The following is a 72,089-nucleotide window of genomic DNA, read 5'->3' on the forward strand; positions in this document are numbered from 1 at the left end:
CCAAGACTGCAGCGATCTTTGGTCATGTGATGGGTGTCATGGCCAAGATCGCCATATAGCCCCAGCCTTAATCTCATAAAATACACTGACATTCCAGCACCAGCAATAAATGAGAATGGGGTATTTAATACTCCATTCACATGCTTTGGAAAATGACTGTGTAGAGTAATGAATAGTGCATCATGTGCACTATTGCCACAAATTCTGAATCAAATTCTGCATATTAGCTGGTCAACCTGCAGCAAAAATCTGAGTTTCAGCTTCATATTTCTAATGTGGATTTTTAGAAAAATCCACAATACATTTATCCATGGCTGTGTCATATCTCTGCTGTATGAACATGGTCTTCTTATTGTTGAGAGTCATACCAGACAGGCGATATAGTCAAATATAATTAGATTACTATAGACAATTAAGTGAAAATAGCTAAATATACAAAATCTATGGACTGGATCTTTCCTTTTTTACTGTGAAGGGAAATTACTGTATAAGTCATTATTTATAGTATGATCCAGACTGTGTTTTTGGCTTCAGAATGTTTAGGAAGGAAACCATTGAATACTCCTTTGTGACACAGGCTGGCAGAAATGATGCAATGCAATTAAACAAGAATGTGGTCATTTTATATGGACAGAACTGCCCTTTTAGAAACTAAAGTGATTCCTTCCTTTTAATAAAATGCGTTATTCATAAGCAATAAACATGCAGTCGGACGCACAATCCAAAGTTTAACACCAGTATACTGAGATTTGTGTGTTATTATTATGTGCCGAGGAATCAGTCTGAATTTAAAATGGGGAAAATTATATTTATTTGTGTATTTAACTGTTAGCATGGATATTTATCAGTATAATAGAATCCAAAACATATAAAACGAGAATACAGGTATAATTGTAAGATCACAAGTAGTATCTGCTGCAGCCAAAAAACACTACCACACTTGGTTTTGACTCAGATCTGCATGGTTTACAGCTGTCACAAAAACCTGCCATCCTCATCCCATTTGTTTGTACCTTATAGGTTCTCCGATCAGCACTGGGGTCTCAAAGGGCAGGGTTGGGTTTTCTCTGATCAGGACCATTGCAGCAGCAGTTAGGGCTGGTAGTCACAGTCGTGCTCCTGCAGGGGATCTTATAGGCACAACTGCTGAGCTTGATGAAAAAAAAGTAGGTCTATATCAATGTTTCAAGTATCCATGGATGAATGCAAGCAAACCATCCTACTCTCCTTTCTTTAAGGGGGAATCCATCCGATTTTGGTCTGTCATAGATATATGTCAAATCAGTGAAGTCTAAGGGGGAGGGGGTTATTAATCCTTGTACACCAAAAAAGTGGCTTCAGAAAGTCACACATTTTTTCATTAGTGCAGTAGCCCCCCTAGTGTTAGCTAGGACTGTGAGGAGTGAGGAAGCATGCCCTATTGCTCCTGCTTCTTGGGTCTTAGGGACCAGAGAACTAACTCTGTGCGACCACTACTCCAGAGAGACTTCAAAGGCAAAAACTACAGATATTCTGAAAGGCTACAGCTTTAGGGCTCGTGCACACGGCCATTGCCCGGCCGTGGCCGTATTGCAGCCCGCATACAGGGGGTCTGCAATACACAGGCATTGGCCATGTGCACCCCGCACCACCACGGATCACGGACCCATTGACTTGAATGGGTCCGCAATCACGGAGATGCGGAACGGAGGCACAGATTGGAACCCCACGGAAGCACTACGGAGTGCTTCCGTGGTGTTTCTGGGCGTGCCTCCGCACCGCAAAAAAGTACTGCATGCACTACTTTTTTGCGGTGTGGACCGTTGGATGCGGATCGCGGACCCCATTCAATTGAATGGGTCCGCGATCTATATGCGGCTGCCCCAATTTGCGGTCCGCAGCATGGGCCCGGCCAGCACACGGCCGTGGGCATGAGCCCTTACAGTCAAAAAAAAGTGACCAGCAACCATAGCTATCCAGACTTTGCTGCAGGTAAGGGACCACGGCTCAGACACCTTAGATCACATCCAGGCCAGGCCAACTCAAAGATTACATTATGCCTTATTCACACAGTGTTTTGGTCAGTGATTGGGAGCCAAACCCAGGATTAGAGCCTACACAGATAAAGCCTCACACAGTGGACACCTACAGCCACAAGTGCCAACTTTCAGCTGTTAACCAGATATTCAGGTGATAAACCAAAAATTACTGTATCTATCAAGTAAATTAAATCTCAGGGACAAAGGGACTCTAGCACTCTAATGCAGGCCACACACAAGGGGCTGTCTGACTTAATCAAATGGCATTTATCATGCAGAGAAAATTAATACAAGGCACTTACTTATGTATTGTGATTGTCCATATTGCCTTATTTGCTGGCTTGATACATTTTTCATTGCATTATACACAGCTCGTTTCCAGGGGTTACAACCGCCACTGGAGTGCAGATATGAGGTGGCTGGGATAGGAGCTTCTGTGCATGCGTGCCTATGCACACTCCTACCAGAGAGGCTGACGCAACCCCATATTCGACAAAAATTTGTAGTGGTATACAGCAATTGTTCGTCATGCGACATGTGTCGTTGCCAAAATTGCCTTGTAGTACAAGGCTTCTATAGACAACTATGGACACATTCAGGGATCACTCCCACTGTATGTCTAGGGAAGGCCACACATATAACAACAACAAGGCCTTCCTCCAGGTAAGGGCTTAGACAGAGGCCTTTAATATGATTAGCAATCGCTGTAGCTTCAATATGTTTTTTATCATATACCCAGCTCTTCCTTATAACTGATGTGCTGAAAAAAACTTAAATAACATTGTCAAGTGCCCAATAGAGTAGTATAGTAGGGACAGCAATACAGCTGTTACAGCCAAATAGACTTATCAGTGGATGCTCACCTTGTGTTGTGGACGGTCCACAACAACCTTGAAAGCATAATACAGATCTCACTAGGTCAACTGGCAGCAGGATCCAGAATGGTCACAGAAGAAAACTGGACATGTGTACTTGGCAGGGTGACAAGGGCTGAACTTCGACTTTGGAAACAGAAAAGGATTCATGCATCAACCAGAGATTATATAGATAATTCTTCATTAAATCCACATATAATGTGTTTTGGGGATTAAACTCCCCTTCTTCAGATATAAATGGACATGAGGTGTAATTCTGTTCCGGCTGCCTATCAGCACGATTGGGTCTGTTTGCATTGCCCAACTACTATGGCAACAAACAATGGATCTTCTCCAGAGAGGGAAGAGCAGGCTAGAACCAGTCCAGTCTAGTCTAGAGTGAAACAGTGAGCAGATATAGCTGAACCTTGCCCTGGATTAAATCAGCCACAGGCTAAGAAGGCTGCAACAAGCAGAGAAAACAAACAAGGATATACTAAGGAGCATGCCAGAAGTATAACAGAAGGTGAGAGTACAAGTTCTGTGGACAAGAGTTGTCTAAATAGGACCTTTGAGTCTCCATAGCTACACATCTGGGAGAAGTAAGCCTCAGTCTACTGGGCATAGTTTAGAAACAATCTGTCTAGTTATAGTTATAGAAGAGAACCTACATACCACAGAAGAAAAACTGTAGTCCACAGCAACCTGTAAAATGGTGAAGAGCATAGTCTGACTCTGGGTTCCGCCCTGTGGTTGCATTATATAAAGAGAAAGAGGAATGTTGCACATCTATTCCTGGATGCTGAAGTACATCATATACAGGGAGTGCAGAATTATTAGGCAAGTTGTATTTTTGAGGATTAATTTTATTATTGAACAACAACCATGTTCTCAATGAACCCAAAAAACTCATTAATATCAAAGCTGAATATTTTTGGAAGTAGTTTTTAGTTTGTTTTTAGTTTTAGCTATTTTAGGGGGATATCTGTGTGTGCAGGTGACTATTACTGTGCATAATTATTAGGCAACTTAACAAAAAACAAATATATACCCATTTCAATTATTTATTTTTACCAGTGAAACCAATATAACATCTCAACATTCACAAATATACATTTCTGACATTCAAAAACAAAACAAAAACAAATCAGTTACCAATATAGCCACCTTTCTTTGCAAGGACACTCAAAAGCCTGCCATCCATGGATTCTGTCAGTGTTTTGATCTGTTCACCATCAACATTGCGTGCAGCAGCAACCACAGCCTCCCAGACACTGTTCAGAGAGGTGTACTGTTTTCCCTCCTTGTAAATCTCACATTTGATGATGGACCACAGGTTCTCAATGGGGTTCAGATCAGGTGAACAAGGAGGCCATGTCATTAGATTTTCTTCTTTTATACCCTTTCTTGCCAGCCACGCTGTGGAGTACTTGGACGCGTGTGATGGAGCATTGTCCTGCATGAAAATCAGGTTTTTCTTGAAGGATGCAGACTTCTTCCTGTACCACTGCTTGAAGAAGGTGTCTTCCAGAAACTGGCAGTAGGACTGGGAGTTGAGCTTGACTGCATCCTCAACCCGAAAAGGCCCCACAAGCTCATCTTTGATGATACCAGCCCAAACCAGTACTCCACCTCCACCTTGCTGGCGTCTGAGTCGGACTGGAGCTCTCTGCCCTTTACCAATCCAGCCACGGGCCCATCCATCTGGCCCATCAAGACTCGATGATCACGCTTCAGAAGCTTTGCAATTTTAAGACTGCTGCATCCCTCTGCAAGATATCTCACTATTTTTGACTTTTCTGAGCCTGTCAAGTCCTTCTTTTGACCCATTTTGCCAAAGGAAAGGAAGTTGCCTGATAATTATGCACACCTAATATAGGGTGTTGATGTCATTAGACCACACCCCTTCTCATTACAGAGATGCACATCACCTAATATGCTTAATTGGTAGTAGGCTTTCGAGCCTATACAGCTTGGAGTAAGACAACATGCATAAAGAGGATGATGTGGTCAAAATACTCATTTGCCTAATAATTCTGCACGCAGTGTAGAGAAATGCAGTGTAAGGAAAATTACTCTAAAGAGGCATCTGTGCCTGTTAATTCCGACTGCAGCCGTATACCATGTAAGATCTGTGGAAATTGCACTAGTTTAAGAACTGCCAGTCTATGCATGCAAAAGACTGTACTGAAATGTATTCTGCAGTAAAGAACTATGCTACTGTTACACGGGCATCATTATTTCTTGCACTGTTTTACTGCACTGACATCTCCAGCTGACCAGGGACCCTGCCTTGCACCTTGCAATTAATCGCCATCAAGGGCACCCCTAACTACCATCAGGCAGAAAAACCCAACTACAACCATAATTCTTGCTACTATCACTCCTGTCCTCTCCTCTGCTGGGATTTGCTGCATCCCTCAACTATATAGTTTCTGGATACCCAAAACAGCTGATCTGTGGGGCTGCTGGGTGTCAGACCCCCACCAATCTAATGTTGATAACCTATCATGAGGACAGGCCATCAATATGTCAGTACTGGAAAGCCCCTTTTAATAATCCTTTCCATTTTTCATCTTAAGTGAGAGAACCTGTTGAACTATGCCCCATACACATTTCCCAAGACCAGACACACGCTCAAAAATAAGCATTTTTATTTTTACAACAAAAGATGGAAATAGTGACTTCTTTACAATCTGATCACTAAGGGAATACAGGCAAAGTCCAGATGACACTTCATGTAGCAATAAGATGATTTTTTTATGCCACAAGGCCTAAGTTTCTGTAAACAAAATTTCAAGCATTCTGCAGAAAAGAACATTGCTGGATTATTTTACAATAAATCAGACATCTGATTAGTATAAACTAAGAGTGAGATCCAACACATAAGGTGTTTAAACATGAAGCTGTAGCATGACTCATAAGATTGGACTGGCAAATGTTACTCACCTCTCTGCAACCCAGCGCTGTTCTCTGCTGTGGCAACCGGCACAGCCCAGTTACATCACACAGTTGAATCATCATCTTAGGTCTCCCCTGAACCTCAGGTTTTTGCTTCTTGACTGTCTGCACTATCTCCTTGTAAAGTACTGTACTGATCCTGGTTACATACTTTAGCCATATTCTGTTCTTGCTCCTGCCTTGCATCTTTGCTTTTACTATAAGGCTACTTTCACACCAGCGTTTTTGCTGGATCCGTCATGGATCAGCAAAACTCTTCCGTCATAATAATACAATCGTCTGCATCCGTTATGAATGGATCCGGTTGTATTAGCTCTAAAATTGCCAAGACGGATCCAACTCTAAAACCATTGCAAGTCAATTTGGGACGGTGGTGGATCAGTTTTCTCGGACACAAAAGAAAACGGATCCACCACCATTGACTTACATTGTGTGTCATGACAGATTTGTCTTGCTCCGAACCACATCGCGGATAGAAAAACACTGCTTGTTATTCTGTCCACGATTGGGACGCAGCCAAATGGAACGTAATGCATTCTGGTGCATTCTGTTTCGTTCAGTTCCCCCATGGGAACAAAACGGGAGTGTTTTTCCCCGCTATTGAGATCCTATGGCGGATCTCAATAGCGGAAAGGGAAAGTGCAGATGTGAAAGTAGCCTAATACCCTCCCTTGCTGGACTTAGATATTGACATAAGTTTCATATTCTGTCTACATTTGGATTGTTCCTGATTTTGACCCTAACATGACCTGCTCATTCGAATCAGCCCTACATCCCTGCCAATCATTCTCCCCATGCACATGACACAACACCAACCGGTGACTACTTTTGCAGGTGCAACCTGGGGCTCATAACTTCATCAAAGAAGGAAGGGGGCGGTTTACAAGGGGTTCCCAGGACATTAACCACTTCCAGACCGGGCCATTTGCCCCCTTCCTGACTAGGCCTAATTTTGCAAATCTGACATGTGTCACCTTATGTGGTAATAACTTTGGAACGCTTTAACTTATCCAAGCCATTCTGAAATTGTTTTCTCGTAACACATTGTACTTCATGTTAAGGGTAAATTTGAGTCAATATGAAAAAAATCCCAAAGTTAACGAAAATTTAAAAAAATTCACTGTTTTGAATCTCTCTGCTTTTAAGACAGATAGTGATACCTCATACAATACCCATTAATTAACATTCGCCATATGTCTACTTTAAGTTTCCAAAATTTCCAAAATCAACTTTTTTAAGGGCTAGTTCGGTTTTGAAGGCTTACATAGTAGAAACCACCCATAAATTACCCCATTTCAGAAACTACACCCCTAAAACTATTCAAAACTGGTTGTAGAAATGTTGTTAACCCTTTAAGTATTCCACAAAATTTCACTTTTTTTTTTTGCAGATTTTCCACTTTAATACATTTTTTCCTCTAACACATCAAGGGTTAAAAACAAAACAAACCTCAATATTTATAAACCCTGATTCTACAGTCGTGGCCAAAAGTTTTGAGAATGACATAAATATTGGAAATTGGAAAAGTTGCTGCTTAAGTTTTTATAATAGCAATTTGCATATACTCCAGAATGTTATGAAGAGAGATCATATGAATTGCATAGTCCTTCTTTGCAATGAAAATTAACTTAATCCCAAAAAAAACCTTTCCACTGTATTTCATTGCTGTAATTAAAGGACCTGCTGAGATCATTTCAGTAATCGTCTTGTTAACTCAGGTGAGAATGTTGATGAGCACAAGGCTGGAGATCATTATGTCAGGCTGATTGGGTTAAAATGGCAGACTTGACATGTTAAAAGGAGGGTGATGCTTGAAATCATTGTTCTTCCATTGTTAACCATGGTGACCTGCAAAGAAACGCGTGCAGCCATCATTGTGTTGCATAAAAATGGCTTCACAGGCAAGGATATTGTGGCTACTAAGATTGCACCTTAATCAACAATTTATAGGATCATCAAGAACTTCAAGGAAAGAGGTTCAATTCTTGTTAAGAAGGCTTCAGGGCATCCAAGAAAGTCCAGCAAGCGCCAGGATCGTCTCCTACAGAGGATTCAGCTGCGGGATCGGAGTGCCACCAGTGCAGAGCTTGCTCAGGAATGGCAGCAGGAAGGTGTGAGCGCATCTGCACGCACAGTGAGTCGAAGACTTTTGGAAGATGGCCTGGTGTCAAGAAGGGCAGCAAAGAAGCCACTTCTCTCCAAAAAAAACATCAGGGACAGATTGATCTTCTGCAGAAAGTATGGTGAATGGACTGCTGAGGACTCGGGCAAAGTCATGTTCTCCGATGAAGCCTCTTTCCAATTGTTTGGGGCATCTGGAAAAAGGCTTGTCCGGAGAAGAAAAGGTGAGCGCTACCATCAGTCCTGTGTCATGCCAAAAGTAAAGCATCCTGAGACCATTCATGTGTGGGGTTGCTTCTCATCCAAGGGAGTGGGCTCACTCACAATTTTGCCCAAAAACACAGCCATTAATAAAGAATGGTACCAAAACACCCTCCAACAGCAACTTCTTCCAACAATCCAACACAGTTTGGTGAAGAACAATGCATTTTCCAGCACGATGGAGCACCGTGCCATAAGGCAAAAGTGATAACTAAGTGGCTCGGGGACCAAAACGTTGACATTTTGGGTCCATGGCCTGGAAACTCCCCAGATCTTAATCCCATTGAGAACTTGTGGTCAATCCTCAAGAGGCGGGTGGACAAACAAAAACCCACTAATTCTGACAAACTCCAAGAAGTGATTATGAAAGAATGTGTTGCTATCAGTCAGGAATTGGCCCAGAAGTTGATTGAGAGCATGCCCAGTCGAATTGCAGAGGTCCTGAAAAAGAAGGGCCAACACTGCAAATACTGACTCTTTGCATAAATGTCATGTAATTGTCGATAAAAGCCTTTGAAACGTATGAAAAGCGTGTAATTATATTTCACTACATCACAGAAACAACTGAAACAAAGACTTAAAAGCAGGTTAGCAGCAAACATTGTGAAAACTAATATTTGTGTCATTCTCAGAACTTTTGGCCACGACTGTACAATCTACAGAAACACCCCATATGTGGTCATATACCGCTGTATGGGAACACGGCAGGGCACATAAGGCAAGGAGCGCCATATGGTTTTTGGTGGGCAGATTTTGCTGGAATGGTCTTAGGGTGCCATGTTGCATTTGAAGAGACCATAAGGTATGCCCACAGTGAAAATCCCCAAAAAGTGACCACATTTTGTAAAATACAAAGATCCAGTTATTACGGACGCAACAATACCAAATATGTCTATTTTTTTATTTTTACGTTTTACACAATAAAAACATTTTTAGAGCACCCGAGCACAATAAAAGTCAATGGGAGAAACCGAGCATTAAACCAGGCACCCCCTGCTCTGAAGAGGGGAGGGTGTCTGGTTCACATGAAAAGGTCAGAAATTGATGGAAACACCTCTGAAATAGTTTGGGAACAGCATGGGGAGGATGTCTGGATGCATCTTGGACTCCCAGGTCGCTGCTGGGAACGATGTTGTCCGAGTAGTACGCCACTTCTACAGACTGACAATAATACGCACCAAACCGAAGATAAAATCGATTTTAGAGGAAAAATTGTTAGGAAACATTCTTTCCTGTATATTTACTTGTATATAAAGTGCAAGTGCTGCCAAAAATTACAAGGAAGAGGCACTCCGATACAACCTGTATATCACATAAAGGAGGGCCTCACTTACATTGTGGTACAATTGTTCAGGTAGTGGGACTGCTACACTCATAAAGCCTATGCACTAAGTGAAAGGGCTGCCAAAAATTACAAGGAACCGGCACTCCAATACACCGTTTATTAACATAAAGGAGGGCATCATACAGACCCTTGAAAAATTATGATTGATGGCCTTCTGGTGACACTCAAAAACATTAGGAGCAAGGGCCTGCTGGTGACCCTCTAAAACATTAGGGGCGAGGGCCTGCTGCTGAGCTGACCATCGAAAAAATTATGGTTGATGGTCTGCTGCTGAGCTGACCCTCCAAAATATTAGGAGCGAGGGCAGCCTAATAAGCATGTTGATATGATGGAGGAGGAGGACGAGAAAAGGAAGATTGAACCATATACCCTTTTTTGGGGTGGAAGGAGGGCATGGGAATACAGTGTACTCAATATACCATAAAAGCCACATTTCAAGTGCCTTTATGTTCAGCCGCTTTCCTCTGCTGGAGTACAGAAGTCAAGGGTAATCCAAGCCTTGTTCATTTTGATATGAGTCAACCTGTCATTATTTTCAGTTGACAGTCGGATGCGCTTATCAGTTATTATGCCCCTAGCAGCACAAAATACCCGCTCTGATAAAACGCTGGCAGCAGGGCAGGCCAGCACCTCCAAAGCGTCAGTTCGTGCCACGTGTCTCACTTGGACACCGAATAGTTGTAAGGCACAGAGGGATAATTGAGGATGCTGACACGGTCTACTACGTACTCCTTTACCATCTTCCAAAACTTTTCTCTCCTTGTGACACTAGGCCGCGCATCAGGGTGAGGGTGCTGACGGGGTGTCATGAAACTTTCCCAGGCCTTGGAGAGTGTTGCCTTGCCTCTTTTGGAACTGCAGTGTGTTCCCCTCTTCTCCCCTCCTCGGTTGCCCAAAGAACTACGTACCCTGCTGCCAGCGTTGTCAGCTGCAAATTTTTGGAGAAATTTTTCCACAAGGACCTTCTGGCATTGCACCATTTTGCTAGTCCTCCCCACCACAGGAATGATAGATGAGAAGTTCTCTTTGTAGCGGGGGTCGAGAAGGGTGAACAACCAGTAATCGGTGTTGGCCAAAATGCGTATAACGTGAGGGTCACGGGAAAGGCAGCATAACATAAAGTCAGCCATGTGTGCCAGAGTCCCAACAGACAAGACTTCTTCCTCAGGAGGATGACTCTCAATCTCCTCATCCTCTTCTTCGGCCCATCCACACTAAACAGATGGAATAAACCTGCTGTGGGTACTACCCTCTGTAGCGGAGGCAACGGTCTCCTGCTCCTCCTCATCATCCAATTCGCAGTGAGAAGACGAACAGAGGGTGGTCTAGCTATCACCCTGTGCACTGTCTTCCCCCATCTCCACCTCTTCTCACATGCAAAGCGTCCTCCTTTATTGTGAGCAGCAAGCGTTTCAGTAGACACAGAAGTGGGATGGTTACGCTGACAATAGCATCATCGACGCTCACCATCTGTGTTGATTCCTCAAAGTTGTGTAAAACTTCACAGAGGTCAGGCATTCATGCCCACTCGTCGCTTGTGAAGAGCGGAACCTGACTGGAAAGGCGACGACCATGTTGCAGCTGGTATTCCACTACTGCTCTCTGCTGCTCACAAAGCCTGGCCGACATGTGGAACGTGGAGTTCCAGCGCGTGCTCACGTTGCACAACAGTCGGCGAGCTGGCAATTGCAAGCGCTGCTGCAGCGTTCCCAGACCGGCGGCAGCTGTAGATGACTTTCGGAGATGGGCACACACGTTGCACACCTTCACCAGTAGCTCAGGCAAATTGGGGTAGGTTTTGAGAAACCGCTAGACATGGTATGTGTGTGAGCTTGCTGATCTCCAAAGCCGCCACCAAGTTACGGCCATTATCAGACACAACCATGCCTGGTTGCAGGTTGAGTGGCGAGAGCCACAGCTCAGTCTGGTCCCTTATACCCTGCCACAGCTCTGCGGCGGTGTGCTGTTTGTCACCTAAACATATTAGTTTCAGCGCGGCCTGTTGCAGCTCCCCAATGCAGTGCTACACTGCTTCCACCTACTGACTGATGGCTGACTGGTGCTGCAAGATGAAAAGTCTGAGGTGGAAGTGGAGGAGGAGGTGGAGGAAGAGAAGCAGGGGTTGCAGCCACTATTGTAGGTGGTGGCGGAAATCCTGATGGAAGTAGGGCCCGCAATCTTTGGCGTCGGTGGCAACTGTGCCATCCCAGGGTACGACTCGCTCCCGGCCTCCACAACATTAACCCAATATGCTGTCAGGGAAATGTACCGTCCCTGGCCACAAGCATTTGTCCATGTGTCAGTTGTTAAGTGGACCTTCCCAATAACTGCGTTGGTCAGGGCACGGCTGATGTTACGGGACACATGCTGGTGTAAGGCGGGGACGGCACACCAGGCAAAATAGTGGCAGCTGGGGACTGAGTAACGACGGACCACCGCCGCCATCAGGCTGCGGAAAGCCTCAGTGTCTACAAGCCTAAATGGCAACATTTTCAGGGCCAGCAATTTGGAAAGGTGCGCATTTATGCTATGGCCTGTGGGTGGCTGGGTATTTGCGCTTTTGTTCTAAGGCCTGGGGTATGGACATCTGTATGCTGCGCTGGGATACAGAAGTGGATGTGCTACTTTCAGGGTGCTTTGATGTCATGTGGCGGATCATGTTGGTGGTGGTGAGGTTGCTAGTGTTCACGCCCCTGCTCATTTTGGTACGGCACAGGTTGCAAATGACAATTCTTTTATCGCCCGCACTTTCCTCAAAAAAGCGCCAGACTGCGGAACACCTACCCCTTGGCAAGGGAGATTGTGGGAACAGATGCGGGCCTGTTTGGTGTGGCCCACCTTCTCCCTTTTGCCACCCCACTGCCTCTTCCAGCCTGTTGCGGATCCCTCTCTGTACTGCTGTCCTCGCTCGGCTTGCCACCTTCCCAGGTTGGGTCAGTGATTTCATCATCCACCACCTCCTCTTCCACTTCCTCACTCTGGTCATCCTCCTGACTTGTTGACCTAACAACAACCTCACTTATTGACAACTGTGTCTCATCCTCATCATTAACCTCGTGAAACACTAATTGCCGTTCCCCACCATCATCTTCTTGTGCCTGTGGATACTCAAGAGATTGGGCATCGGTGCACACAATCTCCTCATTTCCCTCTTCAAGCAGGCTTGGCGAGAGGCCCAAATCAAGGAATGGCTTTGAAAAGATCTCTTCGGAATATCCGAGTGTGGGATCACTTGTTTGGCAACTCTCCATGGTGAAAGGAAGGAGGATCAGGGTGAGGATTCTGTTGACCAGACTCTTAGCTACTGAGACTGGACTTTGTGGAAGACAGGGTAGTGCTTAATCGACTGAAAGCATTATCTGCTGCAATCCAACTGACCACCTGGTCGCACTGGTCTGACTTCGAGAGTGGTGTCCTGCACCGCCCTGCAAACTGGAACATAAAGCTAGGTATTGTGGATGAGTGTGTTTCTTGTGATCTGGCAGCAGGCACAGTTTCACCGCGTCCAGGGCCACGGCCTCCGCGTGCACCAGCACGGCCACTTCCCTGTCCCTTACTGCTTGCCTTTTGCATATTAAATGGTATATACGCTTGCAAGCATGTCACACGTACAGTAGCGCAGGTTTTGTAAGTATATGCGCAAATAAATTAAACTGAATGTCACTGCTATTTAGGATGTGCAAACGTTATACAGGAGATGTAGCGCAGGTAATGTTGCTGCTGTCACTAGCAGCTAATAAAAAATGACAGGGAATGTCACAGCTATTTGGGATGCGCAAATGTTATACAGGAGATGTAGAGCAGGTAATGTCGCTGCTGTCACCAGCGGCTAATAAAAAATGACAGGGAATGTCACAGCTATTTGGGATGCGCAAACGTTATACAGGAGATGTAGCGCAGGTAATGTAACTGTCCGCAGCGGACACCGTCTACGGAAAAAGTACACTGAATGTCACAGATATTTTTAGGCTGCGCACACGTTACACAGGAGATGTAGCGCAGATAATGTCGCTGTCTGCAGCGGCCAAACAATTGTAAGCTATTTACAGTATATATTGCTGCCAGATACAACAATAGTTCTTAAAAGGACTTTTGGGTCTCTAATCGCACGCAATTTAGCGCAGGTTGCTCTAACAATATATATGGTTGCCAGACACAACAATAGTCCTTAAAAAGACTTTTGGGTCTCTAACACCAACCCTGCCTAACAAAAAAATAAAATTCAATTCCCTACACTATCTGACCCTTCTACAGCACAGCTCTCCCTAAGACTGTCCGAACCACGTGTTATCGGGTGCTTTATTCAATTCCCTACACTATCTGACCCTTCTACAGCACAGCTCTCCTTTGTGATAATGTGATGGTAGGGTAAAGGAACTTTGATGATGCAAGCGTGTCTCATGATCATAGGTCTTTTAGCCTGCAAAAGACACCAGAGGAGAACACAGAACCATACGCAGGACGCCGAGGAGAGACATCCGCAATGTGTCTGTGAACAATTGATATCCCAGATTGTACAGATAAGTAAAAAGTTGACTCTGTGCCTGTATATCATCGCTGTTGAGCGTTACCTTGCACACATCACTGAACGGTTGGAAATATAACTTGGGTGACAGCTGACCAAGGAAGCCGATTCAATGTTTGGGAGTCAGCATCTTCATGGCTATTGAATGTAATTTAATCTGGGCTGTATGCATTGCATTTCTAGGCCTGGACTTTGATCACACTGGTGTTTTACTTGTTACACCTGGTTTGACTAGTGACCCTGAAACTGTGGGTCACTAGACATTTAGAGCCGCTTAGACTAGAGTGGCCTGAAATCTATTTGACTGATGATCTATGTATATCTATGTATACTTTTTGTCTGGATACTGACCTGACATCAAAGGGTCACGAATCTACAATCTGAGACACTTGATTGAATTGGTGATAAGATATCTAATAATTACCAGCAATGTGTTCTGACTGTACCATATGAATTTGATGAACATTCAACACGTGTCTCCTGCATTTCATTTGAAAAAGTGACCTATTTACTTAATGGTCACATATAAAGGATATAGTCCCCTGAGGAATTGCCAACCTTTAAGGAAACGCGTCGGGACGCTTTTTTGTTTACCTTTAATAAGGGATCTTCATTGACCCTAGAGAGTTGTGTTCATTTAGTGTTGTAGGCTACCCATAGCCACACTGGGACACAGCATAGTCTACCTCACACCTGTTTTTGTCAGTCTTTGTTTGCCCTCCCTAAGCCGATAGAGTCTGTTTTTGAGATCTAAAAGGACCGCATTCTATCTGTCGGACAAAGCTGGGCAGTCCATGTCTAGGTAGGGTGACGATAGGGATAGTGCTAATAGGAAAGGAATAGGAAAGGTGGTAAGGAGATAGCGCAAGGGACTCCTAGGGCTTTTGACCCAGCAGTGTGTCATTCTCACTGCGCATCTCTTCCTCTCACTCTATCGATATCGCTATCCCTGTACATTTTGGTCCCCTCCTACTCTTTGATAGCCTTGCTATCTAGAGATACCTATGCAGCAAGTAGGTTGCATTCAAAATATTTTTTAAATGAACTTTGAAGGGCCTATTATTTTATTTTTGATACGAATAAATGTTAAGTATTAATAAGCTACCCAATATTGTGAATTTCTACTGGATTGAAGGGTTTAGCCCAAAACATCATCACTAGTCTGACCGACTTTACTTGGTTGTGTAAATTGAGAACACAGAACCAGCAGCATCCTGTAAATAAGAGTTTGTGTCTATCTGTGTGTGTGTGGGTCAATATCTGCTTATTTTGTATATGGGAGACTCGCGCAGCACCAGTGTCCTCAATATCTGCATATGAGTAGTAGTGCTCTTATTCTGGATATATAGTCCCAGTAAGAGTACTGAAACGTCGCTATCTATATTACAAGTATCTGTATCAGTGTCCTACATATCTGGATATGAAAATCAATGCTCTTATTCTTTGTATGTGTATATACAGGCTCGGACTGGCCCACCGGGGAGCTGGGGAAATCCTTGGTGGGCCCCTGGGATTTACAGTTAATGATTGGTGCAGCAGGCAGCTCCAGAGCCGCTGCCGGCCACTTCACTAAGCATTCACACTTAACGTTAGCAAGTGGCGAGATGACTGATTGACGATCACCTCGCCACTGCACTTGCCATCAGTCCAGTGAGCTGAGGCAGCCATACATGAAGGGAGCTGCCCTCGGGGCTGTCATATCAGTGACTATGCCGGGAATGTAACATCAGCTCCAAACACTGCGAGAAGCCGGAGGAGCGGGCACATCTCGCAAGACTTCCCCGTCCGTCTCCTGCTGAACACTTCCCCACAGCTCCTGTACCAACCTGAAAGCAGCAGCAGCAGAGGTCCCGACCATGCCTGCTCCAGCCTAGGTAAATCCCACAGCCTGCCCCTGTATTCTGCTCTTTCACTAGGCTGTCAGTCTGCTGCTGTTGACAGACAAGCAGCTCTGCATTATCCCAGTCTGCAGGAGGAGAATGGCTCCATCTCTGGGGCACCTCACTATTGACATGATGCCCCCGATGCATGCATGGCTGCTGTCCTGGAGTAAGAGGGGGGGGGGGGGGTAGATTCTGTTTTTGGAAGCCTGTGGTCTGTTTTGGGGGACGACGACGACGACATCCAGGCTGTGTTCAGTAAGAATTTCGAGGCAGTCAGCCATTAACAGTGCTTTGCATTTCTCCAGCAGTTACTTACTCCTTATTCTGTGCAGGCAATGGTAGGAAATGGTGACAACTTCTGCAAATGCACCAGACCCTCATCCCTGTCTCCTGAGCAGTGACAGTGCTCATTGTAATGAATTAGGAGCACAGAGGAGAATGAATGGCTTGTGTCATCCAGCTGCTGGGCTCGGAGGCTCATCCTTAGGCACAGTATAAACTTTTTTGGGGGGTAATTATTTGCATATTGGTTACATTATTTTAAAAAAAGTTTATAAATACGGGTTCATGCTGTCATTGAGTAGCTACGTCTCTGTATATCCATAATGGGATCAGCGGCAGATTTGCATTGCAGATGTGGCAAGAAGCATAGACGTCCATTGTGATCATTAGAGATGAGCGAATCGACTTCGGATAACACATTCAAAGTCGTTTTGCATAAAACTTCGGTCCAATACTGTACGGAGCGAGCAGTATTAGAATGTTTTGGCTCAGATGAGCCAAAGTTATTACTTTGCGAAGTCTCGCCTGACTTTGTGTAATAACTTCATAGATTAATTTTTACTGTGAAAAAACATTTCCTGAACTCGGGTTCAGTTCCAAGGTACCACTTGAAACCGAGCCCAAGTTCAAGAAATTGTTTTTTTACAGTAAAAAGATTAAAATAGACAAATCGCCAGGACCGGATGGCATACACCCCCGTATCCTAAGGGAATTAAGTAATGTCATAGCCAGACCCTTATTTCTGATATTTGCAGATTCTATACTGACAGGGAATGTCCCACAGGATTGGCGCATGGCAAATGTGGTGCCAATATTCAAAAAGGGTCCAAAGACAGAGCCTGGAAACTATAGGCCGGTAAGTTTAACATCTGTTGTGGGTAAACTGTTTGAAGGTTTTCTGAGAGATGCTATGTTAGAGCATCTTAACAGAAATAAGCAAATAACGCCATATCAGCATGGCTTCGTGAGGGATCGGTCATGTCAAACTAATTTAATCAGTTTCTATGAGGAGGTAAGTTCTAGACTTGACAGCGGCAAATCAATGGATGTCGTGTATCTGGACTTCTCCAAAGCATTTGACACTGTACCACATAAAAGGTTAGTATATAAAATGAGAATGCTCAGACTGGGAGAAAACGTCTGTATGTGGGTAAGTAACTGGCTCAATGATAGAAAACAGAGGGTGGTTATTAACGGTACATACTCAGATTGGGTCACTGTCACTAGTGGAGAACCTCAGGGGTCAGTATTGGGCCCTATTCTCTTCAATATATTTATTAATGATCTTGTAGAAGGCTTGCATAGTAAAATATCAATTTTCGCAGATGACACTAAACTGTGTAAAGTAATTAACACTGAAGAGGACAGTATACTATTACAGAGGGATCTGGATAGATTGGAGACTTGGGCAGATAAGTGGCAGATTTAACACTGACAAATGTAAAGTTATGCACATGGGAAGGAATAATGCAAGTCACCCGTACATACTAAATGGTAAAACACTTGGTAACACTGACATGGAAAAGGATCTAGGAATTTTAATAAACATCAAACTAAGCTGCAAAAAACAGTGTCAGGCAGCTGCTGCCAAGGCCAATAAGATAATGGGTTGCATCAGAAGGGGCATAGATGCCCGTGATGAGAACATATTCCTACTACTTTACAAATCGCTAGTCAGACCACACATGGAGTACTGTGTACAGTTCTGGGCTCCAGTGAACAAGGCAGACATAGCAGAGCTGGAGAGGGTCCAGAGGAGGGCAACTAAAGTAATAACTGGAATGGGGCAACTACAGTACCCTGAAAGATTATCAAAATTAGGGTTATTCACGTTAGAAAAAAGACGACTGAGGGGAGATCTAATTACTATGTATAAATATATCAGGGGTCAGTACAGAGATCTCTCCCATCATCTATTTATCCCCAGGACTGTGACTGTGACGAGAGGACATCCCCTGCGTTTGGAGGAAAGAAGGTTTGTACACAAACATAGAAAAGGGTTCTTTACGGTAAAAGCAGTGAGACTATGGAACTCTCTGCCTGAGGAGGTGGTGATGGTGAGTACAATAAAGGAATTCAAGAGGGGCCTGGATGTATTTCTGGAGTGTAATAATATTACAGGATATAGCTACTAGAGAGGGGTCGTTGATCCAGGGAGATATTCTGATTGCCTGATTGGAGTCGGGAAGGAATTCATTCCCCTAAAGTGAGGAAGATTGGCTTCTAACTCACGTTTTTTTTTTGCCTTCCTCTGGATCAACTTGCAGGATAGCAGGCCGAACTGGATGGACAAATGTCTTTTTTCGGCCTTATGTACTACTATGTTATGTACTATGTTACTATGAAGTTATTACGCGAAGTCACGCGAGACTTCGCAAAGTAATATCTTCGGCTCATCTGAGCCAATACATTCTAATATTGTATGGAGCGCTCGCTCTGTACAGTATTGGACCGACGTTTTTTGTAAATCGACTTCGGATGTTTTATCCGAAGTCGATTCGCTCATCTCTAGTCATCATCGGACTTGACCCATATCCGTGATTAAAATCTGGGTGGAAGAGATGGCATGGGCAGACCTCGTCTTTTGGAGGGACAGTCCCTCTTTTTGACCCAACTCCCTCTGTCCCTCTTTGCTCCATAAATGTTCCTCTTTTTGATCTGAGGTATAGATTTTCACTATTGCATTTACAATCAGGCTCGGACTGGCCCACCGGGGAGGCGGGGGATTCCTGCCCTCCCTGCTGTCAGAAAACTGGCTGCTGGAGAGAAGGACTCCTCTCCGGTGCTGGGTTGATTTCTCAGGTGTGTGACAGTAGTGAGCTGTAGGAGACTGTACATGGGAATTAGGGGATTTGTTTATAGCAGACACAGATCTGTGTATGTGTGCTGCTCTCTGCAGAGTTCAGAGTGGCATTGGGGACACTCTGCCCTAGGTCCCCCCAATGCCTATGCTTTAGGTGCACCCTCATAAGTGCCCCAGCTCCAGATGCCCCCCCTCTAAATGTACCCCTAATATTGCATCTTTTCCAGTTGCCCCCCTAATACCTCTGCTCCAGGATCACCACTATTACCCTGCCTCAGGCGACCCTAATGCCTCTGCTTTAGGTGCACCGCCATTAGTGCCTCAGCTCCAGATGCCTCCACTCTAAATGCAATGCTAATGTTGCCTCTTCTCCAGTTACCCCTGCTCCAGGATCCCCACTATTACCCTGCCTCAGTTGACCCTAATATCTCTGCTTCAGTTATGACCCTCCGTTTGTGCCCTTTGCTCACATTGCTCCTCTAGCACCATTGCTTGGGCTTTGTTAAAGGTTGCGACCTGCAAAGGGGGTTGGACTTATGATGGAAAAATTCTGCATAGCACGTCACATTCTCCAGTATTGACACAAATGGTTTACAGGGCGGTAGTGATAATATTCCGTATTTACAGGCATCACTGCTGCCATGTAAAGAGACACTGGTGGTGGAAGATTTAAAGGGGTTGTCAAGGTTTTCAAGTTATCCTCTCCACACCGTAGGGCATAACTATATGATTAGTGGGGTCTGATTCTGCGACCCCCACTGATCCCAGGAATGGGTCCCTTTTTGATGGTGTGACAGGCCACACATACGCCCTGCTGCTCCATTTATTCTCTTTGGGACCACAAGAAATAGGCAGCGCTGTACTCCGCCATCTCCGGCGACCCCATAGAGAATGGATGGGGAGGCAGGGCATATGCTCAACCTGCCACTCAATCAAGAAAGGGGATCAGTGTGGGCTCCAGCGTTCAGACCCCCATGGATCCTGTGGATAGAGGATAACTAGAAAAGTGGACACAGGCCCATTAACAGGTGAGCATTTCTATTTTAGTTTGACATATTTTGGGCCAGATTTTTCATTTTTATTTTATTTATTTTTTTTTACACGCAAAGAAAACCTTTAAAAATAAGGAATGTGAAAAGGTCAAACAGCTATGAAATGACAGGTGATAAGTGTCTGATTGATAGGGGTCTGACTGCTGGGACCCCCATGATCAAGGGAATGTGGTTTTAAGACCCTTGTGTACATAGATTGGCGGTAATGTAGTTGAATGTCTCAGGACCCCTTTTTTCATGATCAGTGGGTGTTCCAGCAGTCAGACCCCAGCAATCTGATATTTATCACCTATCCTGTAGATAGGTAATAGGTCATTATGGTAGGATTACCCTTTTAAATATAATGTAGATTATATGCAAGGTTACAATTTGGTAAATTTCATGCTAGACATTTATGGTTAAAGGGGTTAAAGGGTTTGTCTCACTTCAGTAAATGGCATTTATCATGTAGAGAAAGTTAATACAAGGCACTTACCAATGTATTGTGAATTGTGATTGTCCATATTGCCTCCTTTCCATGACATTATACACAGCACGTATCCGTGGTTATTACCACCGTGTAATTCAGCAGTGGTGGCCGTGCTTACACACTATAGGGAAAGGCTGGAAGTGTGCATAGGCCAACACCTTTACCTATAGTGTGCAAGCACGGCCACCGCTGCTGGATTACACAGTGGTAATAAACACAGATACGTGCTGTGTATAATGTGATGGAAAGGAGACAATATGGATAATAAAAATACATTAGTAAGTGCCTTGTATTAACTTTCTCTACACGATAATGCCAATTGCTGAAGTGATACAACCCAGTGATACAACATTGTGTGTTTCCTATGTGTGATTGGTGTGTGCTATATATGATCTATGTATCAGTGGTGTATGTGCAGCATGTGAAATATGCATCAGTGGCATGTGAGCCATGTATAAGTGTCTTGTGTCCCACATCCAATGAGTGATTGGTGTGTGCTGCATGTGTCTTGTTTCTGACTGACTTAAGTGCAGGATATCCATATACTTTGGCCCAGATTCAGGTAGATTTGCCCATTACTTACACCTCAGCCGCTCAGCTGAATTTCTCTGCGCTGGAGCAATTTTGCCAAATTGCCACCTGATTCAGGAATCGTTTGTTCATTTAATTTGCTCCTGTTTAAGGCAAAGCTGAGGGCGCAAGGCCGTGCAAGTCAAAGTGGGTGTGCCCCTATGTAAATGAGGAATTTTCGGCTCAGCAGAGGTTTGCTAGCATAATTTCAGGGCAAATCCTGCTCAGCAGCTTGCACTGAGCAAATAAATAGGAGCAGACTTGCGCAGGTTCTTTGCTGAATTTCATCCTGCTTTTTCCTCCCCCCCCCCTCCTCCCCCCACCCCTCCATCCCCACCCCATGCCTCCTCCGCACCACGGAGATTGAGGAGCCAGAGCCGGGGCACCCTTGGCCCAAAGAAAAAAACTAAAAAATAATTTTATGTCGACATTTTTTTGCTCAACACAATATGATTTTTTTATTAACGGAAAATGCAAATGTGATCGCACACTACATCCAGCACTCTGCCCTCCATGCTGGACGAGACAACCTTGACGCGGTGAGTGGCTTACTATGCTTTGGCCAAAATATAAACCAATGTCTCATCCAGCATGGAGGGCAGAGTGCTGGATGCAGTGTGCGATCACATTTGCATTTTCCGTTTGTATATGTATTTCGCCATAGTGATGTGCACCTACAGGCAGGTTGTGCTGACCCAACCCCTTATTTTTTTCTTTGTAGTATATATTGGAGGCGTGGCGATCTCCTTGGAGTCATTGCACACCTGACCAGTCAATCTGTCCTGGAGGCTGGTTTTAAAGTCAGTATAAAACTGAGTCTGCTTGTATAGAACCTACCATTAGCCATCTGGCTCCAGGAGAAGTATATGGTGGGTTCAGCATGCATGTTGGTACTTGCATCCCTGGATCCGATGAAAGCTGCAATGGCACCGGACGGGGTTACAAGCAAAGTGTACTTGGCTTGCATGCTGACCTGCATTCCCTGGATTTTATGTGGCTGTCATGGCCCATGAACAGGTAGGAACAAGAGTTAGGGACCACTCATGAGACAGCCTTGACGCGGTGAGTGGCTTACTATGCTTTGGCCAAAATATAAACCAATGTCTCATCCAGCATGGAGGGCAGAGTGCTGGATGTAGTGTGCGATCACATTTGCATTTTCCGTTTGTATATGTATTTCGCCATAGTGATCTGCACCTACAGGCAGGTTGTGCTGACCCAACCCCTTATGATTTTTTTATTATTTTTCTATATGCTCAGGATTTGGGATTTGGATTTGGGTCGGGCTGCTGATGTCATCCTGCAGGATTGTTACCAACTCAAGGATGACTTCAGGGCTAAAGCGAAACATGCGATACACCTCAGTATCAGGCCTCATGCACACGACCGGTTTTTTTTGCGGTCCGCAAAACAGATTTCCGTTGTTCCGTGATCCGTGACCGTTTTTTCTTCCGTGGGTCTTCCTTGATTTTTGGAGGATCCACGGACATGAAAAGTGAAAAAAAAAACTAAGTCAAGTTTCCATTGAAAATGATAGGAAAAACGGACACGGATCACGGACACGGATCACGGACGCGGATGCCAAACGGTGCATTTTCCGATTTTTCCACGGACCCATTGAAAGTCAATGGGTCCGCGAAAAAAAACAGAAAACGGAACAACGGCCGCGGATGTACACAACGGTCGTGTGCATGAGGCCTCAGTCATCTGAAAAAGGTTGTAGCGCCCTCTGTAAATCCTCTCCCGTGCCCTCCTACGAGTCGGCTCAGTCAATAGAATATCAAGAACCATAGCTGCCCCTGGCATGTTGGTGCACAGATGTGAGGTCCCGAAAATGTGGGTGCTCTGCTTGTTCAGATCGTCTGTCAGATCAGGTGCTGCTGAAGTTGCGCGCTCCTTCAGATGACATTTGGCCATCTTTTGCTAACTTGCCCCTGCTTTTAACAGGAGCAAGTTTGCCCAGGGAAAAAAGCTTGCACGCTTCCAGCGCAAGATGCGCATCACACGCGCATGTTTCTGAATCATCGGCAGTACCTAATTTGCATATTCGCTGAGGGAATTCCATGAAGGCGCAACTTACACCCCGCGCAAAATTGCGCAGGAACAGCTAGGCTGCGTGCGTGGGAAAATGGGCGCATTTCAGGCTTAACTGGTTTACAGAATCAGCCGCAAATTTGCATAGGAGCAAATCAGTACTTGCGCGGCGCAAATCACACTTGTTCCCGCGCAAGTGCTTCTTGAATCTGGGCCAGTATGTGTAAATTCTGCCACATGTATATTTGTGCATTTTGCTGTGAATGTCTGCCATCATACTTCATCTTTAATATTTCTGTTATCACTGTAAGTGCTCACGAACACGACCGTCGGATGTTTTGCAGTCCGCAAATTGCGGGTCCGCAAAACATGGATACCGGGTGTGTGCATTGCACATTATGCGGAACAGAACAGCCTACCTCTAATAGAGCAGTCCTGTCCTTGTCCGCAATGCCGACAATAATAGGACATGTTCTATCATTTTGCAGAACGGCCATGCGGACATACAGACAGAATGCACACAGAGTAATTTTTTTTAGCGGCCCCATTGAAGTGAAGGGAACGGTATGGACATGGAAAAAAAATACGTTTGTGTGCAGGAACCCTAAGGTGGGCCCTAAGTACCCCAGTCCGACACTGTGTAAATATATCACATATCTGTATCAGCTTTTATTCTGTATATATGGAAACTGCACAGTACCACTTCTCCTGTCCTGTATACTGTGTGTTATTCCCCTTATCTGATCTTATTCTGTATATATGGACACTGCACAGTACCACTTCTCCTGTCCTGTATACTGTATGTAATGCTCAGTATCTGCTCTTATTCTGTATATATGGACTCTTTTAATTTGTAAATAAATAACAAAAGGCCATAACAATATCTATACACAGAAACGAAACACATGACTAAACCCATCCCGACCAGTCCACCACCCTACTAGAACCTACAATACTATTCACACTTAAAACACTTTCGTAACCCCATACTATACATATTTACATATTTGCATCTTACACGTATACATAAAATCCATAAAATAAAATATATACACAATATACATAAACTATATACAAACTATATACCGACTATATACACAAACTATATACAAATGATATACAAATTATATACAACTTATAGAACTAAATCTAACTAACCCACCACCAGTCCACAGCAAATATGCAAACTGATAACCCCCAAAGTTCCAAGGGGATAAACCCCGAGCTTTGAGAAGTCCTAGTCTTTCCCCAGTCGGACTGGGGTCAGTCAGTTTGCAACAAACAAAAAAAACACCATTTTCTTTTTTTTTTTTTAGATATATATATTTTTTTCTTTATTTTTTTCTTTTTATAATTTTTTTTTTTTTTTTTTTATATATGTATATAATATATAATAGAAAACAAAAATATATACACTCCCTCCTCCCTCCCAGCCCCCTCCCAACCTAACTAAACCCCACTATAAACTTAACAATACTAATATAATAATATAATATTATCATACACTAACATAATACAAAACATACCTATATAATACAATATAGACACCATAAACCAATACTATTACACCTAAACCAGCTATGGTTCGGTACCCGTAAGCCTTTCCATACTTGCATTACTACAAAACAAAACAAAACCCTATGTGTGTGCTATATCAGCCCACCACCAGGAAAAGAGCACTACTCAGCTAAGGAACCCCAAAACAGAAGCCCCTCCACAGACGAGAGGCCTTGGGGTCCCCCCACCTTTCGTACTCAAGAGAGCGTACCTTCACCAGGTCACCCATGATGTTCCTATATACCGTCTCCACCGGGAGGATTTTGTGACTCTTTGTTGACACTAGACACCGTGCACACCAGATGTGGTGCCTAACCACTGCACTAACTACGAATAAAGTGCGACGGTCCCTCCCACCAAGGTCTTTGAAAGCCCCATAGGCCCACTCCGCATAGGACAGGGCGGCCAGCCTAGGCCAACCGATGGAAGCCCCCACCCTTTTGTATACCTCTATATTAAAGAGACAATGAAGTAAGAAGTGGTCCATGGTTTCCAGCAGGTTACCACACTCCTCCCGGGGACAACCCCTTTCCTCAGAGTTTCTACACTTCACATTGTCCCTTACATATAGCTTACCGTGGAAGCAGCGCCAAGTCACATCCCAAACTTTCTTAGGGATCCTTTCTGAATTCAACAAAGACAGCCCACCCTCCAGATCCTGACTTGGGCAGTCCCTCAAGGTCAGTGGGGCCTGAAAAAGGTAAGATAGAACCTTCCTGTCAAGGGAAAACCTCGACATGGTCTCCACCTCTCCCTTCCCCAGACCCCACCGTCTCAGGATTCTCAGAACCGGGGCAACGTAAGCCGGAAGATATCCATGTGACGCACGTAGGTCTTTCACTCGCCCTCCTGTCTCCCATTCCTGGAAGAAAGGCCGAAACCACTCCCTACAGGAAATTACCCACAAAGGAGCCCTCTCTTTCCAGAGGTTTGCAATATTAATTTTCAAAAAGGTATTTGTTAAGAATACCACAGGGTTGACCATATCCAACCCGCCTAGTCTCCTTGTGCGGTAAGTAACCTCTCTCCTGATTAGGTTCAGCCTGTTTCCCCACAACATCTGGAAAAAGAGGCTGTAGACCGTACCCCAGAGAGACCCTGGCAAAACACAAACACTGCTTAGATACAAAAGCACGGGAATCAGGTAGGCTTTGCACAGGTGAACCCTTTCCCTGAGGGATAAAGACCATCCCTTCCAACGGTCCACCTTTTGGGCGACATCTTTTAGTCTACTCTCCCAATTTTGCTGATGATAATCTCCATCCTGGCCGAAATTGATGCCTAAGATCTTTACGGACTTCTGAGGTTCTGGAAGAGTGCCCTGGAGATCGAAAACAGGATCCCCTTCCCCCAGCCAGAGAGTCTCACATTTGTCCCAGTTGATCTGAGACCCAGAAACCTCTGAATAGCAGTCTACCTCCGACATCACCCAGCTCACCTCATCCTCCGAGGAGGCAAGAATGGAGACATCATCGGCGTATGCCACCACCTTCAGAGATGGCCCCCGCACCGCCAGTTCCATCCCCACCCCCGCCAACGGTCCACGATCTACCCTTCTAATGAAGGGATCAATCGCAAACACATACAGCAAAGGGCTTAAAGGACATCCCTGGCGGACACCAGAAGCCACCTCAAAAGGTCGACCCGACCAACCGTTAATCAACGGGAAACTCTCCGCCCCTTTGTACAAAGTTTTTAACCAGTCTACAAACCTCCCTGGTAGACCATACCACAAGAGAACAGACCACAGGTACTCATGGTTCACCCGGTCAAAAGCCTTCGCCTGGTCCAAAGATAACAGAAACCCTTTCCAAACACCCGCCCCGCTCCACGGCTTCTCGGACACTGAGAACGGCGCTAAAAGCGCTTCGACCGGGAACAGAGCAGTGCTGAGCCCCAGAAAGAAGTCTCGGTGCAAACTTCACCAATCTGCAGAAAAGTATTTTTGCCAGAATCTTCCTGTCCACATTGAGAAGCGATATGGGTCTCCAGTTCTCAATGCGGGATGGATCTTTACCCTTTGACAGAATAATCAGGGCTGACTTACCCATTGACTTTGGCAGAGTGCCCGAGGAAAGACACTCGTTAAACACCTCGGTCAAGAGAGGAACTAATTGTTCCTTGAAAGCCTTGTACCACTCGGATGTTAAGCCATCCGGACCTGGCGATTTCTTGGGCCTAAGCCCATCAATGGCCAGTCCCACTTCCTCTTGCCTGATAGGTTCTGCCAAGACATCAAGAGAGGGGTCTATTCCTGCCTTGGGAATAGCTTCAGCCAAGAAAGCTGAAAAACTGTCCCGATTTAGTTCTTTCCTACCCAAGAGGTGAGAGTAGAAAGACCTGACGACCTCCAGGATCCCTGATTTGGACCTATTCAGGGAACCCGTACTGTCGACCAGGCCTACCACAAATTTACTTTTTACTGCCATCTTACAGTTTCCAAAGGGGTCGGGTGAGCGGTACTTCCCGAAATCCCTTTCAGCTACCAAAGAGGCGTATCTATCGTACTGACACCTCTTGAGCAAGGATTTCACACGAGAGATATCCTCACGGCTACCCCCCGTCGAAACCAGTCTTTCAAGTTTCTTCCTCAGTTCCTGGTACAGACAGTATCTGTCCCAGCTCCTGAGGTTAGAAAGCTCACGGAAAAACCTCGCCGTCCTTTTTTTGAATATCTCCCACCACTCCGACTTACTGTTGCAGAGGTCCACCAAGGGTTCCTGGCTCTGAAGGAAATCCTCAAAGGACTGTCTTATTGTCACTTCTTCCAGGAGAGATGAATTCAGCTTCCACATACCTCTGCCCATACAGGGAGTCTCTGCAACATTCAAAGAAAAAATAATCAAACAGTGGTCGGAGAATTCCACTTCCACGGCTTCTAAAGCCGAGAAAACAGCCTCCTCCTTTAAATAAAACCTATCTATTCTAGACCTACGATTTCCCTGATGAAAGGTGAAATCCACGTGGTCTGGCTTATGCCGTAAATGGGCGTCCACCAGACGAGTATCCTCAACTATCCTAGACAACACAATGCTATCAGCATCCAGCCCACCTTTGGAGCCTCCCCTATCACAGGCCCTCGTCACATTGTTGAAGTCCCCTCCAAAGATCACTTGCCGGCTGGTAAAAAGAAAAGGCTTAATCCTCATGAGGAGACACTTGCGGTCCCACTTACTCTGTGGGCCGTAGATGTTTATTAGTCTCAATTCTTGTCTCCCCATGAGGACATCTAAAATCAGGCACCTTCCCATTTCTAACTCGATTATCCTCCTGCATTCCACTCTTTCGGCGGTCTTAAAAAGTACCGCCACCCCGCTACGTGGCTCGGCCGCAAGAGACCAGAAAGACGGACCTAGCCGCCATTCTCGCTTGGCTTTTGCCAGCAGAGTTGTACTTGTTAACCAGGTCTCTTGCAAAAATAAAATATCAGCTTCAATACGGCTGAAAAAATCAAAGGCCAGGAAACGAGCTGCGTCTGACTTAATACTGGCAACGTTAATGCTTGCCAGTGTCAACGGGGTGAGTTCCGCCATCATTGATGATCGAGTTAGATAGCCTTCTTTTTCCCCACCCCACCACCATCAGCATTTTCATCTGAACCATCACACTCCTTCTGTCTTTTCAAACATACAGAGACATCCATACCATCCTTTTTGCCCAAGGTTCCAGGCTTGGCCCCCCCTCCAGAAGGTAATTTACCCCCCGAAGGACAGGGCCCGGCAGCCTGCGAGGAGGCCCCCACGCGTTCTGGCACCACACCCTCCTCCCCCCCAGCTGAAGCAGTTGGGGGATCCTCGTCAAGGGCCTGGTACCGATTAGAGACTTCCACCAGAGGGGACCCAGTTGATCCTTCCTTAGGCCTCTGGTCAAGGATGAGTGGGACAGATGGGTCCCACTCCAGAGAGGGCTTACGACCCTCTCCTTTCTTTTTCTTCTTACTCCGCTTGTTCCTCCTACCCTCCAACCACGCTCTGCCACCCTCGTCCAAGCTTTCGCCGTACGAGGAGACAGGGTTGGCGGATGGGTTAGCCTCCACAGGTTGGGCCTCTGGTTCCCCATCGTCGCTGTACCCCGGGTCACTACAACCGGGATCCTCAGCCAGACCAGCCAAAAGACCAGCTGAAGGATCAGCTGCTACCTGTTCCCTATCCTTACGGCGTTGTTCTAGCCGCCTGATCTTGGACGGCCTTTGCTTCTTCGGATCCTGCCTGCTTCTTCCAGCGCTAGTAGTTCCAGCGCTTGTCCCCTCACCAACTGATTCAGTCCCGGCAGCAGGCTCCTCCCCAACCACAGACCCAGCCTCGCGGCTAGTGCCTGCCTGATCTTGAGCCCGGCACTGAACCCTGTTGGCGAAGGCAAGCGGACAGCGACTAAACGGGTGACCTAGGTCCCCACAGAGGTTGCACCGGATCCGCCTACAAGATGCGGCAAGATGACCAGTGTCCCCACACTTCGCACACATGCGAACATCGCATTGTGCGCTGAAGTGGGTGGGACTGCCGCACTTGTGACAGACCTTTGGCTGGCCCCTATAGAACACCATAATCCTATCCCTTCCTATGAAGGCAGAGGAGGGAATATGAGCAACAGAATTGCCCCGATCAAACAGCTCCACGCTGAAGGTCCAGGCACCTGACCAGATGCCATGCTCATCGAGCACCTTGGCGGGGAACTGCCCCACCCTACCATATCGACTGAGCCAAGTCATGATGTCTACACTAGACAGTGATTCATTACAGGTCAAAACGGTCACTGTCTTCACAGTCGATTGGCGGGTGATGGCCTCGACGGCAAAACCCCGCCACTCCGGGGTGTTCTTCATCAGCTCGTATTTAGACCAGAAAAGCTCCGGCCTAACAAAGCTGACGTCGAACATAGCGGTGCCGTAGGGATGTATGAGCGCAAAGATGTCATTCGCGACAAACCCCGCCCCCAGGAGAAGTTCCACAACAGTCTTCCTAGAAGGAACTGCTGCTTCCTTACTCCTCCAATAGAGACGGGCCACATTCCTACGGTCCCTCCCCGGTGTGGGGTGAGTCCATACGATCTCACCCCTCCTTTGTTCTCGGAAGGCCCTAAAACCATGCCTTTCTGTCCAGAAAGCCAGGTCAACCGACCCTCCCTCTACCTGTATAGAAGTCCCCGGTCCTTTTTTTAGGGCCTCCAGGAGGCGCCATTGCAAGTCACCCCCGCCCGAAACCTTGGGCAAAAAGTCACCCGAAACAACACCCGCATACGTCTTTGTTTTTGCCATCCTCTCTCTCACATCCTTCCTCATTGCTTCCTTCCGCATAACTTCCTCCTCTTCATCCACTTCCGTATCCGCAATATACTCCTCAATCAAAGCTTCCTCATCCACCATCTCAATTTCTTCCTCATCCACAATCCCATTCACCAATTCATTTGTATCCTCATTTATAACCTCGTCTACGTTCTCATTCACCCCCACAGCCACCTGCACATTATTACCCACAATCCCATTAACAACCACATTTGCATCACCTTTCACTCCCCCTGGACTGGTCGGGTTCCCTAAAGAGACCGGAGAATCACTGGGGGCGGGCCCTGAGGAGCCCCCCGCAAAACCCGCAGGGGACTCCCCATCTCCCGCACCCCCCACGGCCCGCACAGTCCTGGGATAATCGACCATAGTGTTCTCTCCAGGTTCCAAAGTCTTTACATCCTCTTTCTCAGCACCACCACCTTGAACCTTGTCCACAATCACCACATCCTTGTCCGCCACACTGTTTGGGGTTTTACCCCCTGCGCTTCCTGTGACCACCCTACCACTACAGGAAGGGGGGGGGGGCACCTCCCGTCACCATCTTAGAATTAATCTCCCGCACTGTTTGACCCGATTCCACTACAGGAACCGGGCTGGGCACAGCAGCGGATTCAAAAGGCACAAATTGAAGCACTTCTTCCGTTACAGTTTTATTTTTCTTCTTTCTGATTTTCACCAGCTCATCCTCAGGGACCTCCTCATCCCCAAAATACAGTCTGCCCACCGGGGACTCCAGCTGCCTGACTTCCAGCATTAGCCTTCCCCCAGACCCGCTTTCATCCCCGGAGGCGGCCGCAATCAGGTCTGAGGGGTCCCCCTGGCCACAAGGCAGAGAGTCCGCCTCCGAATCCTGTGTTCCTGGTACCACCTTCCCCTGGCTTCCAGCCTGCTGCCCTGACAGACTGGGGCCAGGCGTACCAGACAGTCCAGACATACCCTGAAACCTGCAGTCATTCCTGAATTTCTCCAAGAATGGGCCGCCATTTTCCACAATGGCGGCCCTCTTCTCCTCAAAAACCGCGATTATCTCCTCCAACCTCACCAGTCTGGAGGAGAGGATTGCCTTCTTTGTCTTAGGCGCCATTTTAAGTTGCATTTGTACATTTTTAAATTCCACATTCAGTCTTTTTAATTCCCTCTTGACCTCCTCATGCATGTTCAGGAAATATGCTACCCGGGAGGAAAAGGTTTTTGGAGACTCCTTAGGGCCCAAAGTACCCCAATTATGCAGTCTCTCAACCGCTGGGCAGGAAGAACCCCCGACACCATGCTTCTTTACAGTAACTTTGTTGCCGGCTGAGGCACCGACACAGACACACCACATGCTGAATCACCTACCTCAGCCTCTGGCCTCGTCACCTTCTCCACAGCCTTCCCTGTATCCCGTCCAACGGTCCGTCCGGCAGCTTGTCCAGCCACTGCACTTTTCATGTTTCCACCCGCTGCTTGTGCAGCAGCGGGCCTTTCCACAGCATCCTGTTTTCTTGGGTGCTGACTCAAAATGTCCAGAGAGGATCCCAAGCTGGCTGCTCTCCTGGGACCCCTCCGGACCTCACCTGGCACTCCATTGGGCTCACTGCAGGGATCGCGGCCGCTCCTAGTAGCAGGGCCCCTCCTGCCCGCGGCACTTGCGGGGCTGCCCTCCATTACCTGCGACCTTGCGGCCGCTTGCTGCGGAATCTTCACATCCGCGTCGTCGTCCACCTCCAGTAGCGTCGAGGTATCTAAGCCCAGGTCTCCAGTCCTGGAGGCCCTCCTCTCCACTCGCGCATCTCCGCCACGGCTGCCGACACGTGGTGATGAACGCCGGCAGCCGGAGGCCCGGGGATCCATACCGGGAGAAACTGCCACCCCCTGGGGAAAGGGTAGCAATTCCCCCGGCAAACAAAGCGCTGGTAAGCCTCCCGGACCTCACACACCCACAAACAACAGGAAACAGGAAACAGGAACAGGAAGGAACAGCAACTCCTCCCACCACTTCTCCTGTCCTGTATACTGTATGTAATGCTCAGTATCTGCTCTTATTCTGTATATATGGACACTGCACAGTACCACTCCTCTTGTCCTCTATACTGTGTGTAATTCTCAGTATCTGCTCTTATTCTGTATATAAAAGGACACTGCACAGTACCACTTCTCCTGTCCTGTATACTGTATGTAATGCTCAGTATCTGATCTTATTCTGTATATATGGACAGTGCACAGTACCACTCCTCTTGTCCTCTATACTGTGTGTAATTCTCAGTATCTGCTCTTATTCTGTATATAAAAGGACACTGCACAGTACCACTTCTCCTGTCCTGTATACTGTATGTAATGCTCAGTATCTGCTCTTATTCTGTATATATGGACACTGCACAGTACCACTCCTCTTGTCCTGTATACTGTGTGTCATTCCCCTTATCTGCTCTTATTCCGTATATATGGACTCTTTTAATTTGTAAATAAATAACAAAAGGCCATAACAATATCTATACACAGAAACGAAACACATGACTAAACCCATCCCGACCAGTCCACCACCCCACTAGAACCTACAATACTATTCACACTTAAAACACTTTCGTAACCCCATACTATACATATTTACATATTTGCATCTTACACGTATACATAAAATCCATAAAATAAAATATATACACAATATACATAAACTATATACAAACTATATACCGACTATATACACAAACTATATACAAATGATATACAAATTATATACAACTTATAGAACTAAATCTAACTAACCCACCACCAGTCCACAGCAAATATGCAAACTGATAACCCCCAAAGTTCCAAGGGGATAAACCCCGAGCTTTGAGAAGTCCTAGTCTTTCCCCAGTCGGACTGGGGTCAGTCAGTTTGCAACAAACAAAAAAAACACCTTTTTTTTTTTTTTTTTTTTATATATATATATTTTTTTCTTTATTTTTTTCTTTTTATAATTTTTTTTTTTTTTTTTTATATATGTATATAATATATAATAGAAAACAAAAATATATACACTCCCTCCTCCCTCCCAGCCCCCTCCCAACCTAACTAAACCCCACTATAAACTTAACAATACTAATATAATAATATAATATTATCATACACTAACATAATACAAAACATACCTATATAATACAATATAGACACCATAAACCAATACTATTACACCTAAACCAGCTATGGTTCGGTACCCGTAAGCCTTTCCATACTTGCATTACTACAAAACAAAACAAAACCCTATGTGTGTGCTATATCAGCCCACCACCAGGAAAAGAGCACTACTCAGCTAAGGAACCCCAAAACAGAAGCCCCTCCACAGACGAGAGGCCTTGGGGTCCCCCCACCTTTCGTACTCAAGAGAGCGTACCTTCACCAGGTCACCCATGATGTTCCTATATACCGTCTCCACCGGGAGGATTTTGTGACTCTTTGTTGACACTAGACACCGTGCACACCAGATGTGGTGCCTAACCACTGCACTAACTACGAATAAAGTGCGACGGTCCCTCCCACCAAGGTCTTTGAAAGCCCCATAGGCCCACTCCGCATAGGACAGGGCGGCCAGCCTAGGCCAACCGATGGAAGCCCCCACCCTTTTGTATACCTCTATATTAAAGAGACAATGAAGTAAGAAGTGGTCCATGGTTTCCAGCAGGTTACCACACTCCTCCCGGGGACAACCCCTTTCCTCAGAGTTTCTACACTTCACATTGTCCCTTACATATAGCTTACCGTGGAAGCAGCGCCAAGTCACATCCCAAACTTTCTTAGGGATCCTTTCTGAATTCAACAAAGACAGCCCACCCTCCAGATCCTGACTTGGGCAGTCCCTCAAGGTCAGTGGGGCCTGAAAAAGGTAAGATAGAACCTTCCTGTCAAGGGAAAACCTCGACATGGTCTCCACCTCTCCCTTCCCCAGACCCCACCGTCTCAGGATTCTCAGAACCGGGGCAACGTAAGCCGGAAGATATCCATGTGACGCACGTAGGTCTTTCACTCGCCCTCCTGTCTCCCATTCCTGGAAGAAAGGCCGAAACCACTCCCTACAGGAAATTACCCACAAAGGAGCCCTCTCTTTCCAGAGGTTTGCAATATTAATTTTCAAAAAGGTATTTGTTAAGAATACCACAGGGTTGACCATATCCAACCCGCCTAGTCTCCTTGTGCGGTAAGTAACCTCTCTCCTGATTAGGTTCAGCCTGTTTCCCCACAACATCTGGAAAAAGAGGCTGTAGACCGTACCCCAGAGAGACCCTGGCAAAACACAAACACTGCTTAGATACAAAAGCACGGGAATCAGGTAGGCTTTGCACAGGTGAACCCTTTCCCTGAGGGATAAAGACCATCCCTTCCAACGGTCCACCTTTTGGGCGACATCTTTTAGTCTACTCTCCCAATTTTGCTGATGATAATCTCCATCCTGGCCGAAATTGATGCCTAAGATCTTTACGGACTTCTGAGGTTCTGGAAGAGTGCCCTGGAGATCGAAAACAGGATCCCCTTCCCCCATCCAGAGAGTCTCACATTTGTCCCAGTTGATCTGAGACCCAGAAACCTCTGAATAGCAGTCTACCTCCGACATCACCCAGCTCACCTCATCCTCCGAGGAGGCAAGAATGGAGACATCATCGGCGTATGCCACCACCTTCAGAGATGGCCCCCGCACCGCCAGTTCCATCCCCACCCCCGCCAACGGTCCACGATCTACCCTTCTAATGAAGGGATCAATCGCAAACACATACAGCAAAGGGCTTAAAGGACATCCCTGGCGGACACCAGAAGCCACCTCAAAAGGTCGACCCGACCAACCGTTAATCAACGGGAAACTCTCCGCCCCTTTGTACAAAGTTTTTAACCAGTCTACAAACCTCCCTGGTAGACCATACCACAAGAGAACAGACCACAGGTACTCATGGTTCACCCGGTCAAAAGCCTTCGCCTGGTCCAAAGATAACAGAAACCCTTTCCAAACACCCGCCCTGCCCCGCTCCACGGCTTCTCGGACACTGAGAACGGCGCTAAAAGCGCTTCGACCGGGAACAGAGCAGTGCTGAGCCCCAGAAAGAAGTCTCGGTGCAAACTTCACCAATCTGCAGAAAAGTATTTTTGCCAGAATCTTCCTGTCCACATTGAGAAGCGATATGGGTCTCCAGTTCTCAATGCGGGATGGATCTTTACCCTTTGACAGAATAATCAGGGCTGACTTACCCATTGACTTTGGCAGAGTGCCCGAGGAAAGACACTCGTTAAACACCTCGGTCAAGAGAGGAACTAATTGTTCCTTGAAAGCCTTGTACCACTCGGATGTTAAGCCATCCGGACCTGGCGATTTCTTGGGCCTAAGCCCATCAATGGCCAGTCCCACTTCCTCTTGCCTGATAGGTTCTGCCAAAACATCAAGAGAGGGGTCTATTCCTGCCTTGGGAATAGCTTCAGCCAAGAAAGCTGAAAAACTGTCCCGATTTAGTTCTTTCCTACCCAAGAGGTGAGAGTAGAAAGACCTGACGACCTCCAGGATCCCTGATTTGGACCTATTCAGGGAACCCGTACTGTCGACCAGGCCTACCACAAATTTACTTTTTACTGCCATCTTACAGTTTCCAAAGGGGTCGGGTGAGCGGTACTTCCCGAAATCCCTTTCAGCTACCAAAGAGGCGTATCTATCGTACTGACACCTCTTGAGCAAGGATTTCACACGAGAGATATCCTCATGGCTACCCCCCGTCGAAACCAGTCTTTCAAGTTTCTTCCTCAGTTCCTGGTACAGACAGTATCTGTCCCAGCTCCTGAGGTTAGAAAGCTCACGGAAAAACCTCGCCGTCCTTTTTTTGAATATCTCCCACCACTCCGACTTACTGTTGCAGAGGTCCACCAAGGGTTCCTGGCTCTGAAGGAAATCCTCAAAGGACTGTCTTATTGTCACTTCTTCCAGGAGAGATGAATTCAGCTTCCACATACCTCTGCCCATACAGGGAGTCTCTGCAACATTCAAAGAAAAAATAATCAAACAGTGGTCGGAGAATTCCACTTCCACGGCTTCTAAAGCCGAGAAAACAGCCTCCTCCTTTAAATAAAACCTATCTATTCTAGACCTACGATTTCCCTGATGAAAGGTGAAATCCACGTGGTCTGGCTTATGCCGTAAATGGGCGTCCACCAGACGAGTATCCTCAACTATCCTAGACAACACAATGCTATCAGCATCCAGCCCACCTTTGGAGCCTCCCCTATCACAGGCCCTCGTCACATTGTTGAAGTCCCCTCCAAAGATCACTTGCCGGCTGGTAAAAAGAAAAGGCTTAATCCTCATGAGGAGACACTTGCGGTCCCACTTACTCTGTGGGCCGTAGATGTTTATTAGTCTCAATTCTTGTCTCCCCATGAGGACATCTAAAATCAGGCACCTTCCCATTTCTAACTCGATTATCCTCCTGCATTCCACTCTTTCGGCGGTCTTAAAAAGTACCGCCACCCCGCTACGTGGCTCGGCCGCAAGAGACCAGAAAGACGGACCTAGCCGCCATTCTCGCTTGGCTTTTGCCAGCAGAGTTGTACTTGTTAACCAGGTCTCTTGCAAAAATAAAATATCAGCTTCAAAACGGCTGAAAAAATCAAAGGCCAGGAAACGAGCTGCGTCTGACTTAATACTGGCAACGTTAATGCTTGCCAGTGTCAACGGGGTGAGTTCCGCCATCATTGATGATCGAGTTAGATAGCCTTCTTTTTCCCCACCCCACCACCATCAGCATTTTCATCTGAACCATCACACTCCTTCTGTCTTTTCAAACATACAGAGACATCCATACCATCCTTTTTGCCCAAGGTTCCAGGCTTGGCCCCCCCTCCAGAAGGTAATTTACCCCCCGAAGGACAGGGCCCGGCAGCCTGCGAGGAGGCCCCCACGCGTTCTGGCACCACACCCTCCTCCCCCCCAGCTGAAGCAGTTGGGGGATCCTCGTCAAGGGCCTGGTACCGATTAGAGACTTCCACCAGAGGGGACCCAGTTGATCCTTCCTTAGGCCTCTGGTCAAGGATGAGTGGGACAGATGGGTCCCACTCCAGAGAGGGCTTACGACCCTCTCCTTTCTTTTTCTTCTTACTCCGCTTGTTCCTCCTACCCTCCAACCACGCTCTGCCACCCTCGTCCAAGCTTTCGCCGTACGAGGAGACAGGGTTGGCGGATGGGTTAGCCTCCACAGGTTGGGCCTCTGGTTCCCCATCGTCGCTGTACCCCGGGTCACTACAACCGGGATCCTCAGCCAGACCAGCCAAAAGACCAGCTGAAGGATCAGCTGCTACCTGTTCCCTATCCTTACGGCGTTGTTCTAGCCGCCTGATCTTGGACGGCCTTTGCTTCTTCGGATCCTGCCTGCTTCTTCCAGCGCTAGTAGTTCCAGCGCTTGTCCCCTCACCAACTGATTCAGTCCCGGCAGCAGGCTCCTCCCCAACCACAGACCCAGCCTCGCGGCTAGTGCCTGCCTGATCTTGAGCCCGGCACTGAACCCTGTTGGCGAAGGCAAGCGGACAGCGACTAAACGGGTGACCTAGGTCCCCACAGAGGTTGCACCGGATCCGCCTACAAGATGCGGCAAGATGACCAGTGTCCCCACACTTCGCACACATGCGAACATCGCATTGTGCGCTGAAGTGGGTGGGACTGCCGCACTTGTGACAGACCTTTGGCTGGCCCCTATAGAACACCATAATCCTATCCCTTCCTATGAAGGCAGAGGAGGGAATATGAGCAACAGAATTGCCCCGATCAAACAGCTCCACGCTGAAGGTCCAGGCACCTGACCAGATGCCATGCTCATCGAGCACCTTGGCGGGGAACTGCCCCACCCTACCATATCGACTGAGCCAAGTCATGATGTCTACACTAGACAGTGATTCATTACAGGTCAAAACGGTCACTGTCTTCACAGTCGATTGGCGGGTGATGGCCTCGACGGCAAAACCCCGCCACTCCGGGTTGTTCTTCATCAGCTCATATTTAGACCAGAAAAGCTCCAAACCCTCCGGCCTAACAAAGCTGACGTCGAACATAGCGGTGCCGTAGGGATGTATGAGCGCAAAGATGTCATTCGCGACAAACCCCGCCCCCAGGAGAAGTTCAACAACAGTCTTCCTAGAAGGAACTGCTGCTTCCTTACTCCTCCAATAGAGACGGGCCACATTCCTACGGTCCCTCCCCGGTGTGGGGTGAGTCCATACGATCTCACCCCTCCTTTGTTCTCGGAAGGCCCTAAAACCATGCCTTTCTGTCCAGAAAGCCAGGTCAACCGACCCTCCCTCTACCTGTATGGAAGTCCCCGGTCCTTTTTTTAGGGCCTCCAGGAGGCGCCGTTGCAAGTCACCCCCGCCCGAAACCTTGGGCAAAAAGTCACCCGAAACAACACCCGCATACGTCTTTGTTTTTGCCATCCTCTCTCTCACATCCTTCATCATTGCTTCCTTCCGCATAACTTCCTCCTCTTCATCCACTTCCGTATCCGCAATATACTCCTCAATCAAAGCTTCCTCATCCACCATCTCAATTTCTTCCTCATCCACAATCCCATTTACCAATTCATTTGTATCCTCATTTATAACCTGGTCTACGTTCTCATTCACCCCCACAGCCACCTGCACATTATTACCCACAATCCCATTAACAACCATATTTGCATCACCTTTCACTCCCCCTGGACTGGTCGGGTTCCCTAAAGAGACCGGAGAATCACTGGGGGCGGGCCCTGAGGAGCCCCCCGCAAAACCCGCAGGGGACTCCCCATCTCCCGCACCCCCCACGGCCCGCACAGTCCTGGGATAATCGACCATAGTGTTCTCTCCAGGTTCCAAAGTCTTTACATCCTCTTTCTCAGCACCACCACCTTGAACCTTGTCCACAATCACCACATCCTTGTCCGCCACACTGTTTGGGGTTTTACCCCCTGCGCTTCCTGTGACCACCCTACCACTACAGGAAGGGGGGGCACCTCCCGTCACCATCTTAGAATTAATCTCCCGCACTGTTTGACCCGATTCCACTACAGGAACCGGGCTGGGCACAGCAGCGGATTCAAAAGGCACAAATCGAAGCACTTCTTCCGTTACAGTTTTATTTTTCTTCTTTCTGATTTTCACCAGCTCATCCTCAGGGACCTCCTCATCCCCAAAATACAGTCTGCCCACCGGGGACTCCAGCTGCCTGACTTCCAGCATTAGCCTTCCCCCAGACCCGCTTTCATCCCCGGAGGCGGCCGCAATCAGGTCTGAGGGGTCCCCCTGGCCACAAGGCAGAGAGTCCGCCTCCGAATCCTGTGTTCCTGGTACCACCTTCCCCTGGCTTCCAGCCTGCTGCCCTGACAAACTGGGGCCAGGCGTACCAGACAGTCCAGACATACCCTGAAACCTGCAGTCATTCCTGAATTTCTCCAAGAATGGGCCGCCATTTTCCACAATGGCGGCCCTCTTCTCCTCAAAAACCGCGATTATCTCCTCCAACCTCACCAGTCTGGAGGAGAGGATTGCCTTCTTTGTCTTAGGGGCCATTTTAAGTTGCATTTGTACATTTTTAAATTCCACATTCAGTCTTTTTAATTCCCTCTTGACCTCCTCATGCATGTTCAGGAAATATGCTACCCGGGAGGAAAAGGTTTTTGGAGACTCCTTAGGGCCCAAAGTACCCCAATTATGCAGTCTCTCAACCGCTGGGCAGGAAGAACCCCCGACACCATGCTTCTTTACAGTAACTTTGTTGCCGGGCTGAGGCACCGACACAGACACACCACATGCTGAATCACCTACCTCAGCCTCTGGCCTCGTCACCTTCTCCACAGCCTTCCCTGTATCCCGTCCAACGGTCCGTCCGGCAGCTTGTCCAGCCACTGCACTTTTCATGTTTCCACCCGCTGCTTGTGCAGCAGCGGGCCTTTCCACAGCATCCTGTTTTCTTGGGTGCTGACTCAAAATGTCCAGAGAGGATCCCAAGCTGGCTGCTCTCCTGGGACCCCTCCGGACCTCACCTGGCACTCCATTGGGCTCACTGCAGGGATCGCGGCCGCTCCTAGTAGCAGGGCCCCTCCTGCCCGCGGCACTTGCGGGGCTGCCCTCCATTACCTGCGACCTTGCGGCCGCTTGCTGCGGAATCTTCACATCCGCGTCGTCGTCCACCTCCAGTAGCGTCGAGGTATCTAAGCCCAGGTCTCCAGTCCTGGAGGCCCTCCTCTCCACTCGCGCATCTCCGCCACGGCTGCCGGCACGTGGTGATGAACGCCGGCAGCCGGAGGCCCGGGGATCCATACCGGGAGAAACTGCCACCCCCTGGGGAAAGGGTAGCAATTCCCCCGGCAAACAAAGCGCTGGTAAGCCTCCCGGACCTCACACACCCACAAACGACAGGAAACAGGAAACAGGAACAGGAAGGAACAGCAACTCCTCCCACCACTTCTCCTGTCCCGTATACTGTATGTAATGCTCAGTATCTGCTCTTATTCTGTATATATGGACACTGCACAGTACCACTCCTCTTGTGCTCTATACTGTGTGTAATTCTCAGTATCTGCTCTTATTCTGTATATAAAAGGACACTGCACAGTACCACTTCTCCTGTCCTGTATACTGTATGTAATGCTCAGTATCTGATCTTATTCTGTATATATGGACAGTGCACAGTACCACTCCTCTTGTCCTCTATACTGTGTGTAATTCTCAGTATCTGCTCTTATTCTGTATATAAAAGGACACTGCACAGTACCACTTCTCCTGTCCTGTATACTGTATGTAATGCTCAGTATCTGCTCTTATTCTGTATATATGGACACTGCACAGTACCACTTCTCCTGTCATGTATACTGGGTGTAATTCTCAGTATCTGCTCTTATTCTGTATATATGGACAATGCACAGTACCACTTCTCCTGTCCTGTATACTGTATGTAATGCTCAGTATCTGCTCTTATTCTGTATATATGGACACTGCACAGTACCACTCCTCTTGTCCTGTATACTGTGTGTCATTCCCCTTATCTGCTCTTATTTTGTATATATGGACACTGCACAGTACCACTTCTCCTGTCCTGTATAATGTATGTAATGCTCAGTATCTGCTCTTATTCTGTATATATGGACACTGCACAGTACCACTTCTCTTGTCCTGTATACTGTGTGTCATTCCCCTTATCTGTTCTTATTCCGTATATATGGACACTGCACAGTACCACTTCTCTTGTCCTGTATACTGTGTGTCATTCCCCTTATCTGCTCTTATTATGTATATATGGACACTCCACAGTACCACTTCTCTTGTCCTGTATACTTGGTGTTATTCTCAGTATCTTTTCATATTCTGTATATATGGACACTGCACAGTACCACTTCTCTTGTCCTGTATACTGGGTGAAATTCTAGGTTTTAGGCATTGTTACAATGGATCCGCCCAAAAAAAACGGATGGCATACGGACCGCAAAACACATACGGTCGTGTGCATGCAGCCTTATGCAAAAGGAAAACCTTTTCCCCCTACCATTCTGGCAGGTCCCTGTTTTTACATGACACTGCCTTAATGGCACAAGCTGCTCAATACGCTCAGTTAGGTATGTCATTACCAGTAATGTATAGATTACAGCGTAGTATCTCTAATGAACACCCACTAAACTATTGTATTTTATGCCCTAAAAACATAGCATGAAAAGCCAGTCTAATCCTTTACACACAGTTTTTGTGGCAGAATTTTGGGCTTGAAAGTAGATACTTCTCTTTGCCAGGAAACAACAGTTTCACCTATAATACCATGTGACCAGTTGTAATGGCTGCATTGCTTGATGTCAAGACTGCAGACAAGGAAACACACACACGGTGAGTAGTGTTGGGCAAGCATGCTCTGCCGAACACTTTTTTACTCGAGCATCTCAATGCTCGGCACATCGCGGTGTTCGGCGGATTGTTTGGCCGCTGGTAACAGCGACATTACCTGAGCTACATCTCCAGTCTAACGTTAGCGCATCCGAAATATCAGTGACATACAGTGTAATTTTTTTCGCCGCTGGTGACAGCGACATTACTTTCGCTACATCTCCTGTATAACGTTAGCGCATCCTAAATATGAGTGACATTCAGTGTAATTTTTTTGTTGCTGGTGGCAGCGACATTACATGCGCTACATCTCCTGAATAAAGTTTGGCAATCCTAAATATCAGTGACATTCAGTCTAATTTTTCTGCCCATCCTAAATATCTGTCACGACAAGTGAGTATAAGAGAAACACCAAGTAAACAAACAGCAACAGGTAAACAGACTAGGCCCCAAAGCTAGGGAGGAGGGAATGGTAACCTCCTAACAACCACTGAGCCTCTCTCTGACTGCTGACAGTATGAGCAAGTCCTGATGGTGAATGAACTCATATGCTGGAACCTAAGCCCTGCTGACTCTGTAGCAAACCCTAACTTAGGGAGAGGGTACCTTCCACCGTAAAGGGACTACTGTCTCCCTGAGACCTAGACACGCACAAATGAGCAAACAGAAGGACTTAGCTTGAGACGAGCAGGAAGTAGAGGATACACAAACTACCAGTATAGAACTCTAGAAGGAAAATATCAACCGCAAAGTCAGCAGTAAGAGGCGGACTTAAATAGAGCCTTTTAAACAGCTAACGAGTAGAACCTGTGGAGAGGTGGGATCCTGCCCACAACAACAAACAGAAAGGAAACAAAGAAAGACCTGTCAGATAGACTCACGTACTGCAAGTCTATTCGATCTTCTCAGGTCTCTCACAGGGCAGGCAGTGACAGTACCCCCCTTCTATCCGGGTGTGCCCTGTGAAAAGCCTTCAGAAGACGACTAGCACTGACATCAGTCGCCGGAACCCACATTCTTTCTTCTGGCCCGTAACCCTTCCAATGTACGAGGAAACAAAGATCTGTCAGAAAGACTCATGTGCTGCAAGTCTATCCGATCTTCTTAGATCTCTCACAGGGCAGACAGTGACAATATCAGTGACATTTAGTCTAATTTTTTCACTGCTGGTGACAGCGACATTACCTGCGCTACATCTCCTGTATAACGTTTGCACATCCTAAATATCAGTGACATTCAGTTTAATATTTTCGCCGCTGGTGACAGCGACATTACCTGTGCTACATCTCCTGTATAACGTTTGCGCATCCTAAATATCAGTGACATTCAGTTAAATATTTTTGCCGCTGGTAACAGCGACATTAACTGCGCTACATCTCCTGTATAGAAACATAGAATGTGTCGGCAGATAAGAACCATTTGGCCCATCTAGTCTGCCCAATATACTAAATACTATGGATAGCCCCTGGCCCTATCTTATATGAAGGATGGCCTTATGCCTATCCCATGCATGCTTAAACTCCTCCACTGTATTTGCAGCTACCACTTCTGCAGGAAAGCTATTCCATGCATCCACTACTCTCTCAGTAAAGTAATACTTCCTGATATTACTTTTAAACCTTTGCCCCTCTAATTTAAAACTATGATAGAAACATAGAATATATAGCGTTTGCGCATCCTAAATATTTGTGACATTTAGTTTAATTTATTTGTGCATACAATTACAACACCTGCACTACTGTACGTGTGACATACTTGCACACATATATACCATTTAATATTAATATTAATAAGGGGAGCAGTAAGGACCGGGGAAATGGCTGTGCTGCTGATGGTTCGAGCAGAGGCCTTGGCCCTGGGCGCGGTTAAACTGTGCCTGCTGCCAGAGCACAAGAAACACACTCATCCATGATCTAGCTTCATGTCCCAGTTTGCAGGGCAGTGCAGGACACCACTCTCGAAGTCACACCAGTGCGACCAGGTGGTCGGTTGGATTGCAGCAGATAATGCTTACAGTTGGTTAAGCACCACCCTGTCTTCCACAAAGTCCAGTCTCAGTAGCCAAGAGTCTGGTCAACAGAATCCTCACCCTGATCCTCCTTCCTCCCACCATGGAGAGTCTTGGCAAACAAGTGATCCAACACTAGGATATTCTGAGGAGCTCTTTTTATCGCCATTCCTTGATTTGGCCCTCTCACCAAGCCCGCTTGAAGAGGGACATGAGGAGATCTTGTGCACTGATTTCCAAACTCTTGAGCATCCACAGTCAGAAAAAGATGACGGTGGGGGACGGCAATAAGTGTTTCACGAGGTGGATGATGATGATGAGACACAGTTGCCAATAAGTCAACCGCAATTAGTGTCTCAAGAGGTTCATGATGAGGATGAGACACAGTTGTCAATAAGTGAGGTTCTTGTTAGGTCAACAAGTCAGGAGGATGACCAGAGTGAGGAAGTGGAAGAGGAGGTGGTAGACGATGAAATCGCTGACCCGACCTGGGAAGGTGGCAAGCTGAGCGAGGACAGCAGTACAACAGGCTGGAAGAGGCAGTGGGGTGGCAAAAGGGAGAAGGCGGGCCACACCAAACAGGCCCACTACTGTTCCCCGGAGCCCCCCCTTGCGGAAATCTCACTTGCCAAGGGGTAGGTGTTCCGCAGTCTGGTGCATTTTTTAGGAAAGTGTGGACAAAAAAAGAATTGTCATTTGCAACCTGTGCTGTAATTCAACAAAAACAGAACCCGCCAAGACGGTATATTCACAGTGTGAGGGGAGCATAAACATAAACTTCACTTTAGACACCTTCCCACATAGAAAATATAACTTTTAGTAGATAGCTTTTAAAATTTGGGCTCATGGCAAGCCCAGATCAAGTAGGTCCTACGGCACATTTAAGCAACACACTTGATACCTTCAGCAGCAAAACTGATAATGTCATTGATGTTACTCATGGTCTGTAGAGATCTCAACGTCTTGGTAGAGATGTTAACCACCAAAGATTATAGATGATGGTCTGAGGTATGTATATAACAGGGAGAAAAAAAACAGGAATTACAGACACGGGAGTTCCTATTCTTTCCCTATTTGTCCCTTCTTAGTCCTCAGCCCAGGGACACCCCTTCATGGTAGGGGTTCCCTGTGCTCATACCTAGTCTGGAAGTCACCTATTAAAACCCTTCAATAGGACATTTCTAGGGTAAATGACATATTCTAAGAGAGTTGCTATTAATTGTACCAAAGGGAGCACTTTAAACAAAATAAATGCACAAAAAAGAATCCCGATGCAGCATTTCCCCAGTAACAAAAAAGACTGGTTCGTCAGGGGATTAGATCAAATATAACTTAGGCAGAGTCTTAATATACAGACTCTGACTTACATGATAAACAAGCAGTAGTACCTTAAATAATGACCCACTGGGAGACCTGGGCTGAGATGTAGGCTTCTTAGGTAACAGGCATCTCCGTCAACCTGTGCTGTACCAAAATGAGCAGGGGCGTGAACACTAGCAACCTCACCACCACCAGCATGATCTGCCACATGGCATAAAAGCACCTTAATAGGTGGGCCGAACGCCTAGGTCCACAATCAGTGTCTGAGGGTCACACCGCTGCCTCCTCTTCCCCTGTATTACGTGCTGGCCAAGCCCCTCTCCAAGACGCAGGCCCGGATGCCTCCCGCCCTGCTCCTGGACCTTTGCAAGCACCATCAGCTAGCACATCCACTTCTGTGTCCCAGCGCAGCGTACAGATGTCCATACCCAGGCCTTAGAACCAAAGAACAAATACCCAGCCACCCACCCACAGGCCATAGCACTAAATGTGCACCTTTCAAAACTGCTGGCCCAGGAAATGTTGAAATTTAGGCTTGTGGACACTGAGGCTATCCGCAGCCTGATGGCGGCAGTGGTCCCTCGTTACTCAGTCTCCAGCCGCCACTATTTTGCCTGGTGTGCCGTCATCACCTTACACCAGCATGTGTCCTGTAACATCACCGGTGCCCTGACCAACGCAGTTATTGGGAAAGTCCACTTAACAACTGACACATGGACAAGTGCTTGTGGCCAGGGACGGTACATTTCCCTGACGGCACACTGGGTGAACATTGTGGAGGCCGGGAGAGCGTTGTACCCTGGGGTGACACAGGTGCTACCGACGCCAAGGATTGCAGGCCCTACTTCCATCAGGATTTCCGCCACCACTTACAATAGTGGCTGCAACCCCCCCCCCCCCCCTTCTCCTCCTCCACTTCTACCTCTAAATTTTCATCTTGCAACACCAGTCAGCCATCAGTCAGTAGGTGGAAGCAGTATAGCACTGCATTGGGGAAACGACAACAGGCCGTGCTGAAACTAATTTGCTTAGTTGGCAAACAGCACACTGCGGAAGAGCTGTGGCAGGGTATAAGAGGCCAGACTGAGCTGTGGCTCTCGCCACTCAACCTACAACCAGGCATGGCTGTGTCTGATAATGGACGTAATTTGTTGGCGGCTTTGGAGCTCGGCAAGCTCACACACATACCATGCTTAGCCCACGTGTTCAACTTAGTGGTACAGCGGCTTCTCAAAACCTACCCCAATTTGCCTGAGCTACTGGTGAAGGTGAGCCGCGTGTGTGCCCATTTCCAAAAGTCATCTACAGATGCCGCTGGTCTGGCGATGCTGCAGCAGCGCTTGCAATTGCCAGCTCACCGACTGTTGTGCGACGTGAGCACGCGGCAGAACTTTACGTTCCACATGTTGGCCAGGCTTTGTCAGCAGCAGAGGGCAGTTGTGGAATACCAGCTCCAAAATGGTTGTCACCTTTTCAGTCAGCTTCCGCTCTTCACAAGCGACGAGTGGCCATGCATGTCTGACCTCTGTGAGGTTTTACGCAACTTTGAAGAATCAACACAGATGGTGAGCGTCGATGATGCTATTATCAGTGTAACCATCCCACTTCTGTGTCTACTGAAACGTTCGCTGCCCACAATGAAGGCAGACGTTTTGCATATGGAAGAGGTGGAAATGGGGGAAGACAGTACACAGGGTGATAGCCAGACCACCCTCCGTTCGTCTTCTCAGCACGAATTGGATGATGATGATGAGGAGGAGGAGCAGGAGATGTTTGCCTCTGCTACAGAGGGTAGTACCCATAGCAGGTTTATTCCATCTGTTCAGCGTGGATGGGCCGAAGAGGAGGAAGAGGATGAGGAGATTGAGAGTCATCCTCCTGATGAGGACAGCGAAGTCTTGTCTGTTGGGACTCTGGCACACATGGCTGAATTTATGTTATGCTGTCTTCCCCATGACCCTCGCGTTATACGCATTTTGACCAACACCGATTACTGGTTGTTCACCCTTCTCGACCCCCGCTACAAAGAGAACTTTTCATCTCTCATTCCTGTGGTGGGGAGGACTAGCAAAATGGTGCAACACCAGAAGGTCCTGGTGGAAAAATTGCTCCAAAAATTTCCAGCTGACAACGCTGGTGGCAGAGTACGTAGTTCCTTGGGCAACCGAGGAGGGGAGACGAGGGGAACACACAGCAGTTCCAACAGAGGCAGGGCAACACTCTCCAAGGCCTGGGACAGTTTCATGACACCCCGCCAGCACCCTCACACTGATGCGCGGCCTAGTGTCACAAGGAGGGAAAAGCTTTGGAAAATGGTTAAGAAGTACGTAGCAGACCGTGTGAGCGTCCTCAGTGATCCCTCTGTGCCTTACAACTATTGGGTGTCCAAGCTAGACACGTGGCACGAACTGGCACCTTTTATGGTGTATTCTTTATTTCCATGAACCCCTTCCACCACAAAAAAAGGGTATATGGTTCAATCTTTCTTTTCTTGTCCTCCTCCATCATATCAACTTGCTTATTAGCCTGCCCTTGCTAATAATGTTTTAGAGGGTCTGCTCAGCAGCAGACCCTCACCCATAATGTTTTAGAGGGTCACCAGCAGGCCCTCGCCCATAATGTTTTAGATGGTCAGATCAGCAGCAGGCCCTCACCCCTAATGTTTTAGAGGGTCAGCTCAGCAGCAGACCCTCACCCCTAATGTTTTAGATGGTCAACTCAGCAGCAGATCCTCACCCCTAATTTTTTAGATGGTCAGATCAGCAGCAGGCCCTCGCCCCTAATGTTTTAGAGGGTCAGCTCAGCAGCAGACCCACACCCCTAATTTTTTAGATGGTCAGATCAGTAGCAGGCCCTCGCCCCTAATGTTTTAGAGGGTCACCAGCAGGCCATCAATCATAATTTTTCAAGGGTGTGCATGATGCCCTCCTTTATGTGTAATAAAGGGTGTATTGGAGTGCCGGTTCATTGTAATTTTTAGCAGCCCTTTCACTTGCATAGGCTTTATGAGTGTAGGAGTCCCACTACCTAAACAATTGTACCACAATGTGAATGAGGCCCTCCTTTATGTGATATACAGGTTATATCGGAGTGCCTCTTTTTTCGCAGCACTTGCACTTTATATACAAGTAAATATACAGGAAAGAATGTTTCCTAACAATTTTTACTCTACAATCGATTTTATCTTTGGTTTGATGCGTATTATTGTCAGTCTGTAAAAGTTGCGTACTACTTGGACAACATCATTCACAGCAGCATCCTGGGAGTCCAAGATACATCCAGACATCCTCCGCATGCTGTTCCCGAACCATTTCAGTGGTGTTTCCATCAATTTATGACCTTTTCATGTAAACCAGACACCCTCCCCTCTTCAGAGCAGGGGGTGTCTGGTTTAATGCTCGGGCTCTCCCATTGACTTCCATTGTGCTCGGGTGCTCTGTAGAGCACCCGAGCATTCCAAGGTGTTCTACTCGAGCACCCAAGCACTTTGGTGCTCTATCAACACTAAGGTGAGTCCTAACTGGAACTCAACTCGCTGTCCCTGCCTACTTGCAGTAAAAGGACTTAGCGGCAAGTCCGAAACTGGTTGACACTTCCTAAGCTGTAAAATAAATCATTAACCAATGATCTCGTTATGCACAGGGCTGAAACTAGGATCATGAATTTTGTAGAATTTGCCACTAACTTGATTCATAATAATTGATTATGTAGAAATTGTAAATGTTTGAGCACAGTTTTTTACAAAGAGGAAATCCTAGTTTCTCTATTGTACCTCACATTTTTCAGTTATTAGTACATTAGCTTGTGGGTCACATTCTGGTCACAGGTCCTAGCGACTGTTAGGTTGAGGGTATTTCTTACACAATCTCAAGACTGTGGCACCATCCCAGCGCCCGCGATCAGCTGCGGCAGCTTGAAAAAAGAACAAAACTATACTTCTTTACAACTCACAGTATCATGTGGCAGCTCCTGATCAACTCCCAATGTTGAATGGGAAAAAGATTAAGAAACTATGCACTAAAGTATATAAGCACTAAAGTATATATAGAGTTCAGGTAGTCTATAGAATCTACTGAAGGAATAATCATAGTGGACTTCAAGCAAAAGTACAGAGGAAAAGGAGAACAGTTGCCCATGGCATTTATTCAGATCTCTTCTTTCATTGACTAATTGGCGTTACATTTGCACCTTTCATGCATGAGGCCAAAAATACACCTGGAACAAAGTTTTCATTCATTTGCAACACCCCAACGGAGAGCCCCAGAGTGAATCTGGTAGCTGATTCACATGACAAAGGCTTTTTAGCCGAAACGTTGCATCTGCAATAAATTCCCACCAAAGGACGTGCTCCATCCTTTTTCTACACGTGGATTACCCAGTTCAGCTTGGGGAAGCTTACTACTTTCCTAGGAGATGTGCACCCATCGCTTACTTACTAGGAGTGTTCACCTTGCTTTACTTTATGCTCATGAGAAGCTTTCATTTCTGACGCTGATGCACTGGGTACTCCACACTGACAGCAGCTCTGTCAACTGGGGGGGGGAGGGGGGAGGTTGTGAGAAGAGGATCACCTTATACTAACTCAGAGTACCTCAACAGAGCAGTTAAAAAGCCATGACAACCATGTTAAAACTGTTTAGCTAGTCGATGAATGCAATATGTATATATACTGCCTTCCTGCGGTAGCAAATGTTCTTATAAAATAAATTAGTTGAACCACTTCCATCCTTTTACCATGGAAAGGCTTTCAGTTCTGGTTATGTCTGGTCTTCATGGAATACAGCAGAGAAACACTGAAGTGAAAAGCTGTGCATGAAAAAATACTACTTTAGAGGCTTCTCAGTCTAGAAAGAGATATCAATTAACATTTCTATACTTATTTTAGTAGGTATTTGTCAAGCATTAAAGAGGAATTAGGTCTAAGGCTAAACATGACATTCAGATGCAGTACAAGTCAATCTTGCCAAGAGAAATAGCGGCCAGCCCTTAGCCGTAAAGTAACATAGTCTATAAGGCTGAAAAAAGACATCTGTCCATCCAGCTCAGCCTGTTAGGGTCCATTCATACGTCCGTAGTGCATTGCGGACAAGAATAGGACATGTTCTATTGTTTTCCGGAGCCGCGGACCAGAAGATCGGTGGCGCGCTCTGGAAATGCGGATGCGGACAGCACACTGTGTGCTGTCCGCATCCATTCTGTCCCCATAGAGAATGAATGGGTCCGCACCAGTTCCGCACAATTGTGGAACGGATGCAGAACACAATTGCGGACGTGTGAATGGAGCCTTATCCTAAAAGTTGATCCAGAGGAAGGCAAAAAAAAAAAACTATGAGGTTGAAGCCAATTTTCCTCACTTTAGGGGAAAAAATGTCCTTCCCGACTCCAATCAGAATAACTCCCTGGATCAATGACCCCTCTCTAGTAGCTATAGCCTGTAATATTATTACCCTCCAGAAATACACTCAGGCCCCTCGAACTCTTAGTGAATTCACCATCACCACCTTCTCAGGCCTCTTTCACACGGCCGCAGTGCTCCTGTGGCCGTATTTCGGGCTGCATATGGAGGTTCCGCAATACACGGGGCACCGGCTGTGTGCATTTCGCATCACGGATGCGGACACATTCACTTGAATGGGTCCACAAATCCGGAGATGCGGTGTGGAACGGAACTCCGCAGAAGCACTACGGAGTGCTTCCGTGGGGTTCCGATCCGTGCTTCCGTTCCACAAAAAAATAGAACTTGTCCTATCTTTTTTCGGAATGGACGGATCACGGACCCATTCAAGTTGAATGGGTCTGGATCCGTCCCGGCCCCCGCTGTGCATTGGGAACCACAAATTGGGGTCCTTAATGCATGGAACGGAACCAATACTTTCATGTGAAAGAGGCCTCATGCAGAGAGTTCCATAGTCTCACTGCTCTTACCGTAAAGGATGCTCTTCTATGTTTGTGTACAAAGCTTCTTTCCTCCAGATGCAGAGGATGTCCCCTCGTCACAGTCACAGTCCTGCGGATAAATAGATAATGGAAGAGATCTCTGTACTGACTACTAATATATTTATACATAGTGATTAGATTGCCCCTTAGTCGTCTTTTTTCTACAGTGAATAACCCTAATTTTAATAATCTTTTTGGGTACTGTAGTCCACCCATTCCAGTTATTACTTTAGTTGCCCTCCTCTGAACCCTCTTCAGCTCTGCTATGTCTTCCTTGTTCACAGGAGCCCAGAACTGTACACAGTACTCCATGTGTGGTCTGACTAGTGATTTGTAAAGTGGCAGAACTATGTTCTGATCACGGGCATCTATGCCCCTTTTGATGCAACCCATTATCTTATTGCCCTTGGCAGCAGCTGCCTGATATTGGTTTCTGCAGCTTAGTTTCCTGTTCACTAAAATTCCTATGTCCTTTTCCATGTCAGTGTTATCCAGTGTTGTACCATTTAGGCTACTTTCACACTAGCGTTCGGAGCGGATCCGTCTGATGTTTCATCAGACGGATCCGCTCCGATAATGCAGACGTTCGCATCCGTTCAGAACGGATGCGTCTGCATTAAAACTTAGAAAATTTTCTAAGTGTGAAAGTTGTCTGAGCGGATCCGTTCAGACTTTACATTGAAAGTCAATGGGGAACGGATCCGCTTGAAGATTGAGCCATATAGTGTCATCTTCAAGCGGATCCGTCCCCATTGACTTACATTGTAAGTGTGGACGGATCCGCTCGCCTCCGCACGGCCAGGCGGACACCCGAACGCTGCAAGCAGCGTTCAGGTGTCCGCTCACTGAGCGGAGCGGAGGCTGAACGCTGGCAGGCGGATGCATTCTCAGTGGATCCGCCTCCACTGAGAATGCATTGGGGCCAGACGGATGCGTTCGGGGCCGCTCGTGAGCCCCTTCAAACGGTACGCACGAGCGGACACCCGAACGCTAGTGTGAAAGTAGCCTTAGTATGTACTGGTGATATATATTTTTCCTTCCCATGTGCATAGCCTTGCATTTGTCAGTGTTAAACCTCATCTGGCACTTCTCTGCCCAAGCCTCCAATCTATCCAGATCCATCTGTAGCAGTATACTGTCCTCTTCAGTGTTAATTACTTTACACAGTTTAGTGTCATCTGCAAAAATTGATATTTTACTGTGCAAGCCTTCTACAAGATCATTAATAAATATATTGAAGAGAATAGGGCTCAATACGTACCCACTAGTGAGAGTGACCCAATCTGAGTGTGTACCGTTAATAACCACCCTCTGTTTTCTATCACTCAGCCAGTTACTTACCCACATACACACATTTTCCCTCAGTCCAATTTTTATATACTAACCTTTTATGTGGTACAGTATCAAATGCTTTGGAGAAGTCCAGATATACGACATCCATTGATTTGCCCCGGTCAAGTCTAGAACTTGTAGAAACTGATTAAATTAGTTTGACATGACTGATCCCTCATGAAGCCATGCTGATATGGAGTTATTTGCTTATTTTCATCGAGGTACTCCAAGATAGCATCTCTTAGAAAACCTGCAAATAGTTTACCCACGACAGATGTTAAACTTACCGGTCTATAGTTTCCGGGCTCTGTTTTTGGACCTTTTTTTAAATATTGGCACCACATTTGCTATTCGCCAATCCTGTGGAACACTCCCTGTAAGTATGGAGTCCTTAAAGATCAGAAATAAGGGTCTGGCTATGACATTACTTAATTCTCTTAGGATACGGGGGTGTATGCCATCTGGTCTGAGTGATTTGTCTATTTTCATCTTTTGAAGATGCCACTGTACTACTTTCTGGGTCAGACAGGGCACTTTCAATGGGGAATTTACTTTTACATTCTGCATTTCATCTGACAGTTTATTTTCCTAAGTGAATACAGTGGAGAAAAAAAATATTTAATAGCTTTGCTTTCACCTCATCACTCTATAAAGGGCCGACACCTTCAGATTTATACTTTTTACCATTTATATAATTGAAGAACATTTTAGGGTTAGTTTTACTCTCTTTGGCAATTCATCTCTCAGTCTCTAGTTTGGCTGCTTTTATTTGTCTTTTACATATTCAATTTTTTTCCTTATAGTTTTTTAATACTTACTCGCCACCCTCCTGTTTTAGTGATTTAAAGGGTAACTGTCATTTTTTTTTTATTAGAGCTAGGCAGGTATACCTGAGTTAGTCTGTCAATGATTGCCAAAAGATCTGTAATTACCTTATAATAACAGCTTTCATTAATGTCCCCTGTCCCTTACCACTGCTCCCTTAAAAGACCATTACTAGGGCTTGTATGTCTCCCAACTTAATTTATGTCTCACACTGCATGCCTGAATTAGGCTTCAGAGTGAGTAGGCATGTCTCTCAGCAATCCAATCTGATTGGCTGGCAGGGAGCTGCTGGCTACAGCAAGTGTGTATGGGAAGTGAGGGAAAGCAGTTGATTTTTTGATGAAAACATGACAGTTACCCTTTAAATGCTTTCTTTTTGTCATTTATTGCTTTCTTTACAATTCTAAGTAAGTTTAGGATTCAGTAATGAACTAGATTTTATGTACAGTCCTGATCAAAAGTTTAAGACCACTTGAAAAATGGCAAAAAATTATATTTTACATTGTTGGATCTTAACAAGGTTCCAAGTAGAGCTTCAACATGCAACAAGAAGAAATGAGAGCGAGACCAAAAAAATTTGAGCATTCAATTTAATGAAAACGAATAAACTGAAACAGGCTGTTTTTCAGCTAATCAAAAGTTTAGGACCACATGCCTTTAAAAGGCCAAATGTGTGCAAAGATGTGGATTTATTGTCATTTTCTGTCAGGTAGTCACATGTTGTGATGGCAAAGGCAAAAAAACTCTCCCTTTTTGAACGTGGTCGGGTTGTTGAACTGCATAAGCAGGGTCTCTCACAGCGCGCCATCGCTGCTGAGGTGGGACCCAGTAAGACAGTCATTTGGAATTTCTTAAATGATCCTGGGGGTTATGGAACAAAAAAGTCAAGTGGAAGACCCAAAAGAATTTCACCAGCACTGAGCCGAAGGATCCATTTGGCTGTCCGTCAAGACACTCCTCAAAAGGGCTTCAAAAACAAAAAACGTCCTTGAACGCCACAGAACTGCTCGTTTGGACTTTGCAAGAGAGCACCAAACATGGGACATTCAATGGTGGAAGAAAGTTTTATTCTCTGATGAGAAAAAATTTAACCTTGATGGTCCTGATGGTTTCCAACGTTACTGGCATGACAAGCAGATCCCACCTGAGATGTTTTCTACGCGCCACAGTGGAGGGGGCGCCATAATGGTCTGGGGTGCTTTTTCCTTCAGTGGAACAATGGAGCTTCAGGAAGTGCAGGGGCGTCAAACGGACGCTGGCTATGTCCAGATGTTGCAGAGAGCATTCCTCATGACTGAGGGCCCTCGTCTGTGTGGTAACGACTGGGTTTTTCAACAGGACAATGCTACAGTACACAATGCCCGCAGGACAAGGGACTTCTTCCAGGAGAATAACATCACTCTTTTGGCCCATCCCGCATGTTCCCCTGATCTAAATCCAATTGAGAACCTTTGGGGATGGATGGCAAGGGAAGTTTACAAAAATGGACAACAGTTCCAGACAGTAGATGGCCTTCGTGCGGCCGTCTTCACCACTTAGAGAAATGTTCCCACTCACCTCATGGAAACGCTTGCATCAAGCATGCCGAAACAAATTTTTTAAGTGATCAACAATAACGGCGGAGCTACTCATTACTGAGTTCAGGTTTGGAAGTTGTATTTCTGTTTTGGGGGGGCTTCGTTTTTTTTTGGAGGTGTGGTCCTAAACTTTTGATCAGATGAAAAACAGCCTGTTTCAGTTTATTCGTTGTTTTCATTAAATTGAATGCTCAAAAAATGTTTTTACTCACTCTCATTTCTTCTTGTTGCCTGTTGAAGCTCTACTTGGAACCTTGTTAAGATCCAGCCATGGTAAATATGATTTTTTGCCATTTTTCAAGTGGTCTTAAACTTTTGATCAGGACTGTATGGAGCATCCCACTTAAAAGTGCATTGGCTGTTGAAAAGGCATACAACCATTGGAAAAACTGGTTTCACTTGGACAATTTGTCAGATTTCTATGTAATGTTCATGGGTAGGGTTGAGCGAACTCCAACTGTAAAGTTCAGGTTCGTACCAAACTTTAGGATTTTTGGACCCCGGACCCGAACTTTTCAGTAAAAGTTCAGGTTCGGTGTACGGCAAATTAATGGCGCTTTTTGAAAGGCTGCAGAGCAGCCAATTAACAAGCGTTTAACTTGTGTGCCCTTAGAAGCCATCACAACCATGCCTACTAATGGCATGGCTGTGATTGGCCAGTGCAGCATGTGACCCAGCCTCTATATAAGCTGGAGTCACATAGCGCTGCATGTCACTCTGCTCTGATTAGTGTAGGGATAGGATGCTGCTGCTGTGAGGGAGAGAATAGGAAAGAATATTTAATCTGTTAGTTAGGTGGGCGGCCGCGGCCATTTTATGCAAGTTCAGTGCACAAGCACAGCATATGTGCATTTGTGACAGTCAAATAGAAGCTTGAAATACTGCAATTATATTCTAGGTTTAAAAAAATCACCCATTTTTGGCAAGACCCTATATCTGAGGCCTTTGCAGCATTTGTCATTGTTAAATACAAGCTTGAAATACTGCAATAATTTTCTGGGTTTAAAAAAGGACCCATTTTTGGTAATACCCTACATCTAGGGCCTATGCTGCATTTGTCAGTGTGAAATTTAAGCTTGAAATACTGCAATAATTTTCTGGGTTTTAAAAAAACACTCTTTTTGGGCAAAATACTAAATGTGCAGCCTTTGCTGCATCTGTCAGTGTGAAATACAAGCGTTAGATACTACTGTTACATTCTGTTATCAAAAAAACACCCATTTTCGGCAAAATACAAAATTTGCGGCGTTTGTTGCATCTGTCATTGTTAAATACAAGCTTGAAATACTGCAATAATTTTCTGGGTTTAAAAAAGCACCAATTTTTGGCAATATCCTCCATCTGGGGCCTATGCAGCATTTGTCAGTGTGAAATTTAAGCTTGAAATACTGCAATAATTTTCTGGGTTTAAAAAAACACCCATTTTGGGCAAAATACTAAATTTGCGGCGTTTGTTGCATCTGTCATTGTTAAATACAAGCTTGAAATACTGCAATAATTTTCTGGGTTTAAAAAAGCACCCATTTTTGCGGCGTTTGCTGCATCTGTCATTGTTAAATACAAGCTTGAAATACTGCAATAATTTTCTGGGTTTAAAAAAGCACCCATTTTGGGCAAAATACTAAATTTGCAGAGAATGAGGAGAGCGTCGAATAAGGGAGGTGGCCCCGGTTGTGGTGCTGCTGGTGGAGCTCCTGTTGCAGAAAGAGGACATGGTCGATCTGTGCCAGCTACACGCACAAGTGAAACACCTTCCTCAGGTGAGAGTAGGCGACAGAACCTTCAGCGTTATTTGGTCGGGCCTAATGTGGCTCTACGAATGGTGAGGCCAGAACAAGTACAGGCGATAGTAGATTGGGTTGCTTACAGTGCCTCCAGCTCCTTCACATTGTCTCCCACCCAGTTTCCTGCTGAAAGATCAGAGTAAGCACCTGCAGCTGATGTCCATCACTCTTTCACCTCACCCTCTTGCAAATCAGCCAAGCAGTCTGAGTCCCAAGTCATGCAGTAGTCTCTTCTGCTTTTTGATGACTCTGCTAGCAGGGTTTCCCAGGGCCATCCACCTAGCCCTGCCCCAGAAGTGGAAGAGATTGAGTGCACTGATGCCCAACCACTTATGTTTCAAGATGAGTACATGGGAGGACCACCGCATCACGTCTCGGATGATGACAATACACAGGTGCCAACTGCTGTGGATTTTGAAAGTGTGCAGACCGACAAGGAGGGCAGGGGTGAAGACTGGGTGGAAGATGATATGGAGGACGATGAGGTCCTCGACCCCACATGGAATCAAGGTCATGCGAGTGACCTGTATAGTTCGGAGGAAGAGGCGGTGGTTGCACAGAGCCACCAGCACAGCAGAAGAGGGAGCAGGGTGCAAAAGCGGAGCGGCCATCTCCTAGACAGTACGCCTGCTACTGCCCAACGCAGCAAGGGAACGAGCACACCAAAGCCAGCTCCAAGGAGTTCCCTGGCATGGCAGTTCTTCAGACAATGTGCTGACGACAAGACACAAGTGGTTTGCACGCTGTGCATACAGAGCCTGAAGCGAGGCATAAATGTTCTCAACCTGAGCACAACCTGCCAGCATTTCAAAATTACTGGCCTTTGAAATGCTGTCATTCCGTCTGGTGGAGACAGAGAATTTTAAAAGCCTTATGGCGGTGGCTGTCCCACAGTACGTCATGCCCAGCCGCCACTACTTTTCCAGGCGAGCCATCCATTCCCTGCACAACCAAGTGGGGGATAAAATCAGGTGTGCACTGTGCAACACCATCTGTGGCAAGGTCCATTTAACTACGGATACGTGGATCAGTAAGCATGGTCAGGGACGTTATATATCTCCCTAACAGCACACTGGGTAAATGCAGTGGCGGCTGGGCCTTAGGTGGATAGCAGTTTGGCGCATGTCCTGTCACCAACGAGCATTGCAGGGCGCTTCCCTTTGCCTCCTGTTGCTTCTTCATCCTCTACCTCCTCATCCGGTCAGCGTAACACCTTCACCACCAACTTCAGCACAGCCAGGGGTAAATGACAGCAGGCAGTTTTAAAACGTATCTGTTTGGGGGACAAAACCCACACCGCGCAGGAGCTGTGAACGGGCATGGAACAACAGACTGATGAGTGGTTGGTGCCAGTGAGCCTCAAGCCCGGCCTGGTGGTGTGCGAAATCCTGTAGCAGCTCTGGGACTAGCCGGTTTGACGCACATCCCTTGCCTGGCGCATGTGCTGAATTTGGTGGTGCAGAGTATCCTTAAAAATTACCCCGATATGTCAGAGCTGCTGCCGAAAGTGCGGGCCGTCTGTGCGCGTTTTCATCCTGCTGCTGCTCGCCTGTCAACGCTACAGCGTAACTTCGGCCTTCCCGCTCACCGCCTCATATGCGACGTGCCCACAAGGTAGAACTCCACCTTGCACAGTGGAGCAGCAGAAAGCGATAGTGGAGTTTTAGCTGCAGCACGCACGGGTGAGTCGCTCTGCGGAACATCACCACTTCACCAATGACTGGGCATCCATACGAGACCTGTGTGCCTTGTTGCGCTGTTTTGAGTACTTCACCAACATGGCCAGTGCGCATGACGCCGTTCTCAATGTTACTATCCCACTTATATGCCTCCTTGAAAAAAACGCTTCTGGCGATGATGGAAGGGGATGTGGCACAGGAGGAGGAAGAGGGATCATTTCATAGGGTTTCAGGTCAGTCATTCACAAGTGGCTCCGAGGGTGGGTTACTGCACCAACATACGCCAGGAACACAATTGTCCAACCAGGGCACAGTTCTGGAGGATGACGAGGTGGAGGATGAGGAGGAACCGTGATCACAGCAGGGTGGCACCCAAACCAGCTCATAGCAATCACTGGTGCGTGGCTGGGGGGATACAGAGGACACAGACGATACATCTCCCACAGAGGACAGATTTTCGCTGCCTCTGGGCAGCCTGGAACACATGAGCGATTACATGCTGCAGTGTCTCCGCAATGACCGCCGAGTTGCCCACATTCTAACTTGTGCTGATTACTGGGTGGCCATGCTGCTGAATCCCCGTTACAAGGAAAAAATACCGTCCTTAATTCCCTCACTGGAGCGTGATCGTAAAATGTGCAAGTACAAGTGCTTGCTTGTAGACGTGCTGCTGGTGGCATTCCCACCTGACAGCGGGGGCACAGTGGAAGCACAAGGCGAAGGCAGAGGAAGAGGTCACCAACGCAGCTGGGGCACCGCCACTACCTCAGAAGGCAGGGTTAGTAAGGCCGAGATGTGGAAAAGTTTTATCAGCACGCCACAACCAGCTGATATGAAACGTTTTAGCAGGAGGCAGCATTTCAGCAATATGGTGAAGTATGTGGGCACACGCCTACATGTACTGAATGATGACTCTGCCCCCTTCAACTTCTGGGTCTCAAAATTGGGCACATGGCCTGAGCTTGCCCTTTACGCCTTGGAGGTGCTGGCCTGCCCTGCAGCCAGTGTGTTGTCTGAACGTGTGTTTAGCACGGCATGGGGCGTTATCACAGCCAATGTGGACAAGCTCACGTTCATTAAAATGAACCAGGCATGGATCCCACAGGACTTATCCGTGCCTTGTGCAGAATAGACATGTATACCGGCCTTAACCAGCCATTGTTATGCTACAGCACAATTGCTCATTATTTAATTTTTTATATTTTCCACTCTTTTAGGGTGTACCCTAATTTAAACAAAGAAATATATAAAATTAAAACCAAAAACCAGTGTTGGCTACCTCGTCCTCCTCCACCGCCGCTTCCACCTACACCGCTACGTTCACCGCCTTCCTCAACCTCCTACTCCATATGGACCTTCACCTCATACATCAAGATTTTTTTTTTTATTTGTACGTATTTTATTTTATGTCATTTCAATAATTTGTCTCTTACATTTTGGGTGTTAATTTTTGGCTGTGATATACCTCTGCTCTACCTAGAAGAATCTATAATCGAACACAGAACTGATAAGCTATAAAAATAATTTTTATTGACATACATGATTAAAAGCATATAATGAAAAATGACAGACAAATCAGTATCAAAAAAAGTGCGGTACAACCCTGGGAGAACTTGGTAAGAAGAGTGACACAAGATAGAGCCTGAAGACAAGAATCTATTAGACCTCATGCACACGACCGTTGTGTGCATCCGTGGCCGTTGTTCTGTTTTCCGTGATTTTCTGCGGACCCATTGACTTTCAATGGGTCCGTTGAAAACTCGGAAAATGCACCGTTGTTCATCCGCGGCCGTGATCCGTGTTTCCTGTCCGTCAAAAAAATAGGATTCAAGTCAATGGGTCCGTGAAAAAACACGGATGCACACAAGATTGGCATCCGCGTCCGTAGGCTACTTTCCCATAGAAGAATCGCAGATCCGTCTGCATAAAAGCTTTTTCAGAGCTGAGTTTTCACTTCGTGAAAACTCAGATCCGACAGTATATTCTAACACAGAGGCGTTCCCATAGTGATGGGGACGCTTCAAGTTAGAATATACTAAGAACTGTGTACATGACTGCCCCCTGCTGCCTGGCAGCACCCGATCTCTTACAGGGGGCTGTGATCCGCACAATTAACCCCTCAGGTGCCACACCTAAGGGGTTAATTGTGCGTATCATAGCCCCCTGTAAGAGATCAGGTGCTGCCAGGCAGGAGGGGGCACACCCCCCTCCCTCCCCAGTTTTAAATTCATTGGTGGCCAGTGTGCCCCCCCTCCCCTGTATAACATTTATTGGTGGCCAGTGCGGCCCCCTGTCCCTCCCCTGTATTACTGTACATTCATTGGTGGCCAGTGCGGCCCCCCCCTCCCCTGTATTACTGTACATTCATTGGTCCCCAGTGGGCCCCCGCTCCCTCCCCTGTATTACTGTACATTCATTGGTGGCCAGTGGGCCCCCCCTCCCTCCCCTGTTTTATTGTACATTCATTGGTGGCCAGTGCGGCCCCCCCTCCTAATTAAAATCCCCCCCTATCATTGGTGGCAGCGGAGAGTTCCGATCGGAGTCACAGTTTATTCGCTGGGGCTCCGATCGGTAACCATGGCAACCAGGACGCTACTGCAGTCCTGGTTGCCATGGTTACTTAGCAATTTTTAGAAGCATTATACTTACCTGCGATGTCTGTGACCGGCCGGGCGCTCCTCCTACTGGTAAGTGACACGTCTGTGCTATAAGCAATGCGCCGCACCGACCTTTCACTTACCAGTAGGAGGAGCGCCCGGCCGGTCACAGACAGCGAAGGTAAGTATAATGCTTATAAAATTGCTAAGTAACCATGGCAACCAGGACTGCAGTAGCGTCCTGGTTGCCATGGTTACCGATCGTAGTCCCAGCGATTAAACTGGGACTCCGATCGGAACTCTCCGCTGCCACCAATGGGGGGGGGGGGGGGATTTTAATTAGGAGGGGGAGGTAGGGGGGCCCACTGGCCACCAATGAATGTACAGTAATACAGGGGAGGGAGGGGGGGCCGCACTGGCCACCAATGAATGTACAGTAATACAGGGGAGGGAGGGGGGGCCCACTGGCCACCAATGAATGTAGAGTAATACAGGAGAGGGAGGGGTGGCCCACTGGCCACCAATGAATGTACAGTAATACAGGGGAGGGAGGGGGGCCCACTGGCCACCAATGAATGTACAGTAATACAGGGGAGGGAGGGGGGCCCACTGGCCACCAATGAATGTACAGTAATATAGGGGAGGGAGGGGGGCCGCACTGGCAACCAATGAATGTAATACAGGGGAGGGAGGGGGGGCACACTGGCCACCAATGAATTTAAAACTGGGGAGGGAGGGGGGTGTGCCCCCTCCTGCCTGGCAGCACCTTATCTCTTATAGGGGGCTATGATACGCACAATTAACCCCTTAGGTGCGGCACCTGAGGGGTTAATTGTGCGGATCACAGTCCCCTGTAAGAGATCGGGTGCTGCCAGGCAACAGGGGGCAGTCATGTACACAGTTTGTAGTATATTCTAACTTGAAGCATCCCCATCACTATGGGAACGCCTCTGTGTTAGAATATACTGTCGGATATGAGTTTTCACGATCTAACTCAAATCCGATGGTATATTCTAACATAGAGGCGTTCCCATGGTGATGGGGACGCTTCAAGTTAAAATATACCAATGGGGATCCGTCCCCATTGACTTGCATTGTAAGTCCGGACGGATCCGTTTGGCTCCGCACGGCCAGGCGGACACCAAAACGACTTTTTCTTCATGTCCGTGGATCCTCCAAAAATCAAGGAAGACCCACGGAAGAAAAAACGGACACGGATCATGGACCCCGTTTTTGCGGACCTTAAAAAAAAACGGTCGTGTGCATGAGGCCTTACATGAGTCCAAAAAATATGGATGTCTAATCAATGAAAACAAAGGATGCCATGTACATAAAGTGCAAGCGCAAACCGCAAATAAGCAGCTAAAAGATAACGGCTCTACAAAGTTCATAAGTCATCAATTGAATTTATGTTCACGTATATGTCTGTGTCTTCCTACTTGAGATTTATCATTACTGTCTTTCTGCATATACAGTTGCAAGAAAAAGTATGTGAACCCTTTGGAATTATATGGATTTCTGCACAAATTGGTCATAAAATGTCATCTGATCTTCATCTAAGTCACAACAATAGACAATCACAGTCTGCTTAAACTAATAACACACAAATAATTAAATGTTACCATGTTTTTATTGAACACACCATGTAAACATTCACAGTGCAGGTGGAAAAAGTATGTGAACCTCTAGACTAACTAAATCTCCAAGAGCTAATTGGAGTGAGGTGTCAGCCAACTGGAGTCCAATCAATGAGATGAGATTGGAGGTGTTGGTTAAAGCTGCCCTGCCCTATAAAAAACACACACCAGTTCTGGGTTTGCTTTTCACAAGAAGCAATGCCTGATGTGAATGATGCCTCACACAAAAGAGCTCTCAAAAGATCAACGATTAAGAATTGTTGATTTGCATAAAGCTGGAAAGGGTTATAAAAGTATCTCCAAAAGCCTTGCTGTTCATCAGTCCACGGTAAGACAAATTGTCTATAAATTGAGAAAGTTCAGCACTGCTGCTACTCTTCCTAGGAGTGGCCGTCCTGTAAAGATGTCTGCAAGAGCACAGTGCAGACTGCTCAATGAGGTGAACAAGAATCCTAGAGTGTCAGTTAAAGACTTACAAAAGTCTCTGGCATATGCTAACATCCCTGTTAGCGAATCTGTGATACGTAAAACACTAAACAAGAATGGATTTCATGGGAGGATTCCACAGAGGAAGCCACTGCTGTCCAAAAAAAACATTGCTGCACATTTACAGTTTGCACAAGAGCACCTGGATGTTCCACAGCAGTACTGGCAAAATATTCTGTAGACAGATGAAACCAAAGTTGAGTTTGGAAGAAACACACAACACTATGTGTGGAGAAGAAGAGGCTCAGCACACCAACATCAAAACCTCATCCCAACTGTGAAGAATGGTGGTTGGGGCATCATGGTTTGGGGCTGCTTTGCTGCGTCAGGGCCTGGACGGATTGCTATCATCGAAGGAAAAATGAATTCCCAAGTTCATCAAGACATTTTGCAGGAGAACTTAAGGCCATCTGTCCAAAAGCTGAAGCTCAACATAAGATGGGTGTTGCAACAGGACAACGATCCAAAGCATAGAAGTAAATCAACAACAGAATGGCTTAAACAGAAGAAAATACACCTTCTGGAGTGGCCCAGTCAGAGTCCTGACCTCAACCCGATTGAGATGCTGTGGCATGACCTCAAGAATGCGATTCACAACAGACATCCCAAGAATATTGCTGAACTGAAACTGTTCTGTAAAGAGGAATGGTCAAGAATTACTCCTGACCGTTGTGCACGTCTGATCTGCAACTACAGGAAACGTTTGGTTGAAATTATTGCTGCCAAAGGAGGTTCAACCAGTTATTAAATCCAAGGGTTCACATACTTTTTCCACCTGCACTGTGAATGTTTACATGGTGTGTTCAATAAAAACACGGTAACATTTAATTCTTTGTGTGTTATTAGTTTAAGCAGATTGTGATTGTCTATTGTTGTGACTTAGATGAAGATCAGATCACATGTTCTGACCAATTTGTGCAGAAATCCATATCATTCCAAAGGTTCACATATTTTTTCTTGCAACTGTAGGTTAATATATCTGCATTCACCTTTTTATAAGGACTCTGGGTACATCTGACTGGACTGTCTGTGTCATCATGATCTCAATTGAAGATGGAAACGCCACATCATCTCTCTTTATTATCTAGGGATTAATTCACTCACACGGTATTAACAATGTCTCTTATTTTATTTAGTATATTTTTTATTTCACAATTTTTGCAGCATTTTAATATCTTATTCACCATATTTTTTCTCACCAATTTTTCTTCACCACTAGTACTATATGTTATAATATGTCATTTCATCATTTATGCCACTTTGTATACCTTGGGATTCGTTTTCTTATAGCCCATTATAGCCTATCTGGTCACTTATTCAACATCGATTCATTCATACACAAACATCACCTTTCACATTCATTATGCACCTCTCTCACTTTTTTACCTCACAAGTGAGGTTATTATGTTTTCCGGTACGTTCTTCATCTTTTGAGCGCTGCCGATCATGTGATCACGATTCACGATCATGTGATCTATCCCCCTGACATCGCTGGTCACGTGACAGGCCATCACGTGATCGCCGATCGTCTCGCGGGATTATTACGTCACCCAAGGTCCTTAACATTTTGTTTGGTGAACGCAGTCGTGCCCGTGCGATTGGCCACCGCGCGGTCCGCCTGCGACTCCACCTTTTAGAAGGACGGCGATAGGGCAGATGGTTCCATTTACACCATCTGTCCCTACTTTATACTAAATTGGTGTACTCTGATTGGAGGAGCATTTATTAAAATATAGCCCCTCCAGTAGGAAGAACCGTACCCCCAGAGGAAGGTTTCCACTGAAACGCGCGTCGTGGTGTGCGGTTTTCCTGTGGAGTTACTACTTTAAATTACGGTATGTGACCTTTCATGTTTATATTACATTCATTATATTATTACTGCTGAGCCTTTGAATAGGATTTTACCATGTTCTCTTGCCACTTACATATGGCTCGCATATGCACTTTATCATGGTATCTGTTGCACTTTATTAACTAGATGTCTACTCAATTGATGACTTATGAACTTTGTAGAGCCGTTATCTTTTAGCTGCTTATTTGCGGTTTGCACTTTATGTACATGGCATCCTTTGTTTTCATTGATTAGACATCCATATTTTTTGGACTCATGTAATAGATTCTTGTCTTCAGGCTCTATCTTGTGTCACTCTTCTTACCAAGTTCTCCCAGGGTTGTACCGCACTTTTTTTTATACTGATTTGTCTGTAATTTTTCATTATATGCTTTTAATCATGTATTTCAATAAAAATTATTTTTATAGCTTATCAATTCTTAGTGCTCGATTATAGGTTTTTCCAGTTACCCCTGAGTTAGCTCTTTTGCTGAGGGGCTTATGCCACGTTGTTGCTTCACGCATTCTTTTATGTAACCTATCCTGTATTTAATTACTCTGCTCTACTTAGTAGACAGGTAAACAAATTTCACAAATCTGTCTGTTACATTTTTGGGTGAAATTCACCCATTTTTGGCTGTGATATACCCCTGCTCTACCTAGTGGACAGGTTAATCAATTTCACAAATTTGTCTGTTACATTGTCGGGTGACATTCACCAATTTTTGGCTGTGATATACCCCTGCTCTACCTAGTGGACAAGGAAATACATTTCACGAATTCGTCTGTTACATTCTTGGGTGACATTTTACAATTTTTGCCGTGAATAAACCCCTGCTCTGGATAGGTGACAGGGCCCGAAATATTTAAAAATTATCTGTTCCATTGGTGGGTGACATTAACCCATTTTTGGCAATGAAAAACCCCTGCTCTGCATAGGTGACAGGGACTTAAATTTGTAAAACTTGTCTTTAATTCGATCCTTCCGCTTTAATAACTTGTCCCACATTTCAGCTCGATCACATTGCAGCCATTGACCTCCCTTGGATGTGGTATCCCTTTCTCATGCTCACTCTCCGGCGTGGAACCCTGATTTGCTGCTAACCATGATCATATGGTAGGCGCAAAAAAGAACATCGAAAGTTGATAGAGAAGATATCCATTTGGATGGTGGATGTCACGGGGACGTGCGATCAAGCAGAAGTTATCTAGAGTCAACAAAGCGGCAGCAGGGCCTTTCCTGTCTAACGTTTCCAAATCCCAAATACCCCAGTGACAATCCCTAATTTTTTATTAATCATTCCAATAACAGGGCATCTTAAGAGTCTTGGATTGTTATTTATCGTCACTACCTACCCAAGTCGGGAGTGGGTAATTGCCGCGCGCCCTCTCCTTTACTTGGAAGCTTCGGCTTCAATATTTTGTCCCACATTTCAGCTTGATCACATTGCAGCCATTGACCTCTTTTGGATGTGGTCTCCCTTTCTCATACTCCCTCTCTGGCGTGGAACCCTGATTCGCCGCTAACCGTGATAAACATGGTAGGCGCAGAAAAGAACATCAAAAGTTGATAGAGCAGATATCCATTTGGATTGTGGACATCACGGGGACTTGCGACATGGTGGAGCAGTATGTGTGCACACGCCTACACGTACTGACTGACGGGTCTGCCCCCTTCAACTTCTGAGTCTCCAAATTGGGCACATGGCCTGAGCTTGCCCTTTACGCCTTGGAGGTGCTGGCCTGCCCTGCAGCCAGTGTATTGTCTGAATGTTTGTTTAGCACGGCTGGAGGGGGTTATCACAGGTTATATTTCCCAATGTTTTGGGGTGTACCCTAATTTAAAAAAAAAAAATTCAACCAAAAACAGTGTTGGCTACCCCCTCCTCCTCCACAGCCGCTTTCACCTACACCGCCACATCCATCGCCTCCTCAACCTCCTACTCCATATGGACCTCGTCCTCCAAGATCAAGATTATTATTTTTTATTTTTACGTATTTTATGTTATTTTAAGTCATTTCCATATCCACATTTGTTTGCAGAGCACTTGCCATGCTCTTAACCACATGTTGCTGCCATTTGCAGCCCTCTAGCCCTTTCCATGACTTTTTTTAGAGGCATTTTAGTGCTCAAAAGTTTGGGTCCCCATTGACTTCAATGGTGTTCGGGGTCAAGTTCGGGTCCCGAACTCTAACTTTTTTGTGAAGTTCGGCCGAACCCGTTCATCCAGGTGTCCGCTCAACTCTATTCATGGGCAGTGTTAGTTCTTCTTCCGTCCGATTACGGAGCAGTATCTGGTAGGAAAACGACACTTTCCAGAATGCAAATCACCAGAAGAAACTCTTTACAGACATAGAGCAGCTATGTATGTTTGGATGTTTATAGTTCTGACTACAGTTCGGTATGTAGAGGTTGTATTTTGGGATCAACTAAGACACGTAAGGTTAGCGACACAGTTCTATGGTTAGTCAAATATTTACGCAAATTAAAGTTAAATGGTGTTCAAATATGTCTAAAATGCAACTTCAGACAACATAGAGAAAATCTCATTCTCTGCTAAGAGGAACAAGCCTTTAACTGCCTACTAACCCACCTCTTCTGCTTTTAGCTGCACTCTTTATAGTGCCGTTCTAGCATGGCAATGCCAATCCCACTTAGAAGAGTGACAAGCACTGCAGGCAATGCAACAGATCATGGAGTGCAACCAGCTTGAAGCTAATATAAAGGTCAAGCAAGAAGCAGGCACATGCAAAAAGTAGTGCACATCCAAAATATAATAAACTTTATTAGACAAGACAAGCCACACAATAAAACCAAGTAAGAACACAAAACACACACCCTCACAAAAATAAGAGTGAGGTCCCCTCCATGGCACACATCGATGGGATTTTCACATTCGTATCCTATCGGAAAAACTATAAATCCAAAAATCTTTAATAGCCTTTGGAAAAATAATCTGGACAGAGGTTGTAATAACTCCTATACAAGCAATTTTTACACTTCATGCGTATTTCTACTCCTGAGACTTTCTCTGAATTGAGAAGCTCTTTGACCAACACAGTACACTGCTGGTACCAAAGATGGCCAATAATAAAAGTCCTAACTTGCCGCTAATGGTAGGCAGCGCTGGTGGGAAGTAAAATGCAGTTGTTACTAACTCCTTAAAGTATGTTTTTTTCATGTAAGCTGAGCTGGCTCCATATATGGTGGGTGCTGGCTTTGTAATGTAGCTGACTCCTGGCTTCAATAACTAGGATCACAGATAATGCTGATCCCAGTTATTTAACCCCTGGATGTTGTGGTCAGTAGCAACCACACCATCTGAGATGTTAGACAGAGGAGCCTCCTTCAGTGAAATTGCAGGGTTCCAACCGGTAGTTATGGCTTTATGAAGGTTCCCAGCCCCCCATAGCAAACTGCTTTTCAAGACCTGGCTATGTCAGCGCTTAATAGGAAGCCGGTAAAAATCGCATTTAACCGCTTGCCGCCACTGTAACGCCGATAGGCGTCCGGGCGGCAGCGCTCTCAGGTCTCAGCGACGCCTATTGGCGTCATCTCGTGAGACCCGAGATTTCACGTGAATGCGCGCGCGTTCACAGCGGCGCGCAGCTCTGAAGTTAAACTACAGCCTGCCAGCGCTGATCATTCGCTGGCAGGCTGTAGATGTTTAAAAAATCGCATCAGAAAGGTATATTAGACGCTGTTTTGTTAACAGCGTCTGATATACCTGCTACCTGGTCCTCTGGTGGTCCCTTTTGCTTGGATCCACCACCAGAGGAGACAGGCAGCTCTGTAAGTAGCACCAAGCACCACACTACACTACACCCCCCCCTCCCTGTCACTTATTAACCCTTTATTAACCCCTGATCACCCCATATAGACTCCCTGATCACCCCCCTGTCACTGATCACCCCCCTGTAAGGCTCCATTCAGACGTCCGTATGTGTTTTGCGGATCCGCAAAACACGGACACCGGCAATGTGCTTTCCGCATTTTGCGGATCCGCACATTGCCAGAACTACATAGAAAATGCCTTTTCTTGTCCGCAATTGCGGACAAGAATAGGACATGTTCTATATTTTTGCGGAACGGAAGTGCGGACCCGGAAGTGCAGATCCGCAATTCCGGATCCGAGCGGGACAAAGTCTGTCCCCATAGAAATGAATAGGTCCGCAATTCCGTTCCACAAAATGCGGAACAGAATAGCGGACGTGTGAATGGGGCCTAAGGGTCCCTTATCACCGCCAGTTAGTTAGCTACTTGTTAGGTAGTAAGCGCCCAGCCCACCGCACAGCAGTCACTGATTAGTCGCTGATTAGCGTCATCGCTGTCGCTAATCAGCACTAGTACTATATAGTATCTGTAAGTGATCAAGACTGATCGCAATCAGATCTATATCAGTACATTAGGGTCACCTTAGGCTCTACAAAAAACGCAGTGTTCGTCCGATCAGGCCTGATCTTGTGCGCACACTTGCGTTCAGTCCACCCCACCGCAGTGACCGAAATTTCTTTTTTCTGATCACTGCAAAAACACAGTAAAACCGCTGTCCTTTCCCCTCTTTTTTTTTTTTTGCACATTTTTGGGCTGAGATTTTTTCATCCACATTGATCGATGCGAATGAAGAAATCTGTGCCGTTCATTTTTCCTTTCAGCCCAGAGACTGAACGGAAAAAAAAATCTCATTACTCGTATGCTCAATATAAGGAGAATAGCAGAAACTCCTAATGCTGGGCATACATGTAATGATTGCGGAGACCCTCAAATGCCAGGGCAGTACAAACACCCCACAAATGACCCCATTTTGGAAAGAAGACACCCCAAGTATTCGCTGAGGGGCATATTGAGTCCATGAAAGATTGAACTTTTTGTCACAAGTTAGCGGAAAGGGAGACTTTGTGAGAAAAAAAATAAATAATTTCTGCTAACTTGTGCCCAAAAAAAAAATCTTCCATGAACTCGCCATGCCCCTCACGGAATACCTTGGGGTGTCTTCTTTCCAAAATGGGGTCACTTGTGGGGTATTTATACTGGCCTGGCATTTTAGGGGCCCTAAAGCGTGAGAAGTAGTTTGGAATCCAAATGCGTAAAAATGCCCTGTGAAATCCTAAAAGTACTCATTGGAATTTGGGCCCCTTTGTGCACCTAGGCTGCAAAAGTGTCACACATGTGGTATCGCCGTACTCAGGAGAAGTAGGGCAATGTGTTTAGGGGTGTATTTTTACATATACCCATACTGTGTCTGAGAAATATCTCTGTAAATGACAACTTTTTCCATTTTTTTTATACAAAGTTGTCAATTTACAGAGATATTTCTCTCACCCAGCATGGGTATATGTAAAAATACACCCCAAAACACATTGCCCTACTTCTCCTGAGTACGGCGATACCACATGTGTGACACTTTTTTGCAGCCTAGGTGCGCAAAGGGGCCGAAAGTCCAACGAGTACCTTTAGGCTTTACAGGGTTGCTCACAATTTAGCCCCGCCCAAAATGCCAGAATAGTAAACACACCCCACAAATGACCCCATTTAGGAAAGTAGACACCCCAAGGTATTCACTGAGGGGCATAGTGAGTCCGTGGGAGATTTTTTTTTTCTTTTGCCATTAGTTAGCAGAAATGGAAACTTTATTATTATTATTTTTTTCCTCAGAAAGTGTCATTTTCAGCTAACTTGTGAAAATAAATTAAATCATACATGAACTCACCATGCCCCTCCGCGAAAACTTTGGGGTGTCTTCTTTCTAAAATGGGGTCATTTGGGGGGTATTTATACTATCCTGGCATTCTAGCACCTCAAGAAACATGACAGGTGGGCAGAAAGTCAGAGCTGCTTCAAAATGCGGAAATTCACATTTTTGTACCATAGTTTGTAAACGCTATAACTTTTGCGCAAACCAATAAATATACACTTATTGGATTTTTTTTTTTATCAAAGACATGTAGCACAATAAATTCTGACACAAACTTGTATAGTAATTATATTTGAACAATTTTACCAGAAAAAGTTAAAAATACACTTTTTTTGAGAAAATTGCGATCTATTTTGATTAATATCAGAAAAACGAAAAATGTCAGCAGAAATCAAATACCACCAAAGCAGTATTTGTGAGAAGAAAAGGAGGTTAAATTAATTTGGGTGCCAAGTTGCATGACCGAGCAATAAACCGTTAAAGTTGTGAAGTGCCGATTTGTAAAAAAGGGCCTGGTCACTGGAGGGGGTATAAACCTGTGGTCCTTAAGTGGTTAAAAAAAAATCCAAATGGCCAATTTGTTTTTTGTACCCCCCCCACAAATAAAAAATTAATAAAAGTAATCAAAAAGTTGTATGTATCCCTAAAATGGTAGCAATAGAAACTACAGCTCGACCCACAAAAAACAAACCCTGACATGCATTATCCATTTCATAAATAATATTTATTTGAATTACTGCAAATGTTGTGCTCCTCTTTGGCTCAAAATAATTCTCAAATATACTAAGGGGTAGTATTTTTACTCTGATGGAAAAAATTTGTGCAACCTATAAGGCTACTTTCACACTTGCGATCCGCATCCACTCAGAATGCATTGGGGCAGTACGGATCCGTTCGGGGCCGCTTGTGAGAGCCTTCAAACGGAGCTCACAAGCGGAACCCCGAATGCAAGTGTGAAAGTAGCCTAAGGCTGGGTTCACACTTGAGTGTTTTACAGCGCGTTCAAACGCGCTGTAAAACGCTCAGCACATGAAAACCAATGCTTCCCTATGGCCCTGGTTCTCACTTGAGCATTTTACAGCGCGTTTGAACGCGCTGAAAAACGCCCTACGCTCAAAAAAGTTCTTGAGCTTCTTTGGGGCGTTTTGTCGCGCGTTTGTGGCCATAGGACACTGCTGTTAATCACACAAACGCGCGTAATACGCGCATTGACTATGGACAAAAACGCGCGTTAAACGCGCATATCAAATACGCTCAAGTGTGAACCCAGCCTTAAATCTACATATTCTTGGGTACTGACGAACAACCATGAAACAAAGTTTCTTCCCTTTTTATACACCCCATAACATTGAAATTGCAACACCAAGAAGGACAAACCGTAAAATTATGCAATTATTGAGAAGGTAGCAGGTGTCATCTGCAAAGATCTAATTTTTAAGCACTTAGCTTCAATCTGTGGTATGTGAGAGGGGCATAAAAACCCGATTAAGGGCTCTTTCACACTTGCGTTGTCCGGATCCGGCGTGTACTCCATTTGC

The 72,089-nt window shown here is 46.1% G+C and overlaps 1 protein-coding gene across 1 annotated transcript; it reads right to left on the minus strand.

The window, feature by feature from the left end:
• Positions 1-13,975: 13,975 nt before the first annotated feature.
• LOC121008767 lies at positions 13,976-36,701 on the minus strand. Its single transcript, XM_040441462.1, has 3 exons — positions 35,864-36,701; positions 27,170-27,553; positions 13,976-13,980 (listed from the first exon to the last, which is right to left on the minus strand). The coding sequence occupies exons 1-3, from the start codon at positions 36,699-36,701 to the stop codon at positions 13,976-13,978; spliced, it is 1,227 nt and encodes a 408-aa protein (XP_040297396.1).
• Positions 36,702-72,089: the final 35,388 nt, after the last annotated feature.

The sequence above is a fragment of the Bufo bufo genome, chromosome 7 (genome assembly GCF_905171765.1).
Source record: "Bufo bufo chromosome 7, aBufBuf1.1, whole genome shotgun sequence".
NCBI classification, from domain to species: Eukaryota; Metazoa; Chordata; class Amphibia; order Anura; family Bufonidae; genus Bufo; species Bufo bufo.

Coding starts and splice junctions, on each gene's coding strand:
- LOC121008767 (XM_040441462.1), bottom strand. CDS start 36,701: ATGGCGGAACTCACCCCGTTGACACTGGCAAGCATTAACGTTGCCAGT. Junction 27,554..35,863: donor CTTGGTGGACCTCTGCAACA/GTAAGTCGGAGT, acceptor TGAATGTTGCAG/AGACTCCCTGTATGGGCAGA.